This window comes from Canis lupus, chromosome 18 (assembly GCF_048164855.1).
Source record: "Canis lupus baileyi chromosome 18, mCanLup2.hap1, whole genome shotgun sequence".
NCBI classification, from domain to species: Eukaryota; Metazoa; Chordata; class Mammalia; order Carnivora; family Canidae; genus Canis; species Canis lupus.
The window spans coordinates 51,162,139-51,234,227 of NC_132855.1; the positions used below are offsets into that span (position 1 = coordinate 51,162,139).

Below are 72,089 nucleotides of genomic sequence, written 5' to 3' on the forward strand. Positions count from 1 at the left end.
TACATTTCTTAAATGTGTAAGAAGTGAAATCATAGGGCAAACTACTGCCCGCCTAATTGGAGCAACCCTTGGAGGGAATACAAGGAATCAGAACTTAGCAGGGCAGAAACCTATGATCAGGAACCAGTGCTAGGATAGAGAAACTTGAGCTGTATTGCTGAATAGAGTTGAACATGAATATGAAAATATATGAATTGCTGGAGGCTTATTGTGGACATTGCTGAGATATAGAAGCTCCAGGGGCACTCAGTCATAGGATGCCCCACACTTCTGTTAGTTTTATCTCCAGGATCTCTCCTAGATCTTTATGGGGGATCAAGGAGAACAATCCCCTTGTACTTTTGGTAGGAGAAGAAGAAAAGGAACATCTTTTTAAAATGCCAGAACATTCTATTCTTTTTAACAAGGTCTGCCCTCAGGAGAAACTATTTAACCAGAGCCTAACTAACATGGAAGAAGGAAAACACTCAGATCTAGCCAGCTCTAGACTTCCTGTTCCACCTATGGGCAGGGGAACTACTAAGCACCTCTGAGGGTCCCAGTCCAGAAGCATAGGCCCTAGAAGACAAGAGATCTACTCATAGGACTAGGGAATATCTCCCTCCCCACACCTTACTACTGCATTACTAAAGCCTATTTATAGCAATGCCTCTGATCTACTATGTGATGCCCATCTATCAAGAAAAAATTACAAGATGTACTTAAAGGCAAAAACTAAGTTTGAAGAGTCAGAGAAAACATCAGAACTGGATGCAGATAGGGCAAGAATGCAAATTATCAGACCAGGAATTAAAATAATTATGATGGATATGTGAAGGGCTCTAAGGGATAAAGTAGACAGCAGGTAAGAACAGATGGGCAATATAAGCACAGAGATGGAAAATATAAGAAAAAAAAAAAAAAAGGAAATGCCAGAGATTGGGGGTCTGGGTGGCTCAGTCAGTTAAGGGTCTGCCTTTGGTTCTGGTCATGACTCTAGGGTCCTGGGATAGAGCCCCAAGTCCAGCTCCCTGCTCAGCCGGGAGACTGCTTCTCCCTATCCCTCTGCTGCTCCTCCCTCCACTTGTGCTCTCTCTTGCTCTCTTTCACTCTCTCAAAATAAAAAATAAAATCCTTAAAAAAGAAAAAAAAATAATACCAAAGATCAAAACTGCTATAAAAGAAGTGAATTGACTTTAATGGGCCTATGAGATTGGGAATGGCTGAGGACAGAATCAGAATGTGAGGATATCTTAGTAGACACCTCCAGAACTGAAAGCAAACAGAAAAAAGCCAACAGAAAAAAAAAAGCCAAAAAAGAAAAATTTTTTAAAAAGAGCAATATATTTAAAAACTGTGGGACAGCTGAAAAATCTGAAACGTACATGTGGTAAGAAGACCATATAGAGAAGAAAGAAAGGAACAGAAGAAATATTTGAAAAAATAATGATTATTTCCCCCAAATTAATGTCAAACACCCAACGAATGATCCAGGATGCCCAGAGAAAATCTTGCAGGATGAATACCAAAACCAAATAAAAGAAAAAGCAAACAAACAAAGAAACACTAAATATAGGTATATCATTTTCAAACTACAGAAAATCAAAGGTAAAGAAAAATTCTGAAAGAAACCAGAGGGAAAAACCCCTCACCCATAGAGGAGCAAAGAAAATAAGAATTACATCTCATTTAGAAAAAACAAAAAAAACCCAAAAAACTTAAATCCAACTTCTCCATAATCATGCAGACAAGAGAGTGGAGTGAAATATTTAAGTGTTGAGAGAAAAAGACACCAGCCTGGAATCCTCTAACCTGTGAAATTATCTTCTAAAAGCAAAGACTTTCCAGAAAAGCAAGAATTGAGGGAACTTGTTGCCAGTAGACCTATTTTGCAAGAAATGTCAAAAGAAGAGCATTAGAGACAAGGAAAATGATATTGGTCAGAAACCCAGCTCTTCATAAAGAAAGGAAGAACATCAAAGAAGGAATAAGTTAAAGTAAAAAGACAAAATTAAAACTTTAATTTTTCTTATGTTTGATTGAGCTAACTGATAACAGTTAAGCCATGGAGAGCAAGCTTCAGAGGAAATGAAATTTAAAATGAAATGGAAAAGAACAGAGAGGTTAAAAAGATTAGGTTGATAATAATAGACACCAGATGACAGATAGCCAACTTAGACATTGCAAGTACCTCCACAAAAGAAAACTAAACAAATGGAAGAAAAAAACATTCAAAGTACAATTAAATACAATTTATCAGATTTAGAAAATTAAAAGTATGCAACATGACCAAAGAAAAAATAATATAGTCAAATCAAACCAAGGTATAAAATAATAAAGATATGGAATTTCAGAGATTAAAAAAAATCTTTGGACATCTAGACAAAAATATTAAATCACCCAAGGGGAAAATAATCAGATTTTTGGTAAGGAAATGAAAAATGGTAGGTTAATTATTTCAAAGTCCTCAAGGAAAGAGAGTATGAATCCTTTAGAATTTTATATCCATATAATAAGGAAAGGGGAATAGACAATATCTTTACTCATTCAAGATGCCTTGAATCCTCCTTGAAAAGACCCAGCCAAGTAAGAGATGAATAGGAAAGCTGTGCCAAAGGACTCGGAGTGAGCATTGAGGCTTTTTTAAATATAGGATTAAGCCTAAATATCAGTGGGAATTTTTCTCACATGAGAAAATTATGTAATTTATAAATATATAACATTTTACAGTTTATGCTCTGAAAATATAGAAAGAGTGAAAGGGATGAAATATAAGAACAGAGTAGCAAATGTGACATTAAGAGTTTATAAACTGAGCATTATAAATATAATTATGTATTTTCAATAAATAAGGAAACTTCTAGAGGACTAAAAATGTAATAGTTACAACAAGGGGGAGGGAAGGAGGGTAGAAGGCATTGAAAGTACACTAATTATATCATTATGTAGAGTGGAGAAGCAAATATATTCACTAAAAATGAAGAATTATGCACAACAATATTAGTATTATAGTTAGCCACAAAAAGGACAAACCAAAATTTTCTGAAAGAGCACATACATACAGAACAGACAAAACAAACACCATCTTATGGTGAAAGCAAGAAGGAAAAGCAAAGAAAGAAGAGAAAGGAAAGAAAAACCACAGGAGCATAAAAAAGGAAAACGGATAGATCCTAATATGTAGATCAAATCCATCTACAAGTTAAAAAATAGATAAGCCAAATTTATTATCATAATATGCAAATGTCCAGATTAAGTTTAGCTCACATTGCACAATGAAGATATGTATTTACAGAAGGGGAGTGTCGTGACATGTGGAAGTAGACACACACAGTCCTAGCCCTACCTTCTATAAGTGTAAATAAAATATGAAATATTGGGAAAACACAAACAAGAAACAATGTGCATCAGACCTCATCTTCTTGGCACACTGTGGCAAGGAATACATCTGTATTGGACTCACCAAGGAAAGGGTTTCAGAAGCGAAAACTTGCTCCATATTGCTTTCATATTTATAGAGAAAGGAGGGGATGAATAGGGAGCTTATAATCAAGGAAGTGGCTTCAATGAGGGCTTCCAGAGCTCTACCCTGACATCAACTTGCTTATTCAATCAGATAAATTATTGGTAAACATAAATATGTATTCTAACTCATTAAGATAATTCAGGTCCTGAGCCAGCTTCTAACTTAGCTACCTCAGTGGTAGCTGAGGGATGAGCTTTCAGAGTATCTGGATCTGTCTCCCTTCAAATGTATCTAAAGAAAAATTAGCCAGGATAATTAAAAATCAAATCATGAGTCTAATGAATAGATACTGAGGGCAAGGCCAAATACCACAAACCTTGAGGTAAGACCAAGGTGTAAACTCAAGGCAAAGCACCTTCAGAAATAGTTTATAAAATGTATAATAATAGAAGTATCATTACAATATTCCTAACATGTTCAGGTGTCCTAAAGCATTCACAAAAACTACCTCATGTTAAGACGATAAGTAAGCCATCAATTAACCAATTTACTAAAGTAGAAATAGTATAGATGTCATGATGTGCTCATCGTTTAAGGAAACTGGAAATTGATAACACCATTATAGACCAAGGAAAGTGAGCAAACATATAAAACCCTACCATCTGGAAATAATGATGATGATGATGATGATGATGATGATGATGATGATGATGATAAACCTTGAAAACTACAAAATATTTAGAAACTTTTGCCTCAGTTGGAGGTATGAATTTTATGTATGGAAATACAGGTAAAGTACTTAAAAAATGCCTGGAATTTAGTGAAATCATAGGTATTTGTCCTTCCCTGGCTAACTTATTTCACTTAGTACAATGCTTTCTAGCTCCATCCACATTGTTGCAAATGGACAGATTTCATTCTTTTTGATGACTAAGATTACGATGTATGTATACACCATGTCTTCTTTATCCATTCATCAGTCGATGGACATTTGGGCTTTTTTTCCATAATTTTGTTGTTGTCGACAATGCTGCTGTAAACGTCAGGGTTCATGTATCTCTTCAAATCTGTATTTTTGTGTCCTTTGAATAAATACCTAGTAGTGCAATTGCTGGATGGTAGAGTAGTTCTATTTTTAACTTTTTGAAGAACCTCCATACTGTTTCCCAGAATGGCTGCACCAGTTTGAGTTCTCACCAAAAGTGTAAGAGTATTCCCCTTTCTCTGCATCCTCACCAACACCTGTTGTTCCGTGTTGTTAATTCTGACAACGAATGAAGTGATACCTCATTGTAGTTTTGATTTGTATTTCCCTGATGTTGAGCATCTTTCCATGTGCCTGTTGGCCATTTGTGTCCCCCTTTCTGATATGGCCATTTCCATGTGTCTGTTGTCTTCTTTAGAAAAACGTCTGTTTGTGTCTTCTGTCCATTTCTTAACTGGATTATTTGGTTTTGGGGTGTTGAGTTTGGTAAGTTCTTTATATGTTTTGGCTATTAACCCTTTATCAGATATGTCATTTGCAAATATCTTTTCCCATTCTGAAGAATGCCTTTTAGTTTTATTGATTGTTTCCTTTGCTGTGCAGAAGCTTTTTATCTTGATATTATAGGATTTTGTGTCCCCTTAGTGCCTGCCATTCTTTGTCATACCGCTTTGAATAATGAAGAGGTAGACCAGATGAAGAAAGGTGGGCTGCAAAGTAAAGTTTATTGAGCAAGAGTATAAAGCTGCCAGAAAGGGAAGGGGACCCAAGAGGGTTGCCCATGGAGTTTCTAAATTAGGGGTTTTTATGAGCTCTTTTGTGGAAATATCTTAAGCAATCAAGGTGTGCTGAGTCATGCCGATCAGGGCTTTGGTCACAAATCTGTCTACTTCTTAGGTTAATGTCCACATGCCGATGGTCTTTTTCTGCTGACACCTGGGGGCTTCTGATGTTTTGTAGAAGTCATTTCTGCAAAGGCTGCAGAGAAGAATGCCAGTGCAGTCCTGTCTAAGCTGCAAAACAGGATGTCAGTGCTATTCTATTTTAGCTGTCCTGACTCCATATTTTCTTGTTGGAGACTCTGGCCCTGACTACCTAACTATCCAACTAACTCCTAACATTAATGAGGTCTTAATAGCTTATTTTGCTTGTGTTTCCCTTGTTCCAGTAGGCATATCTAGGAAGAAGTTGCTACAGAATGTCAAAGAGGTTACTACTTGTAACCTCTAGGTTGTATTCTCCTTTAAGGTGTTGATGATTTCCTGTCTCACATTTAGGTCTTTGATCCATTTTGAGTTTATTTTTGTAGTGTAAGAAAGTGATCCGGTTTCATTCTTTTGTGTGTTGCTATGTGTACATTTTTCCCATATGGAATGTAAGAAACAAAACAAATGAACATAGGAGGGAAAAAAAGAGAGAGAGGCAAACCAGGAAACAAACTCTAGAGAACAAACAGGATTGCTGGAGGGGACGGTGGGAGGATGAGTTAAGTGGGTGATGGACATTAAGGAGGGCAGTTGTTGTGATAAGCATCCGGTGGTGTTTGTAAGTGATGAATCATTAAATTCTACTCCTGAAACTAATATTACATTGTAGGTTAAGTAACTGGAATTTAAATAAAAACTTGAGAGCAGCCTGGGTGGCTCAGCGGTTTAGCGCCACCTTCCTCCCAGGCGTGATCCTGGAGACCCGGGATCAAGTCCCACGTCGAGCTCCTGCATGGAGCCTGCCTCTCTCTCTCTCTCTCTCTCTCCGTCTCTCATAAATAAATAAATAAATAAATAAATAAATAAATAAATAAATAACTTGAAAAAAATGCCTGGAATTTAGTAATTGCTCTATAAGTGCTGGTTTTTATTCTGCATTGATGATTATCACTGTGAGAGAGTTATAGTCTCATAGATTTTGGATTGGCAGCTTTTTTTTTTTTTTCAATTTTTCATCATTGTTAGAGATCAGAAGTATTTTGATAACTTTTCCAGAATATCCAATGTACCCCAGGAAGAGTCCAGCTCAGAGTTGATCAACAATGTTTGAGCTAAAACAAAGTAATTGGCAGTAATTTAAATTTTCCTCCTTCATTGTGTTACCTAATCAAAATACGTTTCAGTTATGCAGGCAGACATATTAGGTATGAGTTTGTGCATTAAATGAGCTCCATGAGAACAAAGATACTTTATTTTATTTATTTATTTTTTTTGCTGCATCAACACATTTATTACAATTCCATCATTGAATACATTACTCATCAAAATTTCTCACCATCTAAACTTCTACTCTGCTGAGTAGAGTCCCTTAACTCTTCCCTTTGGCTCTTCCCTCTTTCTTAAGTACTTTAATTTTCTTGGAATCAGACCTATACAGGGAAGCTGAGAGCAAATCAGATAAGGCTTCTGCAGTTACCCTTCAATTTTGTAGCCATGAATCACATTGGATGCTCATGTAAAGGGGGGATACCTCAATTACAGCATTTACTATATCCTGGGTAACAGGCATATTCAGGAAGGGGAATATCCCAGTCTCCTAAAGAAGCATATAGGGCAGCCCTGGTGGCTCAGCAGTTCAGCGCTGCTTTCAGCCCAGGGTGGGATCCTGGAGACCCGGGATCGAGTTCCGTGTCAGGCTCCCTGCATGGAGCCTGCTTCTCGGTCTGCCTGTGTCTCTGCCCGTCTCTGTCTCTCATGAAGAAGCATATAGGTTGCTTCATCTTGGTGTTTCACTTTGCATTTACCAGGGGAGTTTCATAAAGACACTTTATTTTTAATCTTTCCATCTCCAAAAGCTAAGCCAGCATCTGGTTGGTAGGAAAGAAATGTTACACATACAATACATAATGAATAACAAATTTTAGTATCAAGAATAACTCTTCAGAAAATCATTTGCTGTCCACTAGGAAGATACTGACTTATGTTTGTTCTATTGGTTTAGACTCTGCAAGGAAATCCTCTGCGGGGAAAAGTGGGGTAGTAATCACCACAGGTATAGTCCAGATTCCTAACCATGGGGTTGGGAATATAGTTAGCTGCCACCATGGGGTATGTAGTGAGCCAGAAAGATTCAGAGTGCCAGATGCCCTCAGGTGATGTTCTTGCCCTTTTCACCTAGAACAGTGCTGGGACCCTAATGAGATTTTGGCAAATATTAATATAAACAAATAAAAAAGGGAATAAATGCCGATATTGATGCATACATTCCATATGGATTATGTGTCATTGACTCTTTTACATAAAAAACTAACTTTCTAATTAACCCAGGTTTGAAAATGAAATACTAAAGTGAAATGCATTAAACCCATAAATAAAATAATTTTTTCAATTTTTTTTCACCACCAGCTTGTTTGGTTGAGTTATCACCCTACTTTAGACTGTTTAATAGTTCCCTAATGCCTTTAGACCCAAAGTTCTGTGATGGCCTCCTCTGCTCAACTCTCTGGTGTCTATCATTTCCCAAGCTCACATTTGGCCCTTGAAACTGGTGATCTCCTGGATTGAAATAAAACAAAATGTTTTGAGTGAGTAAATGAATGTATTGGCCACTAAGAATTCAATTATCTGTTTAAAAATAGAATTGGTTGTTTTTTAGGTTTTTAAAATGCCTATCTTTTTAAATTTTGCCTATTAACTATTTCATCGCACATGAACCAACTTAGAATGTCTTTCCTTTTAAGGTTAATATTGCAAACCCTAGTTCTAGTCCATGGTAGCACAATGCAATTACCTTTCTTCTTCACAGCCTCACACTATAAGTGAGTGATATTTCAATGCAATTATCAGGAAATGTGAGAGAAAGATAACTCTGATTGGGCAGCAGTGTGGAATGGAAGAAGTCTCTTGGGATCCCCATTCTCTGGGACGCTGCTTTGCTGGCATTGCAAATAACTTAATTGTGTGGCCTTATCCAGTGTTTTTAGGCCAGAAATATGTGAATAATTAGGACACCAAAACACTGAAACAGAAACATTTTGACTTAAACCTCTCACTTAGGAGTAGAAATGAGTTAATTTTGCAAAACACTGGAATGCATTTTTTTGGCATTTATTGAGATAAACGCCCTTAATTAAAGCTTGAAATATAGAATACTCTCTTAACTGCCATAAATTAAAGCAAATTGTCTGCATTTTTATTGTGATAAAATACTCAGTAAGTGCCAGTCTCAAGAAAGTGACCTCAGATTATAATACAATGTGTTTACTTTTGCTTGTTTCATTTTAATTGCCATTCTAATATAAGAAAGAATAGAATATTCAGATGGTGCCAAAGAATATGTATTGGTTCATGCTTAGGTTACAGATCCAAAACGTATGCCACTAAATAAATAAGCACTAGACTGTGATTTGAGTGCATTTTCTATATATAATAGTTTAAACTTGATCAGAGCAAGACCCTTAATAACTGTCCCAACAGCAAAGCCTCTCATGTATAGGTTTATCAAAGTATAAATCTTATTCTACTTTAGACTCCATTTACTCATGTATTGGTAAAACTAACAGGCTATTTGAGCTGACAGTCATCAAAGCTATTTTTTTTTCTGGCTATCGTAAGCAAATCAACAAGTTTAGATGATAATGTAGTATTAGTAGCAAAAACACCAGTTAATTTTTATTGGGCACTTACCATGTTGCCACTTTTCTAAGAATTTTATATGTACTAATTTATTTCTTCTGTTACATTATGCTCAGAATGAACCTTTGAAGTATATATTTTTATCCTTCTTTTCCAGGTGAAGGAACTGTCTCCAAATTTGCCCAAGGTCATGTGGCTAGTATGCAGGCAGGCTACTAATGCAGTCAGACTCAAGGGCTGGCCCTCTTAACCATTAGACTGTACTTAATTGTATCAGTATATGCATGTTTGAAATGTCCATGAGAATCTAAATTATTATAGGCAAACTCTTAGGAGATTGACTCCTGATCCAGGTGCTAATTCATTATTTGATAACTTGCCAGTAAATAGATAATTTCATCTGCACATAGCTCTCAAATTAGGTTAGATCTTAATTTTCGTATGAATATAGAATCAGAACAAGAGAGGCTAAGTATTATTAAGGGATGTTTCTATCAAGTTTCCATAATATAATGAATAAGTCATTCAGCCTTGGGGTATTTTTAAAAGAAAAGTGTTATTAACCTCTGATTATTTCTGGGTGATACTCTTTTTCTAGACATCATAATATTTCCTCCCTAGACAGTGATGCATTTGTCACTTCTGACCTTTTTAAAAATTAATTATTAAGGTTTTTCCTTTCTTTTGTCATTTAAAACTTTCCACTCTGTTAACCAAATACAAATTCATTTTTATTAATAATTGTTTTAAGTGTCATTATTCTTGATTCTAATTTTTATAGTACAAAAAACTCAAGTTATTCTTCTTCCTACCTTAGAAAGCCATCCACAATGGTAGATTGTGGATGAAATTCAGAAAATATTGAATCTGAAGAATAGAATGAAAAGTTTCCTGAAATACCAAACTAAACATCAGTTAAAGACTTAGAGTTTCTAAACTTATTTTAAAAGTTAGTAACAGAAATTATGGGAATGCAAAATTACTAGAAGAGTCAGAAATGTAGACAATTCTATTTAGTAGAGTAAATCAAATAATGTAAAGAGCTTATTACAGTTTAAAATCCCATTCCAAAATCTGAATCATTTATGATACAGTGAGCATGTGGTTTCATAAGAAGAATAGGAAAAACAACCAAAGAAGGGCAAAGTCAAGTGGTATCTATGAGATTATCATTAATTTTTCTTTCTTCCAAATTTAAATACACTCTTCAGAGGCCTGTGGGCTGCCAGGAACATTTGTGAATGTTTTTTAACATTTAACATGTTTTATTATCATTGTCAAGATTGCACTTTCTATTTGAATCAACATTTTTTTGTGTTATAAAAAACAATATGTATCCATTATCAAAGATGAGATATTTGGGAAAATTTTGAAATGGAAAATTTAAGGCACTCATATTTCTTTAACCAACATAAAACAAATTTAGTTTTGATATAATTTCTCTCTTTTATATTAAGTTAATGCTTGATTTATACTTTATATATTATTTTATAGTTTGCTATTTTTTATAATAATATTATTTTATGAGTAATTTTCTACACTACAAATCTGCACAAACTATATAATAGCAGCATAAGGTTCTCATTGAATGGAAAGATCATTTTTTGAGGATTTTCTTATTGTTGGATATTTTTGGTTGAGTAAAATTGTTGTATATGTAACCAATAATACAATGATTGCTTTTTACATCTATAAATGTACACATCTCATATTATTATTTTTTAGATTATTATTTAGAATAGGTTCTTGGAGATATAATTATTGAGATAAAGGATATGCACATTCTAGTTTTTATTATATAAGAGTTTATTATTATATTTTATCCTTCCTGCGGTGTATGAAAGTACCCAATTCAAGACACCTTCACTAGCATTGAATATCTCTCTATCTATATATCTATATATAGAGAGGAAGAGACAGAGAGAGAGAGAGAAAGAGATGGAGAGAGAGATTTATTATAAGGAATTGGTTTATGTGATTATGGGTGCTGAGAAGTCCCAGGATCTGCCATTTGCAAGTTGAAGACCCAGGAAAGCCAGGGATGTAGTTCTAACCCAAGTCTGAAAACTGATGGTATAAGACCCAGTCTCACTCTGAGGCCAAGAGAATACCAATGTTCTGGCTCAGTCAGGCAAAGAGAGAGAGAGAATGACAGCAAGAACACAGCCAGAAATAATTACCCCACGATCCAGTCAAGTTGATATATAAAATTAACCATCACAGCATTATTTTTTTAAGATTTTATTTATTTATTCATGAGAGACACACACAGAGAGAGAGGGAGAGAGAGAGAGAGAGAGGCAGAGACACAGGCAGCGGGAGAAGCAGGCTCAATGCAAGGAGCCTGACATGGGACTCAATCCCAGGTCTCCAGGATCACACCCTGGGCTGAAGGCAGCGCCAAACTGCTGAGCCACCGGGCTGCCCATCCATCATAGCATTATTATTTTTATTTTTCTCTTTTCTGACTTTATAGGTGAAAACTTATCTTCTGTTGTTTTCAGTTGATTTTCTTTTATTATTTATCATATTTTAGATATTTATTAGGAATTTGTTCCTCATCTTATTTCAGCCTAGACTCTTTCTTTTTCTATTGAGGCGTTAGTGTTCTGCTTCTTTTTATCAATTCTTTATATTCTGAAAGTAACATACAAGTATGTGTGTTTAAATATTACTTTTAGTTTGTTTAATGTTTCTAATAATTTTTATATGTGATTTTACTTGATTATATTTTAAGCATGGCTGCCCCCGAGAAAGAAGGTCATCTCTATTTCATCTGAAATCGTAGCATGAGGAACATCTGGTAACTTGTGTGAATAGTTAACTCTCTATAGAAATGGATCTGTATTATTTTCAGTGTTAATTTGTGGCACTTGTTGACATCATCATTAGATTTTTTTCATTTAGCTCTTTATATTTTTAGCTCCCTATCTGTGTTCTATAGAATCCATGTCACACAAGCTACTTTCAAGGTAGACATCATCCATAAAAGCAAAGAAAATATTCTCAAACAAAAGTGTGTAGAATAAAGAGAATGCTCATGAGTAGATGTGGACTAATGAAGCTTGACAATGGACTAAGTAATTGGAGGGCAATTCAACTGCCCTTTGAGGAATGATTCTTGGCCAAATTCAGACTGCTAACCTGCACTCTACCACCATTATCCTGCCTTCTCTTCATGCAATTCTTCTACTCAAGAAACAGTCAGAAGTTATCTCAAGATAACATGCGTCTTTATCTCAGTGCAAAGAATTTTTGTTTAAAAAGCCCATAATAATATATATTTTATGGAAGAAAATTAAAGCTTGTGCCTGAGAGAACAAGTGAAATACTGTTATGATATCCAAAGAAATAAAATACAAATCAGTCTTACTCTTCCACCTCATTATGAGCTCTGTATATCTCCACATGTGTTTGTGGCTTCCTATTCTTCCCAGACAGTTGTCTGTCCACACAGGTATAATTCGTTGTTCTTGTAGCAAAATTTCTGCCATGGATCAGCAGACTGTGTTTATTTAACTCAAATGTGCAGTGAGTGAGACATTACTGGTATTGTTATAAAAATGGTCAGTGTTCCTCAGTATTTATCCTATTCATTTTCCAGTACTTGCACTGAACTCTGTGGAGTCACTGGAAAGGGGATATTTTTCACAGCAGGGAAGGATGGTTCTCTGCCCAGACAACCAAGGATTCCTGGTCTCAGGGGACCTGTAAACTTATGTGACATACCTGCAGAATTTCATCTTAGAAGAAGGAAGGAAAATCCTGTGAATGTGTGTTAATTTTTCTATTTTAAATATTTGTATTTTCTAAAAGTGAATTGTATAAAATATTCCATGGCTGTTTAAATCAATTGCTAATGCTCTTTAACAATTCACAGAGACATAATCCTTCCCATAATATATCTGAAAACAATACACAAGAAATGTTTTTTATTTAGTAGATATTCCAAGAAAAATTTTGTTTACATTGATGTTTAAAACAATAAAGCCAATTGCCAATCTATCAGGCTTTAATGTTTATATGTGAAGATATATTTAGGTGTAGGAAAGTCAGTGTTTCAGATGCAACATTATTTATGTGGCATGAATTTATGTTATCAGGAAATGATCCTGAGGTCATGCTTCTCCCATTTTACTAATGCCTGACACTTTTTGTTAGACCTCTGTAGGTTTTTTGTTTTAGTTTTTTTTTTTTAATTTAGATGAAAAAGCTTTCTACTGCTTTAAATAAAATTCAGATGCCTTGCTTTGGCATATAATGTACCCATAATACAGTCCCTACCCTACCTCATCATCCATCTCTTGCACATTTTCTTCTGTGCTCGTAATCATTAGATATAATGTCCAAACTCAGATATTCAAGACCACAAGTTAATGTTCTTATTAACTATGCCAGGATAACAGGTGCTAACTAGAATGATCCCAGGAAATGCAGAATATGCTGTCACCACCTCACCTACTCCAGAGTTCATGCATCTCTGATAATCTCCCAAATGCAATCTCGGTGTCCACACGTCATCACTGATCATGCTACTTCTGACTGAATTGCATCCCTCTTCCTCCAATTCAGTACATCCATATGACAAATTTGCTTCAAGTCCTAGTTCAAGAGAAGCCCTTTCTGTGCACCACTGTGCTTAGCACAGGACCACTCAATGCTCACATGTTATGGAGATTAGATTGTATAGGTTTGTCCAATCAATAGACTTTGTATTGAGATGCCCAATGAATAAATGGGTAGAAACACATTCCATGCACTTAGAATTGTGAGTCATCTATCCCAGAGTATTATTAAATTTATCTAATATTCCTGAGAGAATACTTTAATGAAGAGAAAGAGAAGAAATGTGAGTGCTGGGTGCTTTCAGAAAAAAGGGAAAAGGAGCATCATTTTAACATGGAAAAGCATTGAGTAAAACATTACGAACAGTGAGAGAACTCCCTTCTTCACAGTCTCACAAAGGTCCAGCCCCATTTGAATCTAATTGTTAGGTTCCAGGAGTTGGTTTATTCTTAGAATGAAGTATTTTGTTTTAATTAAATGAACCTCATACTCATTTTGCATTTAGAATAGATTTCTAAATTAATTTTTTCACTCCCTCTTGTCATCCAAAAGCATCTAAGGTAACGCAATTTCCAACAATTTAAAAACAAATGGCTTCAATTCAACTGGCCTATATTTTATGCCTTTTAAAAAATTAACTGTTATCACAGCTCAATGTGCCAAGTGTCAACCTTATCAAATTTCTCAGTGCCCAAGAAAATGAATGTAATTGCTTCCTCTCTATGATATATTGTACATAATTGGCTTCCTATCACAAAGCAGCTGGAAAATATTCACAGATTCTGAAAGAAGGCTGCATTTGCATGCAGATAATAGCCTCAAATGTGTATTTTCACTTTAATATAAGTTGTGACAAAAGCAAAAATAAAGTTTTGTTGATATAAGGAAACTAGCAAAACAAATAGAAAGATCCATCAATATTTTTAAAAAGAGGGATGCCTGGGTGACTCAGCGGTTGAGCATCTGCCTTCAGCTCAGGGCATGATCTCGGAGTTCTGGGATCAAGCCCCACATTGGGCTCCCTGTGAAGAGCCTGCTTCTCCTTCTGCCTATGTCTCTGCCTTCTCTCTATGCCTCCATGAATAAATAAATAAATAAATAAATAAATAAATAAATAAAGTCTTTAAAAATATATTTTTAAAAAGAGTTTTAAATATATATACATATATATATATACACACATGTAAATACAGCTATTGAGGTCAACTCTATAATGTCTCTCTGATATTTTATATACCTACTTTTATAATTGCAATTGCCTATCACTTCAAATGTTTTAACATAAATAGGAATGCTAGTATGGAGATTTAGGAATTTTCTGTACCACCTAGAAACCCATATGGAACATAGATGCCAATAGTGACATTTATTCAATTGTAATTTATGAGGCCCTTGTAGTTTGTCAAGTCTACTCAGTGAGAGCTCAAATCCCCTATTGGCTTGACTGTATCCCCATCATGTTGACAACTAGCATGCTTGGGGTGCCTAAGGGAGTGACGCAGGAGAACCAGATGAAATTACCTGTGTGAAAGGTATCTTCTACTGGGAGGAGAGTTGACTAACAGACCTGAGCCAGCTGCTGTCCTCTGGATCCACCACTCTATATGATCAAGGCCATACCTCTCATTGACTGCTTTCAGTCAATGCAAAACTATAGCAGGGACACCAAAGCAGTCTGTTGTTGCCCGATCTGGAACTTTTCTTATGGAGGACTTTGGCACATGGACTCTACTGCGGTCTGATACTGCTTGCAAACAATCCCTCATTTTTCCCCTTCTTTCACAGACCCCATCACTGCCTATAAGCTCTATGTTCTTTATCTCTCTTTTTTCTTTTACTGGCATTTCTTCTGAGAAATGTCTTAACTGTATAATCCCATCTTGGCATCTTCTCTAGAGCCTTGAAAACACATTGTTTTCTCCTACTTTGAAATTTTATATCCCAAATGCTATCTGTTCTCAGGCCCTGCGAACATCACATCTGCAACTTATTCTCAAATACTTCAGAAAAAAATAGATATATATATATAATAGACAATAAGAGAAAGAGAAAGCAAGAGAGAGAGATGGATATAGTAAAAGTTATAAAATATTAACATTTGGGAAATCCAAGTGTCCATGGGATTTCTTAATAATCTCATAATTTTCTACAGGTCTGATATCTCAAAATAAAATGTTCAGGAAACAATTCCAATTGAGAGCCAAAAACATATTTTCCTAGCATTTTATTGGAGACATGGGGACCAATCACCTTCATTCATTAATTACCTTAGCCAAAAATATACATTATAACATTGTTACTGTGTATTCTAGGCCTTAATAAATGAGTTAATAAAGAATACTACAGATATATAATTATGAACTCTAAAAAATTATAAACTCAAAAAATAGAAATTACAAATTAAAAATTTTAGGGACATCTGGGTAGCTCAGCGGTTGAGGGTCTGCTTTCGGCTCAGGGTGTGATCCTGGAGTCCCAGGATGGAGTCCTGCATTGGGCTTCCTGCATGAAACCTGCTTCTCCCTTTGCCTATGTCTCTGCCTTCTCTCTCTGTCTCTCATGAATAAATAAATAAAATCTTTTTTAAAAATTTAAATAAGTAAATCCACAAATAAAAAGGGGGATTGATAATTAGGTTCAGATATATCAAGATTCTAACTAAGAAGCCAATCTTTGGTTGATATGCATAAATGGATGTAAGTGATTGTGTGTGTGTGTTGAATACAATAAAAGGAGAGACTTGGTGACTATACTCTAGCATTTATCTCTGTCTTCTCTTTATAAGCTTTTGTTATAAGCTTTTAATAATATCTCTCAGCATCATGAGGATATCACTAGGATCTTTTCCCATTTCTGTCACCCACAAAGCTGATAACTATAAAAATGTAATGCATATAAATTAAAATCAAAATAGAGAGAAGCCTAAATTGTGTAAGAAAAAAAATCACAAATTTCTATCAGTACATCATTTGTTAAATAACATGAGCTAATATAGGAGAGCATAGAGGAAACGCACACAAAGAAAGATCTGACTCCAAATTTCTGCCTGCTAATTGGGGAAGACAAAGTACTCTTTCATTTTAACTGAGGCCAGTCTTAAGCAGCCAAAACATGTCTATACATTCCATAGAGAAAATTGCATGGCTGAATGCTGCTCCATGCCCCAAATAAGTCATCAGTTCTCAGTTCAAGTGCTCATCCAGATGTGAGTTTTCTCTAAAGTTATGCATGGATTCATGAGATGACTAAAACAGGAGGAAAAATTTTTGGCTGTCTCCAATGTGAAGAATATATGGTAGTAAATGCCATCATAATGCATAGTGTGTGATATGGGGTTAAAAAGAGGAGAGTCTATAGAAGTAATAATCTCTCCAAGTGAGAGAAATTGATTGTGAATTTTCCACATAAGCAGTATGGACCAGGTATACTAGTAGATGCTGTGTACTACCATCCAGATCCTCCTTCAAGACTGAAAGACTTCTCTTCCAGTTCTGGATAATAGATCTTAGATGTTCATCTTCTCAACTAATTGCCCTCTGCTAAGGGAAATCACTTTCCCCAAAGAAACACACTCTTCCTGGAGACATGACTGGTTGACATGGGAGTATAAATGTCTAGCCTTCTTGTCCTGTCATGAGACAACCCTAAGAGCCAGTCCAACTTCGAGTTTCCCACGGTCAGCTGAGGCCTTGATATGACTGTACTGCAGCCTAATTTCTACTCCATTTATTTCTACTCTCCTTTGTCCCTACACAGGTCGTTTCCGAGAGACTGATCTGTTAACTTCTTGCATGCTAATGTGTGTCTTGGAGTCTATTTTCCTGGAAGCCAAATTGATGCAGTTGGTAATGAAAGTGGTTAAGGAAAGGAGAATCTAAGATAAAATTTTGGAGCTGGATCACACAGCACCTGTCTAGCAATGAGGACCCCATCACTGGCAGCAAGATGGAGTATTGATATACCCTGGAACAAGGTAATGGTGTAATTCTTAAAATTATCATTAATGGTAAACTTGAATGGTATTCTGATGAAAGTAGCTGCACCAATCAGTAAAATGTATCAGATGGTTTGAAAAACAATATAAATGGTCAGAAACAAGCTGAATCTGCCAAGGGAGGAATGACAGGAATCATAAGAGTACATATGAGATTGGAGTCTGAAGGGACTGGAGCAAGAGGCTCAGGAAGAAAATAAAGTTAGATAGGGACAGTTTATCAAGATGCAACCAGTCCTGGAAGATCTGGATTTAATATCCTGGCATCAACCCTAGAGAACATTACAAACATGCCATGAGAATACCCCTCGAAGCTTGAAGAGAGTGAAGAGAGATACAAGAATTGCCATGGCAGACAGTGAAAAAACCCAACCAGTCTCTGTCTTTTCTTCTTTGGGTTGCATTCTCAAATGAAGTATATAAATCACAAACAATTGTTACTGAGACTTTACAGGACAATAAAACTACAAAGTATGATTTATCCTGAAATACATGTGTTATAGTAAAACCCAATCAACCTCTGTCTCAAAAATAATATTTGTCATTAGGATATATATTAGGAATTTTTTGGAAAATCAGATAATTAACCAACACTGATCTATTTAAATCAAAATTTACTATTGACACACACACACACACACACACACACAAACAAGGATGATTCTCAAGAGATTAAATCAGTTATTCTTTCAGAGAAAAAGTATATAGTGTTTCTGTGGCAAAATGCCCTTTTCTTGTAGTTTGCCAGCCAGAATGTAATGTATGTCATTCTCTTCTTACTGGCAAGATGAAAGTGAACACAAATAGAACCAAGGGTTCTCCATTTCCGCCATATATTCACACATTTTTTCTTTGTGACATTTTGGAAACTTCAGTAAGAGCTTTGAATGTGAACACGGAGGTGATGATTGAAGGACCAAAGTCCAATGATGGTGCCAGACATAAAGGAAAGCCTCAGAGTGTAAAATGATAAGGGATTCAGAGAAAGTCATATCCCTCACATGTAGCAGCTTACTGGACAGAAATACAATCAATCATCAGAATTGTCAAAAATTTGTTGAGGCCGATGGCTGGAGGAGCCTGATGAGAATCACCAGATCAGACTTAGTCTAAGGAGCTTCATGACCAATGCGCTGCACCTCCAACAATCATACATGTACACATGCATGCAAGCACACGCATACCACATGTCTCCAACACAGGAAGGTAGCTTGTTACTACTCAGAGTAAATAAATTATTTATCTTCCTTTGCCAAAGACCTGATATATTAGAATCTTCATCTTCTTTGATTTTCTTTAAAGAAAATTAAGTATATTTAATTTCTTATTTTGAGAAGTGTGGCCTTCCACCTAAAAGAAAATATAATTATTTTTAAGTCTTAGTGAGATAGAAAGTTGCATAGCACCTTTCTAAATAAAAATCTGTCACTTATTTATAGCAAAATACTTTGGAAATATTGAGATTAACTTTGATAATTAAGCATATCTAACCCAGAGATCCAGAAAATTAGAAAAGAGTTGATCACAGGTAGAGTTTAGTGACATTTGGTAGTCTGGCAGTCAGCTCAGTTTTAGTATTACCATCTGAATTCAGGATTTTTCATTTATTACTTGAAATAACCTTTTGCTGTAACTCAACAATAATAATTTAAATGATAAACAGGATAGGAATATTTTAATGAAGTGCTTCACTATTTTAGGTGGAAATCGTTCCCTAAAATTTCATATAACACTGATTTAAAAGTCTGCTTTAGTGAAGAGGGCTATAGTCTAGTAGATGTCAACACAGAAGAGATGGGCCAGGCAGACTCCAGTCATCTGCTTTTCAACTTCAGGTACATTCTGCAACTCTACATGCCTCATTTTCCTTGACTATAAAAAAAAAAGATAACAATATTTCCTAACTTATAAAGTTAATTATAAGAATTAAATGGATTAATGTAATGTAATTAGTATAATTAATGGATTATGAAAGCACTTAACCCAGTGCCTGAAACATAGTAAGTTTTCAATAAATGTTATTACCTTTCATTCCTCAGTTTAAAGAATGTGGAAATTAAAGATCATGTTCATATCTGTTCAATAGGAAGGAATAAATAATCATTGAAAAGTTATTCTGTATTTAAAATCTATTCCTCTCTCTTCTATATTCAAGATTCATTAGTTCCTTAACACAGATAAGGAACCTGATAACTATAGCAGCTTGGGAATCTGCCAGGTATCACAGAGTCCAACTTCCCACAGAGTGGGAATTTAAACCCAGGTCTTTCATACTGCAAAAGCCCTACCTTTTCACCATCGCCCACTGCCTTCTAAATTATGTTTGAAAGATGATGCCTTTTAAATTTTATATGGAGATGAAAATCGCATTAGACTGGAAATATTTAAGTGCCATATTTTCTTGGATATGAATTTTAAAGTCATAAATATGGTTCTTTATGTCTGTTCCATGGCAGAGAGTTTTATGCCAAGGGTCAATTAAGATAGAACAAAGATCCAAGGTAGAAATTTAGTGGCTTTTCAAATGTGTCATTATTATTTCTTCCCCTTTTTGCCCAGAAGAAAACATTAGGAGCAGAAATATGGAGTGGGGAGAGGTAGAAGGATAAAGAACCTGCAGCTCACTCTCTGCTGGTGTTGGAGAACAACAGCCTTCACCGGTGGTGGCTGGACACAGAACAATGCCAGACTTGTGGAAAGAGGGATGGATGCTAGAATCCTCCTTAGGGAACTTCATAATGAAAATAGTTTATAAAACTGCTCCCTCCTCTGGACGCTTAGTAAAGCATTAGAGTCAACTGATTGTTGTCCTCCTCTGCTTAGTGGAAATCCTCAGCTTATCTGATCCCTCTATGTCCTTGGGAATCTCCCGGCTATCTTCTCTGTAATCTGGATTCGGGCATGGGCAGATAGTTGTTGCTGTCCTCACATTTATCTCCCAGGACTGAATGTTTTACACAAATTAGTGGAATAAATAAATAATGAGTGAAATAATTCACATATTTTATGAATGGACACATACACTCAAACACAGATCTTCACTGTCATCATAAAATAAGGCATATATGTATGTGTGTATTTGTAAAGATTATATCAGTACGTCATTTGGAACTCTTTTTCTAAACGTTACCAACTGGAATGGTATTCTGAAAAATTCTTTGTACTTTATTTTTGGTTTCGGGTATAATGAAATATATCCCAAATGTGAAAACAAAATTAAAAATTAAATGTGTGGGTTGTTTTTTTTTTCCAGTTCTTGAATCAACTTCAAACGTCTGGATGGATAATTACCAAATTTGCATGATAGGTTTCTAGAATAGGACGTGTAGGGTGCTCATGATTCTATTTCAGGTTATCCTAGTAGGCACCTCAGAGAAATAAATAGTAAAGCAGACTCATAAATACAGAGAACAAACGTGGTTGTCAGAGAGGAGGAGGGTGAGAACATGGGCAAAATGGATGAAGGGGAGTATGAGGTAAAGGTTTTCAGTTATGGAATGAATAAGTCATGGGGATGAAAGGTACGGCATAGGGAATATAGTTGATGGTACTGTAATAGCGTTGTATGGTGACAGATGGTAGCTACACTTGTAGTGAGCACAGCATAACGTATAGAGTTGTTGAATCACTATGTTGTACACCTGAAATTAATGTAACTCTGTGTGTCAACTATATTAAAAAACTAAGAGAAAAAGAAAAATATGCTACCAAGGAATGCCTTCTGACCTAGAGCGACATCCATATAAATCATGACAGTATGAACAGAAAACTAACAGTGGTTTCAACTACAAACTCCAAATTGGAAACCTTGATGGCGATCCTCTAAATTCGGTTGCTGATTTGTAACTTAGCTGCTTCTCACATGGGTAGTTCTATATACTGTGTCCCAGAGGTTGTGGCAACAGAGACTTATTTAATGATGTTTAATAAAATACTCAAGATAAACCAGGGATTCCAGCCAAGTGAGTAATAAAATTAAATTTTAAATAAAATAGATCATGGTATTTATCTTCCATCCAATATAAGATATCACTTTTGTCTGATACTTTCCTTAAATCATTAATTAAATCCCTCCTCATTTTTCCTAGGATTGATGTCTGATTTGCCCATTGAATAGAGGATACTATGGAAAAATATTGATCAGGAAGGAGAGAGAAGAGCTCTGAATACAGATATAGTTTGTGATTCTGTGATTATAAACAAAATAAGGTTCTATCCAACTCCCTTCCTGGCCTGGAACTTTACAGTTTTGCATTAATGAAACAAGAGTTATTGACTCCTCCAGAATCCTAGAGAATTTATGAAGAAAAATGCAAATTTTAATGTAGATTTTCTTAAAGTGTCAGCATGTACTTGACAAGAAAACTGAAAATTCCTGCTTAAACATCTCTCTTCCAAGAAGCTTCCTGCTAATTGTACCTGCTTAAAATTACTCAGGACATCTCTCTTCCTTCGGCACTGCTGTCTCAAATACAGACTATTCTGATGTGCTCTCTCTCCTCTGCACCTTCGGTAATCACACAGTCCTTATGCTTAGCTCCTTGGGAAGACTCTTCTCCTCTCAGGATAATCTGAGAGAACTGCTCATCTCATTATAATCAGTCTTCTGCTGTCAAACCCCTCGTCCCCACCCACCTACCTTGGAGATTCTACTTTCACAGCTCTAAGCAACATTTCCTCTGACACCTCTTGAGCTGGGTTATGAAGAAAAAGCCCTTGGAATATATAGCCTCTTTCTTTCTTTCTTTCTTTCTTTCTTTCTTTCTTTCTTTCTTTCTTTCTTTCTTTCTTTCTTTTTCTTTCTTTCTTTCTTTCTTCTTTCTTTCTTTCTTTCTTCTTTCTTTCTTTCTTTCTTTCTTTCTTTCTTTCTTTCTTTCTTTCCTCTTTCTTTCTTTCCTTTTTCTTTCTTTCTTTCTTTCTTTCTTTCTTTCTTTCTTTCTTTTTCTTTCTCTTTCTTTCTTTCTTTTTCTTTTTTCTTAAGAGTACAGGGACAACATATATTTTTGTGCATCATTCATTACATTTATTTACTCAACAAATGTTTATTGAGTGCCAAATATGCGCCTGACATGGTTTAAGGCTTTGGAAATGCATAAGTGAAAATAACAAAAGTCTCTGCCTTTGTGGAGCTTCTATTCTATTGCAGAAAAGGAGGGGAAGACTGGTAATAAAATAAAAGGTAAATTTACAGTGTGTAATAGGTGATAGGTAGGTGCTTTGGCAGGGGGAATGTAAGGTAGAATTAGGCAGGGACGGAGATTTCCAGTTTTAATTTGAGTAGTTAGGGCAGTCTTTACTGAGAAAGTGTCATTTTAGTAACCATATGAAGGTGATGAAGGAGATATCTGGGGGGATTGTATGACAGAAGTAACAACAGGTGTGAAGTCCTTAGGCGGGACTGTGTTTCAGAGACAAGGAGGGTAGTGTGACTGGTGCAGGGCATTGAGAAGAAGGGGTAATGAATGTAATCAGAGAAGAAGCATGGCTGTGGTGAAGTCTAGGGTGGGGAGTACACATTATTTCAGAACTTCTAGTCTGAAATAGACTTTGGCTTTTACTGTGAGAGAACTGGAAAGCCACTGGTTTGTTCTTAGAAAGACTCACAGGATCTGATTTATGTTTCAACTAAGTCACTCTGGCTGCTGGTTTGAGAAGAGACTCTGGAAGCAAGTAGCAAGAATGCAAGTTGGGAGCCCAGTTGATTTTCTTGCAATAATTAACATAAGAGGGGCATCTGGGTGGCTCAATCGGTTAAGTGTCTGCCTTCAGCCCAGCCCATGATCCCAGGGTCCTGGGATCAAGCCCCATTGTTGGGCTCTCTGCTCAGCGGGGAGCCTGCTTCATACTCTCCTTCTGCCTGCTGCTCCCCCTCATTGTTATCTCTCTTTCTGTCTCTCTCTTTCTAATAAATAAATAAGATCTTTAAAAAAATAATTCATGTAAGAGATGGAGATGATGGTGATGGGATCATAGTGGTAACAATAGAGGAAGTGAAGAGACATCTAATTCTGCATGCATTTTGCTGGTAGAGCCAACAGTAATTGCTGGCATGTTTGAGTTGAAATATGAAGGGAAGAGAGGAGTCAAGGATGGCTCCATGGCTCTGGATCTAAGTAGCAGTGAAGGATGCAGTTGCCATGACCTAAGATGGAAATCACTGCAGGTAGAGTGAATTTTTAGGAGAAGCTCAGAAGTTCAGTTTTGGAACTGTTAATATATGCAGTCCTCTCTTCACGTGGTAATGTGGGACCTTAAACTGATCATGTTAGCTGAAAGCAGGCAAAACAATTTTAAAACCAATGGGGAAATTACAATTGTGTCACCACCTTTAAAAGTTTTTATCAAAATATTTAAAAACTCTCTTACTCTTAATAACATATAGGGAAATGAAAAAGTACAAAAATAATGTTCAGTACACTAAAATTTAAAACATTAAGAATACTGAAAATTAGGGATCCCTGGGTGGCGCAGCAGTTTGGCACCTGCCTTTGGCCCAGGGCGCGATCCTGGAGATCCAGGATCGAATCCCACGTCAGGCTCCTGGTGCATGGAGCCTGCTTCTCCCTCTGCCTGTGTCTCTGCCTCTCTCTCTCTCACTGTGTGCCTATCATGAATAAATAAAAATTAAAAAAAAAAAAAGAATACTGAAAATTAGAATGTTTATTTCCTATAGGAAAGAAGCTTATCAAAAACAAGTTGAACAGTGCTTACTTTCTTAGCATATAGCTTGCAATATGGAACAAGTATCTCTATCATGACTTGACAGATTATCCTATTCCTTTCCAAATTATGATCTTTTGAGCTTCCAATATTGTAAAATTTCTGGAAACTTTTTTAATATGCATTTCCTCACTGGCATCATTTTCTCTGGGACATCTTCATCTCCTCTGTTACAACCACTTTCCACACTTATGTCAGTATGTTTGCTTTCACTAAGCTCCTCTGGCTGCATATGTATAGTGTCTCAAAGTGGGAGAATGTTAACATTCACAAAATCAGCTCTGTTTTCTGTAACTTCATGTTGGTTGTATTCTAATTTCATTTCTAGTTTTATGAGCTATCACTTTTTGTATCTTTTTTTAAAAAATATTCATCTATTTATTTGAGAGAGGGAGGGAGTTTGTGAGCAAGTGCACATTGGGAGGAGCAGAGGGAGATGGAGAGAGAGAATCTCAAGCAGATTCCTAGCTGAACACAGAGGCTGACTTGGGGTTCAACCTCACGACCCTGAGATCATGACCTGAGCTGAAATCAAGAGTCAGAGGCTTAACCAACTGGGCCACGTAGGCACCCTTCATTTTTTGTTTCTTTGCTACACTTTCTTCATCGTTAGTCAATATCCTCTGTCAATTATCCCTTTTTGTAAAATATAACATGGGTTTGTTTTGGGGAGGTAATGCAACCACATGCTTTGCTGTCTGTGCAAATACATGGCACCCAGTCACAATTGAATTTGAAAGAAGGGCCATGATTGGTCACTGATTATAAAATGTATCTACCATTTATGTAGCTATTTGTGGACTAAAGAGATAGCAGTAAAGGCTATATTTTATGCAATTACTTAGAGTTAATATTTTATGGTAACTGGAATTTGAACATGTTTTCAGAAGACTGATATAATTTAACTAAACTGTGGGGACTGGATGCACCTGGGTGGCTCAGTTGGGTAAGCACCTGCCTTCAGCTCAGGTTATGATCCCGGAGTCCCCAGATCAAGCCCCACATTAGGCTCTCTTCTCAGTGGGAAGTCTGCTTCTCCCTCTGCCCCTCAGCCTACTCATGCTCTCTCTCTCTCCCTCTCTTACTCTCTCTCTCAAATAAATAAATAAAATCTTCAAAAAAATAAAAATAAAAAAAACTGTAGAGACTGAAATTTGTGAATACTGAGACCATGTAAAGCAAAGACTGTTTTATTTAAGATGTCCTTTAGACAGTCTCATGTAGATATTGAGATAAACAAGTCTGAAGTTTGGGGAGATAATCTTGGAAGAGAACTAAAATTTAGAGTACTTGAAAACAAGAAGCAGACAAAAGTTCTGGATCAACCTTATAATTTTCTCTCATATGTAGAGTGCATTCCAAATGCATAAACTTGATGTTTTACTCCCAACATTAGATGTCAGGAGGTCTTCATGTAACATGTAGTTTATATATTCTAGAGTACTTAATGATCTCAGGCCAAGCTGTTAATGGTATACCTAGATTTGTACTTTCTAAATTGATAAGACCAAAGAACACTGTATGTATACTTAAGGTGATACAGATATGAAATAAGTATTAACTTGTATTGAGTCATTTTATTCTTTGGTATAACACTTTATTTGAAGAAATTCCACTTAGTTTATTTATGCAGTGAAAGAAAATTAATGAACTTACTGAAATACTCTAAAAAGTTTTGTCCAAATATGTCAGAGAATAAAACCTTCAAATCTCTATTAGTTCCAAGAAACATCAACTCCAAACTGAGCCTGAGCTACCTGGTTATGTGTAATAGTTTTCATAAGAACAATTTAATATAAGACTTGGGAAAAAGTAAAACCAGATAAAACAAACTACTTGGTCTTAATGTCTGGTGGGCATGACTACTTAAACTTCCCATTTATATCCTCTGATTCAAAAATTAGAACTAAATCTCCTTTAGGCATGCTGATATTAAACTCTGATGGTTTCTTAATGAAATAAACATTGAAATGTAGCCTTGTTCTCACACTAAGAAATTTTCTTTGTTTTTATCTTAATAACATAATATTAAGAATCAGAATGTAAGACCTTGAATTAGAAGAACATGCTCTGTGTAAGACCTTGAATTAGAAGAAAATAATATTCTGAGTTTTTAGACAATGAATTTTGTTATTCTTTCTATCTACTCACCCCACTTACAGGGCACCACTGTCAAACATGCTAACCTCAGCATTCCCCTGCTTCTAGTTTTACCATCTCTCTTTCCTCATCATGGTGCTTCTTTCCCCTGGCTTCCTGAAAATCTGTGTAAGCTTCCCCCTATTTGACAGTCCTTCCGGTGAAACTACATCTTCTCTTTTTCTCCTCCATCAGATTTGCCATTCTCTAGATCTTCCCTTCTTCGTTTTCTCATTTCAGAATGTACCTGGTTGGTCCCTACACTTGAAAATTGATGTAATAAATTGTTAATAGCTAACAATATATTAATACCTCCATGTGGATTTACATTTTAATCAGAAACCACTATACATGCAATCCCATCAAAAGGATTTTGCTCTATGGTGGTATTTCTGCCACCATGGCTAACTACTTAGGAAGATATTACTGATTAATAACCTGAATCACTCTGCAGCCGGTTTCCTTAGCAACCACTGCAGTAGGTTCTTTCTTAAAGTTTCTACCCCCGGTCTAAACTCTGATAGAGATCTTGAGCAAAATTTGTTTTTATAAGGACATTGGTGGGATTTCCCCCCCCACCCTGAATTTAAAATCATAAATATCAGAGCTTGAAGGCAACTTCAAGGTCACCTAGTCCAACACTTTAATCTTACAGTTACAGAATTTGTGACCCAGATAGGTTAGGTGACTTAGGCAGAGTCCCAAAACTTCCTGACAGAATTGGTTCTTAAACTCTTAGTCTCTCTGCCATGCCTTGTGAAATGTACAAAGAATATAAAACACGTGGTTTAAGTGACAGAGCTTAAAGCAAAGCCTGCATAAAAGTCAATGGAACACTGAATGCTGTAATCCCTCAACAAGTGGTTGCTGAGCAGTTACCTGTGGACTTGGCTTCAGTGGTGACTTGTGTTGCATTGTCATTGAGATGGAGAATTGCCATCACTCAGCATTGCTTGAGGCTACACAGTGAGGAAGACATTTCAATCAGAGTTTGATTTTTTTTTTAATAATTTTAAGAGTTGTTTTTTTTTAAAGATTTTATTTATTTATTCATGAGAGACATACAGAGAGAGAAAGGAAAAGACACAGGCAGAGGGAGAAGCAGGCTCCATGCAAGGAGCCCAATGTGGGACTCGATTCCAGGTCTCCAGGATCACACCCTGGGCTGCAGGCGGCACTAAACCGCTGCGCCACCGGGGCTGCCCAGAGTTTGAATTTTTGATAATCAATAGCCTGAGCATTCTCTATAACCAAAATTATAGTAGATGAGTAAACCAAGACTTGTTCAAGTTCCTGAAAAGTGAGAAAGACACTGAAGGCAAGTCGGTATTTGGACCAACAGCCCCTGACTTCTCTCCACACAAAGAATGGCAGTAAACACCTTTCGGGTCATAGAAGTGAGCCAGATGGGAGACCAGAACTATTTGTTTTTCCTTATGTGCAAAATTACTTGGGTATTTATAGTGTATGAATACAATAATGAATTGTTTAGGTTACAACTTGTTAACTCAGAGCACACCACACAACTAATGAGGCCAAGGTCACAAGTTTATTCCTTTGAGGACAAATTTAATTTCATTCTGTTCATGCCCTCTGACATGCTACAGCTCTTAGGGAGCTAGAGGAGCTTTATTGTACTGGAAAAATAACTTGACACTCTGTCGCTCCATCAGAAAACACACACACACACAAGTTCATTTATGTATTGGCAAAGAGGTCATTGTTTTCCTGAATAATTCACTTAATTTGTACTCAGACTCATGTGACTAGGATGGTTTAATTTCACTTCATTTTAGATAATCAGTGTAGTTGTATGATGTAAACTGCATGTAAGAATTAGAGAAAAAAAATCAAATTTTATTTTTGGTGATTTTTTAAAAGATTTTATTTATTTATTTTAGAGAGAAAGCTCATGAATGGGGGGGCGGGGTGAGAGAGGGAGAAGGAGAGAGAATCTCAAACAGGCTGCATGCTGAGTGCATAGAGCCTGATGTAGAGCTCAGTCTCAGGACCCTGAAATCATAACCTGAGCTAAAACCAAGAGTCAGACACTTCATTGACTGAGCCACCCAGGTGCCCCAAAAGCAACATAGTTCATTCGTTCTCTTTTTCTTTCTTTCTTTCTTTCTTTCTTTCTTTCTTTCTTTCTTTCTTTCTTTCTTTCTTTCTCTTTCTTTCTTTCTTTCTCTTTCTTTCTTTCTTTCTTTCTTTCTTTCTCTTTCTTTCGTTTTTGTTTTTTTTTTTTTTCAATTTTTATTTATTTATGATAGTCACAGAGAGAGAGTGAGAGAGAGAGGCAGAGACACAGGCAGAGGGAGAAGCAGGCTCCATGCACCGGGAGCCCGAAATGGGATTCGATCCCGGGTCTCCAGGATCGCGCCCTGGGCCAAAGGCAGGCACCAAACCGCTGCGCCACCCAGGGATCCCTCTTTCTTTCTTTCTTTCTTTCTTTCTTTCTTTCTTTCTTTCTTTCTTTCTTTCTTTCTTTCGATTTTATATATTTATTTATTTTAGAGAGAGTGTATGTGAATACCGGGAGGGGACAGAGGGAGAGGGACAAAGCAGACTCTGCACCGAGCATGGAGCCTGACTTGGGGCTCACAGGCCCAGGACCCTGAGATTACGAAGTGAGTCCAATGTTCAACCAACTGAACCACTCAGGAGCCCCCCCAAATTTTAATTTTTAAGATTAAACATTTACATAGACATTTATAAATATATTGTTTCCAACTCCAGGATCTCCTTAACACATGTGTTTGACTCATTGAAAATATAGTCAAGATTGACATTGAAAATGGATTTAGGAGGTGCCTTTTAGTTCTCTTTTTAAATCAATTGCTGAAAGAGGAGGAAAAGATAGAGGATTAGAATCAAAATGAGAAGAGGGTGAAATTAGAAAGAAGAGGTGAAAACCCCAAATACATTCTTTTGCATTTTCTTCTGTTAACCTCATAGTTTTACCTTAAGTGTACCTATAGTTCGTTTTAAAATGCATTAATCTAATATCTCTTTGTGTTAGTGTTAGGTGGAAGGCCAGGGAGATTTAATGAATCAGTTCCTCGCCAACATCTGGAAAACACTCTTGCTAAATTTTTAGATAGCTGTTCATGCACTTTTATTCTTCCATGAATATTTAATGATAAGTTTATCAAATTTCACAAAACAATCTCAGTGAAAATTTTACAAATTAATTTTATGAAAATAGGCATCTTTATAAAATCAAATTATACCACCCAAGAGCATGATGTGTCTCTGCATTTATTCAGATCATCTCCTACGTCCTTCATTATAATTTTAAAAGTTTTCTCATTCTCTGTTCAGGTAATTCTTGTGGTTTGCTTTATACAAATATTTAGGCTTTAATATTTTAACATGAAAATATATTTTCTGGCACTCTTAAATTGCTTTCCAAACTCCTGCACACTGTTGGTATAATGATTAAGCCAAACAAACTTGGACATTCTTTGAATAATTATTTAAGGCCTTGCTATATAGATGGAGCCCAAAAATAGAGTACAACCCCTGAGACATAAATTCAGTACAAAATCCTGAAGCTGAGAGGGCCAATTTACATTGCACTTGAGAGTTGCTATGTATCCCTCTTTTGGGGGACACATTATTGCCAAATGAAGAGAAAATATAGTTCTTGATAGAATTAGCATAATGGAAGCCTGCATGATCTGTGAGATTGATGTGAAGATGGCTAATTATAGGTTTAGGTTGAGGAAAACATATCCATCTAAATATATTAGAAAACATACAAATAGAGATAACCAAAGTGTAAATTCAGTCAGATGATTGAAAGGCAGGTGTTTGACATAAGACCTATATTGATACTTTAATACTCTTTTAGAAGTAAACTGACAAAAAAATTGCCTGTTAATTTTAGTTGGGAGCAAAAAATAAGGATACTAAAAAAAAATAGTGCTACTAAATCTCTGAGGCAGTAAATCTGAAATTAGAAGTCCACATATTTCAATGTCTTATAAAGTGGTATCATAGGATAAATAAAATAAGTGATTATTGAATTTCTTGAAATAAAGTAAAACAATGAATCAAAAACAACAAAGATATACTTTATAAGGCAAATCAAGTAATTATGGAGTTGTTAACCTTCAAATCTCCAGACTTTTAAGATACTTTATCTACAATTTTCTTTCTTGCCCCTGTTCTCCTCTATTAGATTTTCTAATTAACTCTCATTCCTTTATCAGATGTCTGCTCAGATTTAACTCCAACCAGGTATCCTTATTAAAAACTATTGCTTAATGGCCAACCTTCAATATTTGCTTACTGAACAAATGAATGAATGAGTAAATAGATGAATGCCAAGAAGGGGAAAGCCCAGAAACTGACTCAATTTTTCTTTCCTTCCCCTTCCTACTACCTCTCTCTTAACAATCTTCAAATCAAATTATCTCGTACTGTGATTAGTCTCATCCAGGTTGTGTCAAGACTATTTTACAGAAATAATTAACTACATTAATACCATTTTTGAACTTTATTGTGAAGCATGGAACAATTATGGATGTAATATACCATTCATTTCCTAAAGGTATGTCAGAACTCAGAAGAAAGTAGTAGATATATCAAGATAAATGAAAAAAAAAAAAAGAATAGGAAGCAGAAAGCAAGCATGGTAAACTGGGAATATATTCAGTTGTTTACTTGCCAATCTCAGTGAAAAGGAGATTTGGTTTTAGCATGAATTAAAAAATAGGAGACCAGTTTGGAGCTAATTCAAGTTGGGTAAGTGGGAGGGGTGGCACAGATAAAGCCTGGATCCTCAAATGGTCACAATCTCAATAAAAACAAAAACTAGAAATAAACAGTTTTAAAATCTATTTGTGGGAGTGGAAGGAATGGAAGGATGTTGGTCAAAGGGGACAAAGTTTCAGTTGTGCAGGATAAATAAGTTCTAGAAATCTAACGTACAGCATGGTGACTATAGTTGATAATACTATATTGCATAGTTGCTGTGTGCTATGAGAGTAGATCCTAAGTGTTCTCACCATATACCTATAAATGGTTAACTATGTGAGGTGAGGGATATGTTAATTGACTTGACTGTAGTAATCTTTTCACTTGTATATGCATATCAAAATATCGCATTATATATTGGGGCACCTGGGTGGCCCAGGCAGTTATGCATCCGACTCTTGATTTTGGCTCAGGTCATGATCTCAGAGTCCTGGGATCGAGCCCAACTTTGGGTTCCATGTTCAGTGGAGAATTTGCTTGAGATTCTCTCTCCTTCTGCCCCTCCCCCACGGGTGTTCTCTCTTTCTCTCAAATAAATAAATATATCTTTAAAAATTATATCACATTGTATATAAATATGTATTTAATACATTTTAATATATTTAATACATAAATATGTATTTTAATATATTTTTAATATACAATAAAATGTATTTAAATATATACAATTTTATTTGTCTATTATACATCAATAAAGTTAGGAAAAAAGGCAGGAAATGAGATTTAATTAATTAAAGTCTTCCTTTTCATCCTCAAGTTTCTAGGCTTCTATGATTTCTTAGCAAGATGTGAATATACAGTTTGCTACTTATGTCTTAGTTTTTTAAAAATGAGATTACTGATTCTAATAAAAGACAAATGATTTTTTAAAATTTGATGTTCAGTCAAGGAAACTTTTCTCTTTTGTGATGAAGTCTTGGAGTAAAAAATTAATAAAAAATGTTTACCTTGACAATTCTTAGCTATGTTAATTTAGATTTAGGTCTTATAGTTTTGATAACAATACAGCACCCAAACTACCAAAAAGAAGCAAAATGAAACAAAAACACAAACCTTAAAATATTTGCTATGGAAGAAATTTCCAAAAGCTGATAAAGAATATTTATAAAAATGCAATAGCAAACATTACACTTTAGGGTTAAACATTAGAACAGAAAGCTCTAAAGAAATATAAGAATCATTACTTTTATCTGATACTGTACTTGTGGTTCTAGGCAGCGTAGTGTAACAAGAAGAATAGTTTTAAAGAGAGAAACGTAGAAAGGGCATGCCATATTGAAAAACTGTAACATCACCTATGTAGAAAATTTAAATCTCTACAAATTAATAGAGCTGATAAGAGTATCAGCAATCTCTGTGAATATATGGTTGATATAAAAACTAAGATCATTCTTGTATATCTGTAGCAAAGTATTAGAAAATGTAACCAGAACCAGAATGTAAATAATACTAGCAATAACATATAGAATATACTTTTTTTTCTAAGATTTATTTATTCAGAGAGAGAGAGGCAGAAACACAGGCAGAGGGAGAAGCAGGCTCCATGGAGGAAGCCCCATGTGGGACTGATCCTGGGTCTCCAGGATCACACCCTGGGCTGCAGGCAACGCCAAACCACTGCACCACCAGGGCTGCCCTATATAGAATATACTTAAGGATAATTATAACAAAAGATATTTAAGATCTTTGAGTAAAAGATAAATATATTCATTGTTTGGGAAAAAATTACAATCAAAAGACATCAAAAAAGTTTTAACTAAAGGAGATATATCTACTGTTCTTGATAAGTAAATTCAATGTTGTAAAGAAACTAGTATTATCCAAATTAATCTATAAATTCAGTTTAATTACAATAAAATTCTGATTGTGAGAGGAGGGGCGAGATGGCGGAAGAGTAGGGTCCCCAAGTCACCTGTCCCCACCAAATTACCTAGATAACCTTCAAATCATCCTGAAAATCTACGAATTCAGCCTGAGATTTAAAGAGGGAACAGCTGGAATGCTACAGTGAGAAGAGTTCGCGCTTCTATCAGGTAGGAAGACGGGGAAAAAGAAAGAAAGAAACAAAGGCCTCCAAGGGGGAGGGGCCCCGCGAGGAGCCGGGCTGAGGCCGGGGTGAGTGTCCCCAGGACAGGAGAGCCCCGACCAGGAGGAGCAGGAGCTGCACCAACCTTCCCGGGCGGAAAGGGGCTCGCGGGGAGTTGGAGCAGGACCCAGGAGGGCGGGGATGGCCTCGGGCTCCGGGGACACTAACAGACACCTGCGCCCCAGGAAAGTGCGCCGAGCTCCCTAAGGGCTGCAGCGCACGGCGGGACCCGGAGCAGCTGGGGGGCTCGGGGGCGGCTCCGCGGAGGGGGCTGCGGGGCGGGAGCAGTTCGGGGGGCTCGGGGGCGGCTCCGCGGAGGGGGCTGCGGGGGGGGAGCAGCTGGGGCGGGCTCGGGGGCGGCTCCGCGGAGGGGGCTGCGCCGCGGGAGCAGCTCGGGGGGGCTCGGGGGCAGCTCCGCGGAGGGGGCTGCGGGGCGGGAGCAGCTCCGGGGGCTCGGGGGCGGCTCCGCGGAGGGGGCTGCGGGGGGGGAGCAGCTCGGGGGGCTCGGGGGCGGCTCCGCGGAGGGGGCTGCGGGGAGGGAGCAGCTCGGGGGGGCTCGGGGGCGGCTCCGCGGAGGGGCCTGCGGGGCGGGAGCAGCTCCGGGGGCTCGGGGGCGGCTCCGCGGAGGGGGCTGCGGGGGGGGAGCAGCTCGGGGGGCTCGGGGGCGGCTCCGCGGAGGGGCCTGCGGGGCGGGAGCAGCTCGGGGGGCTCGGGGGCGGCTCCGCGGAGGGGGCTGCGGGGAGGGAGCAGCTCCGGGGGCTCGGGGGCGGCTCCGCGGAGGGGGCTGCGGGGGAGCGCGAATCCAACAGCGCAGACCCGGGAGAACAGGGTGCCGGGACACAGCCCAGGATCCGGCTCCCCCTGGGACAGGCAGTGCCGGGAAGGCCCAGGACCCCAAGGATGCTCCTGCCCCGAGCTGAACAGATCAGCGGCCCCGCCCGGAGCCTCCAGGCCCTGCAGACGGAGAGCTCTGGAGCTACTGCAGGGACTGACTCCAGGGCTCCAGAGCTGGCCCCGCCACTGCGGTTGTTGCTCCAGGGGCCTCACAGGGTAAACAACCCCCACTGAGCCCTGCACCAGGCAGGGGCAGAGCAGCTCCCCCAAGGTCTAACACCTGAAAATCAGCACAACAGGTCCCTCCCCCAGAAGACCAGCTAGACGGACAGGGGAAAAACAAATTATTGACCAAGCAGCACTGGAAAGTTCCAGGGGAAGTCAACGGACTTACAGTATACAGAATCAGAAGATACATCCCCATGTTTTTGTTTTTGTTTTTGTTTTTGCTTTTTGATTTCTGTTTGCTTCCCCTACCCCTTTTTTCCCTTTCTTTCATTTTCTTTCTCTTTGTCTTCTCTCTTTTTTCTGTTTTTCTTCCTTTTTTCTTTTTTCTTGTTCTCTTTTCTTTCCTTCTTTCTTTTCTCTCTTTTTCTCCTTTTCCCGATACAACTTGTTTTTGGCCACTCTGCACTGAACAAAATGACTAGAAGGAAAACCTCACCTCAAAAGAAAAAACCAGAAACAGTCCTCGCTCCCACACAGTTACAAAATTTGGATTACAATTCAATGTCAGAAAGCCAATTCAGAAGCACTATTATACAGCTGCTGGTGGCTCTAGAAAAAAGCATAAAGGACTCAAGAAACTTCATGACTGCAGAATTTAGATCTAATCAGGCAGAAATTAAAAATCAATTGAATGAGATGCAATCCAAGCTAGAAGTCCTAACGACGAGGGTTAACCAGGTGGAAGAACGAGTGAGTGACATAGAAGACAAGTTGATGGCAAAGAGGGAAACTGAGGAAAAAAGAGACAATTAAAAGACCATGAAGATAGATTAAGGGAAATAAACGACAGCCTGAGGAAGAAAAACCTACATTTAATTGGGATTCCCGAGGGCGCCAAAAGGGACAGAGGTCCGAAATATGTAATTGAACAAATCATAGCTGAAAACTTTCCTAATCTGGGAAGGGAAACAGGCATTCAGATCCAGGAAACAGAGAGATCCCCCCCTAAAATCAATAAAAACCGTTCAACACCTCGACATTTAATAGTGAAGCTTGCAAATTTCAAATATAAAGAGAAGATCCTGAAAGCAGCAAGAGACAAGAAATCCCTGACTTTTATGGGGAGGAGTATTAGGGTAATAGCAGACCTCTCCACAGAGACCTGGCAGGCCAGAAAGGGCTGGCAGGATATATTCAGGGTCCTAAATGAGAAGAACATGCAACCAAGAATACTTTATCCAGCAAGGCTCTCATTCAAAATGGAAGGAGAGATAAAGAGCTTCCAAGACAGGCAGCAACTAAAAGAATATGTGACCTCAAAACCAGCTCTGCAAGAAATTTTAAGGGGGACTCTCAAAATTCCCCTTTAAGAAGAGGTCCAATGGAACAATGAACAAAAACGGGGACTGAATAGATATCATGATGACACTAAACTCATATCTTCCAATAGTAACTCTGAACGTGAATGGGCTTAATGACGCCATCAAAAGGCGCAGGGTGTCAGACTGGATAAAAAAGCAGGACCCATCTATTTGCTGTCTACAAGAGACTCATTTTAGACAGAAGGACACCTACAGCCTGAAAATAAAAGGTTGGAGAACCATTTACCATTCGAATAGTCCTCAAAAGAAAGCAGGGGTAGCCATCCTTATATCAGATAAACTAAAATTTACCCCGAAGACTGTAGTGAGAGATGAAGAGGGACACTATATCATACTTAAAGGATCTATCCAACAAGAGGACTTAGCAATCCTCAATATATATGCCCCAAATGTGGGTGCTGCCAAATATATCAATTAACCAAAATTAAGACATACTTAGATAATAATATACTTATACGTGGTGACCTCAATCTAGCTCTTTCTACCCTCGATAGGTCTTCTAAGCACAACATCTCCAAAGAAACGAGAGCTTTTTTTTTTTTTTTTTTTTTTTTTTTTTTAAATTTTTATTTATTTACTTATGATAGTCACAGAGAGAGAGAGAGAGAGGCAGAGACACAGGCAGAGGGAGAAGCAGGCTCCATGCATCGGGAGCCTGATGTGGGATTCGATCCCGTGTCTCCAGGATCACGCCCTGGGCCAAAGGCAGGCGCCAAACCGCTGCGCCACCCAGGGATCCCGAAACGAGAGCTTTAAATGATACACTGGACCAGATGGATTTCACAGATATCTACAGAACTTTACATCCAAACTCAACTGAATACACATTCTTCTCAAGTGCACATGGAACTTTGTCCAGAATAGACCACATACTGGGTCACAAATCGGGTCTGAACCGTACCAAAAGATTGGGATCGTCCCCTGCATATTCTCAGACCATAATGCCTTGAAATTAGAACTAAATCACAACAAGAGGTTGGAAGGACCTCAAACACGTGGAGCTTAAGGACCATCCTGCTAAAAGATGAAAGGGTCAACCAGGAAATTAAGGAAGAATTAAAAAGATTCATGGAAACTAATGAGAATGAAGATACAACCGTTCAAAATCTTTGGGATGCAGCAAAAGCAGTCCTAAGCGGGAAATACATCGCAATACAAGCATCCATTCAAAAACTGGAAAGAAAAAAAAAAAAAAAAAAAAAGCTGGAAAGAACTCAATTCAGAAGCTAACCTTACACCTAAAGGAGCTAGAGAAAAAACAGCAGAGAGATCCTACACCCAGCAGAAGAAGAGAGTTAATAAAGATTCGAGCAGAACTCAACGAAATCGAGACCAGAAGAACTGTGGAACAGATCAACAGAATCAGGAGGTGGTTCTTTGAAAGAATTAATAAGATAGATAAACCATTAGCCAGCCTTATTAAAAAGAAGAGAGAGAAGACTCAAATTAATAAAATCATGAATGAGAAAGGAGAGATCACTACCAACACCAAGGAAATACAACGATTTTAAAAACATATTATGAACAGCTATACGCCAATAAAATAGGCAATCTAGAAGAAATGGACGCATTCCTGGAAAGCCACAAACTACCGAAACTGGAACAGGAAGAAATAGAAAACCTGAACAGGCCAATAACCAGGGAGGAAATTGAAGCAGTCATCAAAAACCTCCCAAGACACAAGAGTCCAGGGCCAGATGGCTTCCCAGGGGAATTCTATCAAACGTTTAAAGAAGAAATCATACCTATTCTACTAAAGCTGTTTGGGAAGATAGAAAGAGATGGAGTACTTCCAAATTCGTTCTAGGAGGCCAGCATCACCTTAATTCCAAAACCAGACAAAGACCCACCAAAAAGGAGAATTACAGACCAATATCCCTGATGAACATGGATGCAAAAATTCTCAACAAGATACTGGCCAATAAGATCCAACAGCACTTTAAGAAAATTATTCACCATGACCAAGTAGGATTTATCCCCGGGACACAAGGCTGGTTCAACACTCATAAAACAATCAATGTGATTCATCATATAAGCAAGAGAAAAACCAAGAACCATATGATCCTCTCATTAGATGCAGAGAAAGCATTTGACAAAATACAGCATCCATTCCTGATCAAAATTCTTCAGAGTGTAGGGATAGAGGGAACTTTCCTCAACATCTTAAAAGCCATCTACGAAAAGCCCACAGCCAATATCATTCTCAATGGGGAAGCACTGGGAGCCTTTCCCCTAAGATCAGGAACAAGACAGGGATGTCCACTCTCACCACTGCTGTTCAACATAGTACTGGAAGTCCTAGCCTCAGCAATCAGACAACAAAAAGACATTAAAGGCATTCAAATTGGCAAAGAAGAAATCAAACTCTCCCTCTTCGCCGATGACATGATACTCTACATAGAAAACCCAAAAGCCTCCACCCCAAGATTGCTAGAACTCATACAGCAATTTGGCAGTGTGGCAGGATACAAAATCAATGCCCAGAAATCAGTGGCATTTCTATACACTAACAATGAGGCTGAAAAAAGAGAAATTAGGGAGTCAATCCCATTTACAATTGCATCCAAAAGCATAAGATACCTAGGAATAAACCTAACCAAAGAGGTAAAGGATCTATACCCTAAAAACTATAGAACACTTCTGAAAGAAATTGAGGAAGACACAAAGAGATGGAAAAATATTCCATGCTCATGGATTGGCAGAATTAATATTATGAAAATGTCAATGTTACCCAGGGCAATATACACGTTTAATGCAATCCCTATCAAAATACCATGGACTTTCTTCAGAGAGTTAGAACAAATTATTTTAAGATTTGTGTGGAATCAGAAAAGACCCCGAATAGCCAGGGGAATTTTAAAAAAGAAAACCATATCTGGGGGCATCACAATGCCAGATTTCAGGTTGTACTACAAAGCTGTGGTCATCAAGACAGTGTGGTACTGGCACAAAAACAGACACATAGATCAGTGGAACAGAATAGAGAACCCAGAAGTGGACCCTCAACTTTATGGTCAACTAATATTCGATAAAGGAGGAAAGACTATCCATTGGAAGAAAGACAGTCTCTTCAATAAATGGTGCTGGGAAAATTGGACATCCACATGCAGAAGAATGAAACTAGACCACTTTCTTGCACCATACACAAAGATAAACTCAAAATGGATGAAAGATCTAAATGTGAGACAAGATTCCATCAAAATCCTAGAGGAGAACACAGGCAACACCCTTTTTGAACTTGGCCACAGTAACTTCTTGCAAGATACATCCACGAAGGCAAAAGAAACAAAAGCAAAAATGGACTATTGGGACTTCATCAAGATAAGAAGCTTTTGCACAGCAAAGGATACAGTCAACAAAACTAAAAGACAACCTACAGATTGGAGGAAGATATTTGCAAATGACGTATCAGATAAAGGGCTAGTTTCCAAAATCTATAAAGAACTTCTTAAACTCAACAGCAAAGAAACAAACAATCCAATCACGAAATTGGCAAAAGACATGAACAGAAATCTCACAGAGGAAGACATAGACATGGCCAACAAGCACATGAGAAAATGCTCTGCATCACTTGCCATCAGGGAAATACAAATCAAAACCACAATAAGATACCACCTCACACCAGTGAGAATGAGGAAAATTAGCAAGGCAGGAAACAACAAATGTTGGAGAGGATGCGGAGAAAGGGGAACCCTCTTACACTGTTGGTGGGAATGTGAACTGGTGCAGCCACTCTGGAAAACTGTCTGGAGGTTCCTCAAAGAGTTAAAAATAGACCTGCCCTATGACCCAGCAATAGCACTGCTGGGGATTTACCCCAAAGCTACAGATGCAGTGAAACTCCGGGACACCTGCACCCTGATGTTTCTAGCAGCAATGGCCACGATAGCCAAACTGTGGAAGGAGCCTCGGTGTCCATTGAAAGATGAATGGTTAAAGAAGATGTGGTTTATGTATACAATGGAATATTCCTCAGCCATTAGAAATGACAAATACCCACCATTTGCTTCAATGTGGATAGAACTGGAGGATATTATGCTGAGTGAAGTAAGTCAATCGGAGAAGGACAAACATTATATGTTCTCATTCATTTGGGGAATATAAATAATAGTGGAAGGGAATAGAAGGGAAGGGAGAAGAAATGGGTAGAAAATATCAGAAAGGGAGACAGAACATGACGACTCCTAACTCTGTGGGAAACGAACTAGGGGTGGTGGAAGAGGAGGAGGGCGGGGGGTGGGGCTGAATGGGTGATGGGCACTGAGGTGGGCACTTGATGGGATGAGCACTGGGTGTTATTCTGTATGTTGGCAAATTGAACACCAATAAAAAATAAATTTATTATAAAAAATAAAATTCTGATTGTTTGGTAGAATTTTTTTAAGATAGATTTATTTATTTATTTATTTATTTATTTATTTATTTATGAGAGACACAGAGAAAAAGAGGCACAAAGACAGGCAGAGGGAGAAGCAGGCTCCATACAAGGAGCTTGATGCGGGACTCAATCCCGGGACTCCAAGATCATGCCCTGAGCCAAAGGCAGGTGCTAAACCACTGAGCCACCCAGAGATCCCCTGTTTTGTGGAATTTAACAGTGATTCTAATTTTACATGGGTGCCGTGAATGACCAAGAGCCACCATGGTAATTCTGATAAAGTGGAACAAAGTAGGAATACTTCAATCCAGATATCAAAACCTACCACATGATTGTTGTGAGAGCAGTGTGACATTGATGGAAACAGAGATATATAGTTCAATGTATAAATAAAAAGATCTCAAGAAGAAAACCACAGTAAACTTGGTATCTGATAAAGATACTGCCTTAATGAGGAAAGAACAAATTATTAAATAAATGCTTCTAGATAGTTGGATATTTATGTGTAAACTTTTAAAATTAAATATGTTTCATAAAATATGTAAAAATCAGTTCCAAGTAGACTAAAGCATAATTTGACCTTTTTAAGGAATAGTGAATAGTGAATATTTTAGGACTCACAAATAATATCATAAATTATATACTCAGGGAAAAAATCTCATACAAGTTTACATAGCTAGTTGTATGAGAATTTTTTTTAAAAAATTATTTTTTTTATTTATGATAGAGAGAGAGGCAGAGACACAGGCAGAGGAGAGGGAGAAGCGGGCTCCACGCCGGGAGCCTGATGTGGGACTCGATCTTGGGACTCCAAGATTGCACCCTGGGCCAAAGGCAGGCACGAAACTGCTGAGCCACCCAGGGATCCGCGTTGTATGAGAATTTTTATGTTTTTGTAATGATCAAGAAGAGGGGAAAAAAGGAAATAGCACAAGTATCCATCAATAGAAAACTGGACAAATAAACTTGTGATCTGTGTAGATAATGAAATAATTTAAGGCAATGAAAATGAACAAACATGAGCTACATGTATCATTTTGGATCATACCATAATGTATGATCAAAAAGAAAAACAAGTCTCAGGAAGTACAACATAGTAAAGTATAATTTCTATAAAGAATGAAAAACATAAACTATATAATATATTTGGAAAGTGGATAAATACACATGCATGTATTCATGAAGAAGATAAACAGTAATATCAGGATAAAGTGGTCATTATTGCTGTTCACCAGTGTTTCTGGTTACTATGCCTTCTAAGTAGATGGTAGCTCTCTACACTTTCTCATGCCTTCTGGGTTAATGGGACCAGATAAATTACTGTATCCAATGATATGTAGTTGGAAGTAATGTCATTTCTATTCAGGTAAAGCATTTAGTTGTTCCTGTGAGATTTTCCAGAAATCTCACTTTTCTTACTAGCATGGAAGTTATAAAACTTCAAAATGGTGGCTACTCTGGTATTCTGGGTCTATGAGTGTCTACCTATATGGACTTTTACCATAAGTAAGAAATAAACTGTTGCTATTTTTGCATGACTATCATTTAGGGCATAGTTTATTATCTAGTCTATCCTGATTGATATACAAGTATAGTTAGCTCTGATGTGATTGTGGAGAGATAGTAAGATTTGCTGTAATTTTAATGTTTTATCCTTTTAGTGGAATTACAAATATAATTTTCCCTTTTCTCGCAATTTCATTTGGTGTGATTGGAAACTTTATGGCAAAATATATATATGAAATATACAGTAGACAGCCTTTAAAAAAAGTTGATAGGAGGTAGGTTGTGTAGTAAAGTGGAGAATGTTCATGTGTTTGGAATTAGTATTTCTGACTTATCCTATCTTTTCCTTCTTCTCATTTTTCTTCCTCTTTAATTTAGTCCCTTCACTTGCCTCCCCACACCACCTCTTTGACTCAAGAAAATCCAGAGTAAGCATTGTTTTACATAAGGCAGTATGGTCTGTCCACAGCTCTTTGTTCAGGAATATGCATGAGTCAACTATTAGGTTGGAATCCATACAATTTGAAAAAAATGAAAACTCATTACAAGGTAGATGGGTTGATGATGATGATGATGATGGTGATACTGATGATGATGATGTTGATTTACAATAGTACCCAACTAAAAGAAATTATATATGATAAAAAATTTTTAGTATACCTCAGGGGGACCTTAAAAGGAGATAAAGGCCTATTTTTGAATAACATTACATACCTATTTCCCTTATCATGGGTAGAAAAAAACCCAGTTTAAGATTGCTTCAAGAAATAACAAAGGAAGAGAAAATTTGTTAATAATACCACTGCATTTCAGGAGATGAATATATTTAAAAGCCAAACGAGCTTTTAAGTCATGAAACATTCCTTCACCCTGTGGAACACAGCTGAAGCAATGTTAATTATTTGCTCTCTACTCAGAATACTTCAATTTATTTCTATGGTATTACATTATTGTGGTATCTGAACGGAATAAATAATAGAATATTAGTTCCCTGTAGTAAATTAAGAAAGAAATCAGTATAATAACCCTCTTCAAGGAGAAGAGATAAGAGCAGTTATACAATCCATTCATGAATCATATTTATTAGCTTCTCAGCAGGGATTTCTATTTAAAAATCAATACTTTTTTCCCCAATATGCACAATTACCTAGAAATTAGGTATATTGTGCATGGAAGACTTTGTCATAGGAAGTTTACTTTGGGATCTGACTAACCTACATTCTGCTTCTATCATTTGCTATAAAATCTTAGGCAATTATCTTTTTATACTCACATAAGGAAGACGATATTTCATTCACATGTTTTAGGAATTAAATAAGTCACAGAAGTGCCTATAATAGAAGATAGCACATAGTAAATGTTAAATAAATGGCATTAACATCATCATCATCACCATCATCATCACTGACTTTGTGACTTAGATGTTATTGTCAATAGCTTACATTCAAGGAAACTGAGGCTCTGATAAGTTAATTGACTGGTCAAATTTCATACGGATGTAGAATAAAACACTAGAATTCCTAAAATCGTCAACATCCTTGTAGAACCAGATTATTAGTTTGTAATTTGAATGTCTCTAAAACCATCAGTATAACTTTTGAGTAAGATGTGCAAATTCAAATGCATGCAAGTGAGTGCGGTAAGTACTGTCGTTTTTGAGGGGAAAAAAATACAGCTATGTTGTCCCAAACCTTGATTGGAAAAACCTATAATTTTTATTTATCAATTGAAATCAAGGTTAAAATATTAAATCTCAAGTCCCTTAAGTCTTATGATTAGATTCCTTACCTATGAATAACTGGGTACCAAAAAGAAAAGAGAATACTTTCAATCCAATGATAGATGTGTACCCCAAATTAAACCTTGTACAAGCATCTGAATGCACCAGTGCACCTTTTGTTGTGTATCATGGTTCATTTTTTTCCCCATCCACTAAATATATATTATGTATCTATTAAGAGCAAGGATGTGTATAAAGCCCTGGGCAGGGATCCCTGGGTGGCGCAGCGGTTTGGCGCCTGCCTTTGGCCCAGGACGCGATCCTGGAGACCCAGGATAGAATCCCACATCGGGCTCCCAGTGCATGGAGCCTGCTTTTCCCTCTGCCTGTGTCTCTGCCTCTCTCTCTCTGTGACTATGATAAATAAATAAAAAATTAAAAAAAAAAAAAAAAGCCCTGGGCATACAACAACTCTATCCCTACCTTGGAGGGACTCACTTTCCAAAGTGGGAGAGCAATGTTGAACCCCAAATCACAACAGACTTAGTAACCCTGTGATAGAAGTAAGCAGAGTGTTCAGTTTCCTTCTCAAAGTAAAAGTCTAAAGAATTGCTATGGAGGAATTTGAACAAAAAGAATGTTGTGCATGAAGATATGGAGATGAGAGAAATAGTGTTTTCAGAGAAAGGCAAAAAGTCAAATGATTGAGGATGGACTAAACATCAGGTGAATGGTGAAAGCTGGCATAAAATATGTTCCTAAATTTATCCCACATCATGTAGGCTTCATATTTAAGGCCAAGGAGTAAAAAAAAAAACAAAAAAAAACAAAAATCAAAGATGAGAGTGACATGTTAGATTTACAGTTTGAAAAATTATTATGACTACAGCCTACAGGATGGTAAGCTGAATACACCTTTCCAGTGATGCATGCAATAGTTTATTCATTTATTCATTGTTTGTTCATTCATATGTGTATTCTTTAAACATATGTTTTGCTCACTTACTGCATGTTGAACAGTGTAGCACATGATGGAAGTTCAGTGTAGAACAAAAAAGCAGTCATTCTCTTCCCCTTCCCTTGGTGTCCCTCTTTCCCTCTGTCTCAAAAGTTTATTGAGGTGTGTCAGAGTGTCAAAGACTGATAGTAAACAAATATTGGCTCAGTTACACATCCAACTCTTGGTGTCAGCTCAGATCATGATCTCAGGAGCGTGAGATCGAGCCCCACATAGGGCTCCATACTCAGTGTGGAGTCAGCTTGAGATTCTCTGTCTTCTTCTCCCTCTTCCCCTCCCTCCACTTTCTCTCTCTCTCCCTCTCTCTAATACAAACAAATAAAAAACATTTAAAGAAAAAAAGATTGATTAATAAACAAAATAATCTAGTAGATGAATATAGTAAATCACATAAGAAATGATGAGGGTTTGAAAGAAATATCTAGTGGTAGAATTCTAAAGGCAAGAATAGAAGGGAGAAGTATTTAGAAAGTAGAATTTATGGAACATGGAGACAGATTGAAAGTAAAAAGCAGAAGAAAGAAAAGCTTAAAAGAACTGTAAGGATTCATTTCTGACATTTTGATTAAACCAAAGCTACTGGCCTACTGTGTTCCTTTACTGGATAGGCTAAATCAAGTTGTGTGCTACAAAGTAAGGCACACATTCAGTTTCAGGTATTTATCTACAGGTAGTTTTTCACTCATTTTTCAGGATTAGAATAATTAACTTATGGTATCTATTAATGCTCACACAGGTACATTTAGAGAGGAAATATGTGTGTTTGAGTTTTTTGTACCAACTCCCATTAGCTTATACTCACGTAAGATATAATGGTCCCAAGACACAGCATTCAAGTCTGAGACCACTGCTACCCTGGGCCAATGTGATAATCAGATTATTGTGTCACGATCGAATCTGTTGGTGGGGGGGGGGCGGTAAGTGGGAATTCCAGAACATTTAAGAATATCAAGTAGGTGAAGAAAGGGAGTAAACTTAGTGCAAACTCAGAGTATGATCTGTGTACACAGCCATGCCTACAGTAATGGGTTTATATGGAAGAGATTTTTTTCTAAATGGACACAGCCTGGAAGCCAGGAATCTTCAAATCATCCCACATACTAGTAAATATTTAAGATATGAATGACAAACTCTTAAATGTGGTGGCTTTATGCAAAGTACACACCCATTCTTAGCTGGTAGCCCTAGAACCAGGCATACCTTCTGACTTTCTAATTTCCTTTATAACTTGAATTGTAATTATTTTTTCTTAAGACAACCTTTCCTGGGATGCAGATGGCTCAGTGGTTGAACATCTGCCTCTGGCTCAATGTATGGTCCCAGGGTCCTGGGATCAAGTCCCACATCAAGTCCCAAGAAGAGGAAGCCTGTTTCTCCCTCTGCCTATGCCTCTGCCTTTCTGTCTCTCATGAATAAATAAATAAAATCTTTAGAAAAACAAGAAAGAAGAAGAAAGAAAGAAAGAAAGAAAGAAAGAAAGAAAGAAAGAAAGAAAGAAAGAAAGAAATAGAAAATCTTTCCTACTCAGCCAAAACCAAAATCTTTGACAAAGTCAAATTTTGGACAAATCCTCCATCCTTTTAATAACTCTGTGGCTTTCAGATTAGCCACTTTCTCCAAGGCAAAAATTCAGAGATATCTTATTTTTCATATTTCCTTTCCCTTCCTATTCTCTTCTCACATCTCTCCCGTACTACCTGAGGTGAAGTTCACCCAGTTGACCCTTCTGATATCTATGTAGAGAAAGAAGAGAAAGAGAGGAGGAATGGAAAGTTATTTGAGTTCTTGTTGGAGTTAATAATTCCATTTTGAATGGTATACGTTGCTGTAGAACCTATTGTCTCTTTATCATAGTTTTCTCCTCTTACTTCACTTCCCCCTTTTTCCTCCATCCACTTCTGTCTTCCCCAAAGCCTTATGTAGCAGACTGCCATTAGGGAAGCAAGAAGGATCCCACTACATTGGTACCCCACAAATTGTGAAATTCATTCTATTAACCTTCCTCTCTAAGGAAGATCAAGTAGCCATCTACCTCTCAATTCTTTGTCATGTTGACATTTGGGAGGACAGGTTGCTATGGCAGTGGCAGGATAGCATGCTCCAAGTTTGGCCACCATTTCTGAATGGTTTGGAAAGGTCCTTAAATAGAAAAAAAAATGATGGCAGAAATGCCTAAGAATAAGATAAGACAGTAGACAGTTTTTGAAATTGAGAAATATAATACTCTTTCTGGAAAAATGAATTGACATTATAGCCTAGATGAGGAACACATAGATGAAGAGATCATATATGCAAATATAAATAGGAAATGTAACTTCTATAGATTCATTCTAGCTCTGATAATTAATACCCTCAAGGTAAGTTGCAATGAATATAAGAACTAATTTCTTAAATAGAATTTTAGAAGTAATTTTAGAAGTAATCTACACTTGCCATAAAGATGCTTTCTTTATTCAGGTTCAATGTGTCACTTTTATACTTTTATAACCTATTTAATATGTGGCCATAGATAGCCAAACTCCATAAAGCAAGGTGACCAAACAGTAATAAACTGAGAACACAGACAGATTATAGAGGAGGTATAATTTCCATCCGGCCTCCCCTGCTCTATTCCAGACCTAACTAACATTTCAGGCAAGTGAGGGTTGCTTGAGTCACAGTAATCAAGTTAATTAACAAAAGCTAACACAGCCTTTCAAATATATGAAAAGAATATATTTTAACTCACAGAACATTTTTTCTTCACTCTGGAAACAGAAAGAGAGCACAAAAATAGAACAATTTTGCATAGCTGGTGGGCAAATGCCTCTTGGCTAATTTATTATCTACTTACTATCACTCTTTAAAGTGATCCTAACTCCAACTAAGGCTTGCATAAATGTAAGAATAATTTTCTAAAAAACAAATTCCTGAATCATTTTAATTCATAGAACTTCTATTAGGAGCATCTGTAATTCCACATGGGTATCTGTCCCTTTAACACTCATATGGATGGACTCTATTTTATTTAAAAGCACAACACATTAAAGTTATGTAAAGGAGTATACATATTTAGATTCATTCAGCAAGCATTTCTTTCACATGTACTAAGAAACGTTTTCTACCAACAAGGAGTATGTGAACTAAAGGAAAGATAGTCACTTATGCAAGTTAATAATATAAAATAAAATTTAAGAAATGCAATAAGGCATTGTTTAAATGGTGATATAGGAAAGAAATTTAGAGGAGACATTGAAGCAGAAGAAGGCAATCAAGAAATCATAAACCAATGAATATATACTAAATTTGAACCACAGTGAGTGGAAAGGATTATGCAACATTGATTATAGAACATATACCACTAGCTCAATTTTGTACAGGACATGACCAATGTCAGTGAACAAAAATGCAAGCAATGTATGATAAATCTCCAATGAGTACAAGAGAAACAATTTCTATGAACATTTAGAAGAAGCATATAACCTGTTATAATGGTGGAAGTTTTTATGTAGAAGGTAAGGTTTGGATCAAGCTTTTAATAATAGCTATAATCTGATAGAAATGGAACATTTTAATCAGAAGAAGTCTGTTTTGTTTGAATGAAAGCTTTCTAAAGTTAGCATTGCCTTGGAGAGGATACTGGAGCCTAGTGCCTAGGATTGGTTCCACATGTTCAGAAATTTGATTTTGTCAGCATTCCAAGAGTAGGTCAATTGCTGAGGATGAAACTCACATTAATCAAGTTCACAGAGCCTGAAGTATAAACGAGAATATCAATTTATTAATTTACAACACAAGCAGAAGTAGTTGGAAAGCCAACTTACAAGAAATTTGCCTGGTGAACAAGAAGCCAGAGGTAGAATATAAGAGGAGTTTTTTGTTAAATATTCAATATTGGGTTATGTTAATCACTTACTGCCATCTCCAGAAAAATTCCTGACAAAATTAACTGAGTTTGCAGTTTGCAAGTCAGTCATATGGCAGGGGGTGGGGGAGGGGGTGCTTGTGCAATCATATGGATGGACGATGGATGGATGGATGGATGGGCCATGTTAATATTTGTCTCACTTGATCCTGTTTCTCAATGGCTCCACAATACATATGCTCAGCTGTCTACTGAAAGATATTCTTTACTGGGAAGAAGTATGTCTAATATTCTAAATTTGATATTGCTAGTAAATCCAGTTAGAACTGTAGAATATTGCAGCATTTAATTCAGCACTAAGTGGTCTTTATTTAAAAGCAGTATATGTTCATTACAGAACACTTTAGAAAATATTGAAATATTCAAAACAAAAAATGAAAATCTCCTTCCTCTACACAGTGCTTGCTGCCTTCATTCTTTTTCTCAGCTGTAACTACTGTTAACGGGTTGGGATGTAGTTTTCCAGCACATATTTGCATGCATATGCAAATAAAAAAGCATGTGCATATACTATTTTTAATGTAATCAGACAACATAAAGTGATCTCCAACTTGCTTCTTTCACTTAAAAATATAATTATGCATAATCTTCCTATAGTAATACCCATAGCTGTAACTATAACTCACTTTTCATTAATAGCTCCATAATATTGCACTGGCTGGATGGATCAGGCCACCATATGCACCCAATTCAACACATTTTGTATTGCAGTGTACATTTAAGAAGCTTGTTTGAGTAAATCTTATCACAGACTAAATCCCAAATGACATATATATTTTATATTTTTAATATTTGTGGTTTCCCTACAAAAATTGGTATGAAGCATCTGTAAACTTCTGGCAAAGGCAAATGATCGTACAGATTTCCCCATGGTTTAAATAACAGAATTTTATAAATGTTTACAATACTTGCTAGTCAGCGAAAAACAGATAAATTTTGTTTTAATTGGCATATTTTAATTAAGTGAGGTGAGCTTTTATGTATATTATTAGTCATTTATATGAAATGTGTGTGCGAGACAGAAAGAGAGAGAGAGAACTGGCTTTTCAGGTCTTTTGCCCATTTTATGCAGTTGCTTATTTATTTTAAATAAACCATTACTGTTTATTTATAGAATAAGGAAAGTACGCCATATGTATTGCAAACACTTTTCAGAGCTTATTGTTTTGTTTTTGAATTTTGTTGACAGTGAATAAATTGGGATTTATTTTGTTAAGAAAGGTAAGAGTTCAGCTCTTTTTCCTCAAAACATAGCTAGTTATCCTAATCCAGTTTATTGAGTACTGTGTTTTTCCATCACTGAGTTTTGAAACGTATATTTATCATGTACTAAATATCCCATACAGATGGTTCTATTTTTGTCCTCTTTTCTGTTCCATTGATTTGTCAACCCCTAAGCCATTATTGCATTGTTTAATTAGTACAGCTTAGTATATACTTAACATAGTAGTTCTCTGCCATTAAAAAATATTCTTTGACTTTTTCTTCTTATTCTAACACATTTATTTATACATCTAAATTTTAGCAAGTTTTTTCTTTAAGATTGAAATCGAAAAGTAGAATGAGAAGGAGGAGGGGAGGAGATGAGAATCATAGTAGTAATTGATTTAGATATATTTCATTACTATTTGACTTTCCAGTAAATTGATGCCACTATTTCTATGCAAGCATAGGGAGTACTGTCTGGTTGTTCGAATTTTCTTTCATGTCCTGATAAAAATTTAAATTGTGTTTACATATATTCTGCAAATGTCCTTTTTTAAAAAAATGATTTTATTTATTTATTTATGAGAGACATAGAGAGGCAGAGACACAGGCAGAGGGAGAAGTAGGCTCTATGCAGGGAGCCCAATGTGGGACTCGATCATGGGACTCCAGGATCTCGCCCTGGGCCAAAGCAGCAGCTCAACCTCTGAGCCACCCAGGAGTCCCATATCCTGCAAATTTCTTGTTAAGTTTCTTCCTAGGTGTATTGTGCTTTATTGTCATTTGAAAGGCATCTTTTCTATATAGGAAAGCTGCTCTTTGGTTCATTTTTAATTTGACCTGGTCACTGTACTGATTGCTTTTACCTAATGGTCATCACTAACTTCAGTCTTTCCCATTACCACCCAAATCCATGCCTTTGTCAAGTTCTCTCATTAATGCCTCCTAAGTACCGATAACGTTCAAATCTGTTCTGTCCTCTCTGTTGCTATAAATCATGCTCAACTTCAAACTTGTTATGGTGTATGCCCTGGACTATGACATGCTCCATCTCATCCTTTAACTACAGTATGAATATACATATTTTACTTCCTTATTTAAAACTCTTCAGTGGTTTCCTATAATATACATAAAAAGGAAAAAAAATCCAGGCTTCTTAAACTTACACCAATATCTCTCAGTCCTCATCTCTTCCTCTTCCTAATTCACATTTCATACCCCGTAAACACCCCAACAGGCCCCCCAAGGTTTCTGCCTCTGTACTTTGGACTTCCTTGATATACCCCTAATCATCTCTCCCTTTGCTTGAATAGATCCAACCACCCACCCCTGGAGTAAGCAGCACATCTTCCTCAAAGTTGGTCTGGCCCCACACTGAAATGTATTTATACATTTCCTCAGTGCTCCCCATAAATCACTGTGTATAGACCTATTTCATATTACACTTTACACTATAATTGTTTGTTTAAACAGTTGTCAGCCAAATATATGAAATCTTTAAAAACAGATTATGTTTCTTAGTTATCTTAGAATTCTGTACATATGAATTTGTTTAGGCAACCAGATGAATGAATGTAAAGATTAAATATTATTAAAGGCCTGTTTTGCATCAGATACACAATTTAAGGTGCCGTATATACAACAGTGAACAAAACACACAAAACTACTTGCCTTCATTGATGTCACACTCCAGTGGAAAAATGACTGTCAATCAAAAAATAATGAAGGAAATATGTAGTATATCAGAACTTTGTAAAACTGAAATAAGTGGAGAATATAGCATGTCACAGAGAGAAATTTTCAATTTTATAATGATAAAATTATATGTATTTCATTTCAATTTTAGCAACTCAGGTTTTATTTGCAGAACTGAGAAATCGATTGTTTTTTAGATTATTTATTTATTTATTCATGAGTGACACACAGAGAGAGGCAGAGACACAGGCAGAGGGAGAAGCGGCTCCATGCAGGGAGCCCGATGTGGGACTTGATCTCGGGTCTCCAGAATCATGTCCTGAGCCAAAGGCAGACGCTCAACCACTGAGCCACCCAGGCATCCTGAGAAATCTATCTCCATATTTTATAATAAAAATAAAGTTTAATGAAAATTTCAAAAGGTAGTAGTAATTAATGGCTTGTGGATCTCAGTGGAGTTTTTGTAAAAGGTAATAGAGGGAGTGAGTGACCTGGAGAAGGACATAAAACATAAACTCAAATTTTTATTATTATTAGATTTAATGAATATGTAAAACAAACCTATCAGTTTGTTAAAAAGCATCTAAATGGCTACTCTTAGATTCTGTTCTTAGCAAGTGTGGATGAGGTAAACATGGCATCTAAGTAGGATAAGCAACTTATCCTGGTTGCCTGGATTTCCTGGTACTCAGAGAGTGGCTTCATTAGAGATATTGGTAAGGACAAATTTTAAGATATGTCCACAGACTTGGAAATCCCAGGAACAGCAAGAACAGGGTTATTAGAGATCAAATATCTGAGCGTCCAGGAGAAGAGCACTCACATGATATTAAAATCATCAAGAATCATTGACAGAAGCAATTTTGGAGAAAAGAACGGCACACCAGCAGGTAAAATCTTTAAAGAATGAGGAAGAATAATCTGAGGTTACATGAAAAAGTGTTCCTCATAATGTGGTCCACAAATGGCTACGCAACCAGTGAGGTAAGAGAAGAGATTGCGAGTAGCCATTTACACTCTCTCAGTAGATTATTAGGTTTGTTTTTAATACCCATTAAATCTAATAATAATAATAAATTGAACTTATGTTTTATGCCCATTTTATTTCATTGTCTGTAATTTAATTTTTATTGTATTTATTGATCTGAAATAGATTGGGAAGAAAAAAAAGTAAACTAGTCCTTCCCCACAAAAAGTTTGCTAATCACTGGTATAGCTGACTGTAGCAAGGGGTTATGAGTAATATGCTAGGATGGCATGAGAAAGCCAGTAGCCTATATGAAGACTAGGTGGTCCAAAAGTGGCAGCAAGATAGGATGGTCAGCTCATCCAGATTTGCAGACTTTCATGGTTTTAGCACCAAAAATCCCAAGTCCAGAAAATTCTTAGGTCCCAGGTAAACCAGGACAGAAGCAAAGAAGACACCTACTCCACCTCCACAGCTTAGTGATGCCGGTTATGAGGTAGAAAGCATAGCCACTCCTTTCCAAACTTCTAATGGTCTCCTATTACGGGAGACCGAGGTGGGGATAGTCTCATCAGGAGAACAACATGTGTTGACTCTCTTCTTAATCCCAGAGCATGAGGATTTCCTTATGGCACCATAGAAACAGTAGGGGAAATGGAATAGCATGCTACAGTTTTACTTTCAATTTAACAAGATGAACTGGGGGGAGGAGTTGTGTATATGGGGATTTACTATTTATAGAACGGTAATTACATTAGTATTAAGACATGATGACATCTGGAGCTGCCAACTCTCTCCCCGTTGTTGCCAAGGACAGGGGGATAAGCAGAGGAAGCTGTTTTACCCGGAACATATTTTCTCTCCAAAGGAAGGCACGGATCAAGTGCAGTAGTTAGTAATTCAGCTCAACACTATTACTGACCAAAAAATAGTTGTGTTGGTTAAACAATTAATGTTGATTATTTTATATCAGCCCTTTCATAATGGTGAACTAGATCACAGCTATTCCTCATCCAAGGTAGTGTCTTCCTTTAGCAACTGCCAAATCTTTAGACCAACATGAAAGAGAGTAACACCACCCAAATTTGCCTAAAGAAATTTGCAACAGAAAGCCATTTAAATAATTTATAACAAGGATTGGATTTACATACCATCTGGTAAATGCAGTTGGGGAACTGACCTGAGAAGGTGAATTAGAATAAGAAAATTTTGCTTGATGAATTTGGAATCAGAACATAGGTAGTAAAACAGCCTTAAGCAGCCATTCGGCAAGCCCCGGAAGTTTGGTAAGACTGTCTGTTCTAAATAGATACAGCTGTCCAATGGAGGGAGTGTTTCTGGTGACTGGTGATGACATCTCTGGATGGTGCTAAAGAAACAATGACTGATTCTTAATTAACTTTCACTTTTCTAGATTCCATGGGGACTACCAACTTTCAGTCTGAATTTTTTTGTTGTTGTTGTTGTTTTATGAATTTATTTATTTATTCATGAGATACAGAGAGGCAGAGATAGGCAGAGGGAGAAGCAGGCTTCATGCAGGGAGCCTGATGCGGACTCAATCCCGGGACTCCGGGATCACGCCCTGAGCCAAAGGCAGACGCTCAACCACTGAGCCACCCAGGCGTCCCTGCATTTGTTATTATAGCATTATCCATTCCATGTTTCAACCTACAATTACCAAGTAGGTAGATTATTTTTCATCAATTACATTTTAGAATGCTGCTCCGTGAAGACATATGGAAGTGCATCTTTATCTTACCTCTGACTTGTCTTAAAACAGCCCCATGGTATCAGCTGCCTCAGAGAAGATTTTCAGTAGACAGTATTGAACCTCAGGGATTGGCAGCTAATTCCACACATGCAATACACAAGCAGCCTTATAGATGGCTGTCATAGAGAATAGTACTGCCTGCCGTGTCCTTAAATTGAATGTCCTATCTTAATACTAATGTAATTACCTTTCTATAAATAATAAATCCCCATATATGTAATTCCCATCCCCCCAGTTCATCTTGTTAAATTGAAAGTAAAGCTGTAACATTCTATCTTAGGTGGCACCCTACAGTACTTTATGAATGGTATGTTGGCAGTGCTTCTCCAACTTTAATTTGTATACAAATTATCTAGAGATCTTATGCAGATTCATAAGATCTGTTATAATGCAGATTCAGCAGGAACTGGCTGAGCCCTGAGATTCTGCGTTTATAACAAGCATCAGCATTGCTGTCTGGAGACCACATTTTGAGTAGAAGATGTTTAGGGGCTTTGTCACTAGCATCATGTCCCAGTGATGCTTTGCAGGTTGCACAGTAGCAATTGCTCCCATCAGGGGATTTTCACTACTGATGGTTCTTCACTTAGTCTCTCCACAACAGATCCTACTTTGGGACTTCAGTCAGGTTCTTGATGTCTCTTGTCCCTTTACAAAGCTCCCTTCAACAGGTGGATAGCTCAGGGCAGCATAACTGTGTAGACCTGGGCTCTAGCATTTAAATGAAAAGTGACTTTAGGCAATTTTCTTAATTTGTATAAAGTCTTGGTTTCCTCACTTGTAAAGTGGATGAATAATAATGGTGGTATTAATTGTAATATCATATAATTCCTAAGAGTGTTATTAAGATCAATGAGATAATGCACATACAATTCTAAATATGTAGCACTTGATATATATACATTTTATTGTTATTATTATTGATATCATTATTATCATCCATTTCATGTTATCTCATGGAATCAATATCTTATCTGCCCCTGGATCCTTCTTTGCATTCTGAGGCATCTTCTCCTTAGCTTAGCTTAAGGTGAGGTTTCATTCCCTCATGAGGCTGCACAAAAGGCTTATAAGGCAGTATCTGCCAGTACCTCTTAGCAATATCTGAATTCAGATCTCAACGAAACTAAGAACAAGCTCCAGAATCTTCTTGACTTTCTCATACCACTCATCCTTTCATTGAATTTGAGAAATCCTGTATTTTTTTAAAGTATAGCTATTATGAGTTACTTAGGGAAAACAATTGTTTACTTAGGGCAGAATCTGTTATTCAAACTACATGTTTTGGGGGGCACCTAGGAGGCTCAGTTGGTTGTGTCTGCCTTCAGTTCAGAACATGATCCCAGGTCCTGGGATTAAGTCCCACTTTGGGTTCCCTACTTGGGGAGGAGAGGGATGCCTGTTTCTCCCTCTCCCTCTGCCACTCCCCCTGCTTGAGCTAGCTCTCTCTCTCTCTTTCTCTGTCAAATAAATAAATAAAATATTTTTTTAAAAAAGTACATGTTTGGAAAAAAAAAGTACACGTTTGGCAGCTGCTAGGTAGTAGCTGGATGTTAAGTAAGAGAGGTGAATTAGCATGAGACAACTCTATTTCTCAGAGTGTTTGTCTATGATTAAGTTGATTTTTTTTCCCTGTATTTAGCAACTAAGAAAGAACTTTAGGAATGATTTAATTAATCCTTGAATTCTGTCAATTTTACTCTCCACTGGATAGACGCTAAGAATTTGTATTTAAGAAAACTGTCCTTCTCTTGTATCACCTGCTGATTTCTGCAGGAGACCTACCTAGCCCGGTAATTTGTATTCCTATTTTTAAATTATGTATAACCAACATCTAGGTAACTCCCGTTAATAGACATCCCCAGGTGCAAGAACAAAGAGTGATCTTTCTATGAAGCAACAATGCATGCTTTTGCTCTCACCAGGAGCAATCTGTGGTTCACTGATTCGCTTATCTGTGTACTTCCTGAAGAGCCTCCCCTTTATCCTAGGAGAGGACTATCATTTAGAATCCATAGCATTTTAGATAGCATAGTATTTTGTTTCTTAAAAAATTCCATCCCTTTTGGTCACAGCAGTTCCTGGCAAGTACAGTAGTCATTTTCCTAAATAAGCAATAAATTATCAGAAACTCTCAGATATCCTGCATCATCTAAATTAATGACCTACATTGTAGTTCTTTATTTTCTAAGATGAATGGAAGTGGTGAACTGTTAAATAAGAGACTCTAGAATTTAGAAAGAAGATATAATATTGGCTTGGTTTGTAGAGTAATTAAGGCAATCCTAAAGCAAGTGGCTTGACTGTCACAAGTTCTCTCTCAGACTTCCCGAGCAAGTGATGGAATACAGAAAGCTGTCAACTCAGTCACAGACCAGCAGTCCAACAAATCACTCACCAGTGAAATAAAGTATTCTTTATTCTGTCCTCACCTCCCAGGCAGATTTACACACGAATTAGCACAGCAAATGAAGCCATGGAGAGGAATTTTACAGAAGTGGTACTCTGCTGTCATAGTCAAGAGGGTGGGCCTCCCTACTCCTCATATGCAAATATGAGCCTGTGTTTGGATCTTACCAAAAGTCCAGCATCCTGTCTTCTGTCAATAGCTGGTAGGATTATAGGCCAATGCCAGTCCCAAACTACTGTAATTGTATTTTCTCAGTTCTGTGCCTATAAGCTCTAGCCAACAGACTTCCTCAGTGTTACTTAGAAATACTTTATTCACTAAGGAAATTTTGGAATCATTTTAGAACAACATGAAACAAATACCACATTTATCACAATTAGTCAATGTTTAAAAGTAGGTGTTTAAAAAAAAAGTGGGTGTTTTTTTGAAACAAAACAATATTAAGTGAATTAACTATTCATTGTAGTTCTAATAATTTAACTGTGCATTGTTTCATAGAAATATTACTGAATTTTAGAATGTTTTGACCAGCACTTCTTTTTAAGTGTACTATAAAAATCAGTATTCTCTCCCAGAGAGGTATGATCCTAGCAACACTGAAAAAATGTCAGTCATGCCTATGACTGTGTAGGTACACACACATACTAGTTGACTTTTTTTTGACAGATTTGTCTACTGTAAGGATTCAGAAGGATCCAGCTGGTGCAATTGTCAACATGGCCTATGTATCAAATGTCAGGCTTAGTTGAAAATGAGTTTATTTTCTTAGCATCGCTAACAGCTATCTTAATAAAGCTGCCAACATTGCCAAATATAGCTTGTTGGTGTCTGAGATGTTCAAGTCATGTAAGAACTTATATCACAAATCTAGAGAAATACCACCCGGTATACGAGTTGGATTTGCTGTTTGTTTGTTTGTTTGTTTGTTTGAAGATTTATTTATTGGATAGAGAGAGAGTGCATGTGCTCGAGCAGTGGGAAAACGTAGAGGGAAAGAATCTCAAGCAGACTCCCTGCTGAGCATTGAACCTGATGTGGGGCTCAGTCTCACATCTCATGATAACATGACCTGATGAGTCAGATACTTAACTGCCTGAGCCACCCAGGCACTCCAGATTTACTGTTTCCTTTTTGATGCTTGATGAATAAGTTGTAAGTATCTTCAATGCTTGTTCTACCCTCAATAATCAAAATTATGAGAAAGAAGTTTGTGATATCCTTGTAAGGGGTGAGTGTGTGTGTGTGTGTGTGTATGCACGTGTGCGCGCACATGTGTTCAGCCCTTTGGAATTAAAGTTGTGCTTTCCTGAGTTCTTTCTATGTGAATTGTATAATTCACATTTTTTTTTCAAAGTGAACACACACACAAACACACAAACATCTGCCTAAGGTGAAAATATTTTGTTTGATAAGGCAGTTTCTCTCAAATTTAAGAACACATTGTTTAGCACTTATTATGCAGTTTTTATCATTTCAACTTGAACTTGTTCTTATATTGTCTTTTACATTTTCTCTAGTTATTTCAAATAACTGGTTTTCCTATTAACAAGATTAAAAGTCAATGGTAATGACTGTCTTCCACATTCTTTTGTATTTCCCAAGCATTGAAAAATGTGTTGCACACAGAGAAATTGTGAACTCAATAAATAATAAATAAATGCAAATATATTTATTAAGTGTTCCTATATGGCATATATGGGCATAGGCCTCATCAAACATGGCTACTTTTGTGGCACCTGGGGCTAAATCATTTGAGTGTCTGACTTCAGCTCAGGTCCTGATCTCAGGATCCTGGGGTCAAGCCCCATGTCAGGCCCCCTGTTCAGGAGGAGTCTGCTTGTCCCTCTCCCTCTGCTCCTCCCTGCTTCCTACTCATGTTACCTCTCTCTCTCAAATGAATAAATAAAATCTTTTTTTTAAGTAACTACTTTTAATGGTTTCCTATGTATTCTCTCAGAATACATATACATATGCGAGAATGTGCATGCACATACATCCTTGTAGAAAATTATCTAACAAGACCATAAATCAGCTATGTTTCTTGATTTAAATAAATAGAGCATCTTCCCATATCACTACATACATATCAATTTCATTTCATTTAATGGCTGCTGAGTATAACTATATCAGTGTACTGTATCTAATTTAACCAGTTCCTGGTCAATGGTCATTAATTTCCCAGTATTTTTGCTATAGGAAACAAAGCTATATTGAAGATCTTTGAACGTATATCATGACATAATTTTGTAAGCATGTCTATGGAGATCATTCTTAGCCACAGAATTGCTGGCTAAGACCATACAATTTTTTCAATTTGATGAATATTGACTATTTGACCTCCATAGCATTTATACTAGTTAAAGAGTTCATGGTACATCTACACTCCCCACAAAGCTCATACTGTTATTAACTGTAGCCCAACCAATAAAATCATTAGGGAATTTCTTTCGAGATAGTTCTGGGTAGTTCAAATCAGAATTTGAAAGTGAAACCCACAACATAAAATTTTTTAACTCTGGATTCAGGAGCACTTGAAAATGTTTATTTGGGCACTTTCATTTTTCCCTAGGGAAAAGTCCATAGTTTTTTATATTTTCAAAGGACTATGTGACCCACTCCCACCTATACTTGCAAAAATCTACCTATTTCCAGAAAAAAGTTTAAGAAATACAATTATTTGTTTTATTTCTTTTTACTAATTTAATCTAATAGTGAAAGTAAGATTCCTTTCTCTAAATTCTTGATTTTTTTAGTCCTCCTGGTAAGAAAAAAAGAAAGCAAGCACATCCCAAATGGAAGAATGTGACATCACTTTGATTATTATTTAAAGGTTTTTTTTTTTTTTTTAATTTTGAGAACTATGTTCCTGGTGTTTCTTGTCCCAAATATATCTGAACCAAGAATGAATCATTAACATTCTTCTCTCTCTTTTCTCTTTTCGCATCCCTGTGACAGCTCTTTTTACAACCTCTTATTTTATCCCTCCAGTCTTTGCAGGCAGTGCTGCTTGTGCTGTTTGTACCCACTCACTTGTTTTCATCAAAGTAAATGTAAGCGTATAAAGTGGGCCATCATCTCTTTGGTATTACTTTAGGGTGATCCTGAATTAGTCAGGATAGGTGACTTTATACTGTAGGAACAATAACCCTAAAATCTCAATTGTTAGAAAACACAACATTCATTCAGGCTGCTTGAGTTCCAAGGCTCTTGCATCTTACCATATGCCTTGTGGTCTTTGTGGCAGGGCAACAGATTGCCTGGAGAATCTACTGCTAGCTCTCTCATTATAGCCTGTTGATTAAAACTTATTGTATGTCCCTGCCTAACTGTAAAGGTAGTGGGAAATTTAAAAAAACAACTGAGGTATTTGAGAATAACTATTGTCTTTGCCACAAATACCCATCCAAGAATTTTTTAGTTACGAATACCTAACATTTAGGATTAGCATTTGTCTGATACTGTTCTAGGAGACTTGTATGTATTATCTCATTTAATCTTCATGTAAATCCTATCATAAAATCAGAGATTGAGTAACAGAGAGGTTATATAACTTGATCAATGTCATCCAGAGAGTAAGTAAAATATACAGGAATCCAAACTCACCACCTCTGGAGCTCCTGATTTTGCCCACTATCCACACTGCCTTTTTCAGCTTTTCAGGTATTTCACAAATCCTTGCCAAGAACCTCCGGTGTACCTGATACTGCAATGTGTGCTAATGATGTATTTCATCCTGGTCCAGGGAGCTCGTAGCCGTAGAAGGGGCACAGATCAGTGGGGACAGGGGAATGAATTCAAGGTTAGGAGGCTGGAATATATAAAGGTGAGGAGATATGAGAGTGTGTGGTGGGTTAGAAGGGACTGGAGTGTAGGCTATGAGCGAGCAGTGACAAGATATTTGATGGGAAAGACATGCAGGGACCAGAACCATCAGAGCTGCTGATGCTGGAATACAGATAATGAAAAAGGAAACAATAGTCTCTTTTCATATTGCTAAAAATAAGTTCTCCTAGAGGAGTAACCTCTTCTAGGAAGATCATGTTGACTGCTTCCTTTGTGGTGGGTCTCCCTCCCATGGTGGTATCCAGCCTGCCCTAGGGAAACTCCTTCCCAGTACTTCTCCATGATTTTTGGAAGCTCCTCACGCTCTTCCACTAGACTATCATGATGGAAGGATGCATGTGGTTGTGCTGAAGTTTGGATCCCCAGCAGGAAGTTCCCGGCCCATGATAGCATTTAGCACTTTCTTTTTACTCTTTGTGTTCTCTTGAATAACAGGATATTTCCCAAAGCCTTGGTTGCCTTAGATCAATTATAGAATACTGTTTTATCCAAAAACAAAAACAAAAACAAAAAAACAGCTCTTTCTTTTTTGTTGTTAGAATTTGGTATTGTCAGATGCAATGAAACGCTGGGACACCTGCACCCCGATGTTTATAGCAGCAATGTCCACAATATCCAAACTGTGGAAGGAGCCTCGGTGTCCATCGAAAGATGAATGAATAAAGAAGATGTGGTCTATGTATACAATGGAATATTACTCAGCCATTAGAAACGACAAATACCTACCATTTGCTTCGACGTGGATGGAACTGGAGGGTATTATGCTGAGTGAAATAAGTCAATCGGAGAAGGACAAACATATGGTCTCATTCATTTGGGGAATATAAAAAATAGTGAAAGGGAATAAAGGGGAAAGGAGAAAAAATAAGTGGGAAATATCAGAAAGGGAGACAGAACATGAAAGACTCCTAACTCTGGGAAATGAACTAGGTGTGGTAGAAGGGGAGGTGGGGGCGGGGGGGGGGGGAGGTGACTGGGTGATGGGCACTGAGGGGGGGCACTTGACGGGATGAGCACTGGGTGTTATTCTATATGCTGGCAAATTGAACACCAATAAAAAATAAATTTATAAAAAAAAAACAAGAGTCATGCAAATGAAAAAAAAAAAAGAATTTGGTATTGCAGAATGTATTCATGAGTGAAAATATGCAATGTACTAAATATGCTACTCTCAAATTATGAAAAGAAAGGATAAATCAAGGCCAAGAAAATACATACTACTGAAATAGCTATCTCTCTGAAATTATTGAGACTATTCTTTTTAGTCTTCATATATAAAGGAAAGCAGTCTTGTAAAGTTATAAATCAGATAAGTATTTTGTAAGAAAACTGAGGTTGTAGGTGATTTTCTAAAAGATCATCTCCTGGTACATCATTAACTGGCTTTCTCTTTTACTATTCATCAATTCTTAAATTGAATATCTTATTCCAAATAATTGATGTAAGGAGAAAGGATTCTCCCTCTAGATATCTGCATGTTTTATGTTGGAAAATATCAATAATATCTCAGATAAATTCTAAGTTACAGTTTGAATTTACCTACCCCGTCTGTTGGCCAGCATGAGTGATCACATTCTCCGGTGCTATGAACAAATAAAATGCTAGATAGTCTCCTTTTGCCTTTCAGGTTTAACTTAATTTACTTCTCCAGTGTATTTATTAAACCACTAAAAGCCTAAAAATAATTCTAGTGCATTGTCTTCTGCTTTCCTAACACTTATTAAAAACATACTGGGCAATCTGCACTTTCAGCGTTCCTGATGTTTTCCTCTGTGGCCTTTGATGATCATGTCACAGAGATGAATTTTGAATCATTTGTAGTCTGTGTCTGTCTGAACTGAACTTCCAGGCTCAGACCTCTCTGTGGAATGGAAACTTGAATTGTGTTTAGCCTGTTACCTCCAGCTGAGTTTTGCGTTGACTTGACATATCCTGCCTTTTATTTTGTGTTATTTTCCCTGTTTCTATTGAACTATTTAAGAGAGAAATCTGGTTCCCTTGGCATTTTTTTCCTCCTAGTTCAGGAGCATAAACATAACCACAGCAATGGCACCTTGTCTCTCTGAGTCCCACTTCAGTTTATCTGACCAGTGTGTATGTGCCTGACCTTTACCATTTCTCATTTGTATTCTTCTACCTTTGTAATACCCAGTAAAGATATTCCAGTCTATGTTACTTACCCCCTAAGGGCTTGCCAAGAAGGGTCAGAAGTGATAAAATGCTGGAGACCTGAATATGACTTGTTTTACTGATGTATTTCTTTAGCTTTAAGAAGCTATCTAGAAATCTCAGCACTGGAAAGGGCTAGCAAACATTTGGAAACAGAAACCACATTTTACAGGGAGCTGAACAATGGCCTGGAGAGTATGGGTGATTTAGACAAAGTCACATAGTGATTCAGGTAAAGCTATAAACAAGAGTCTGGGGAGCCAGAGTCACTTCTGCCTTCATACCATATGAGTTCCCTCCTTTGGAACAGCTTCTAGTGTATATTTGACTTTTGGGATGACCAGGATCTATAATCATATGTATGGAAATCCAAAAAAGATAGGGGCAGATCCACTGCCCTATATAGAACTAAGAAAAGTTTAGGTGTTCCTTTCCTCCTCGGGTTCTATGTGACCTGAGCATGACCAGTACCTTGTTTGATTCTTGAGGAACTGAAGCAAAAGGAAAGGTTAGTGAAGGATTTTTTACAGCTCCTAAATAGAGTTTAGAGGCCTGTGGTGTGGTTACAGGAGCTAAGAATACTGCAGCCCAGCAACAAAAGGATAATAAGAGGTGGATGCCACTTGCAGAAGTCACAGTTGATAGCCATTGGTGATGACTGGATTGTCTTGACTCTGTCTTGTTTGGCTCTTGCTATAACCTGTATCTGGCCTCCTTGTAGATTTTCCGAGATATCCCCTGCAATTCCAACACACTCATTTTATATTTAAATCAACCAGAGTCCATTTTGCTTATTTGTGACTAATAGAGTAGCAATAATAAACCCATTAGGGATGCTGCTGCTAATTTCCTTGGCACAAAGGCAATTTCTCTTCCCTCTTGTCTATTGTTAGATCTTGCTTTTTGGTTTTATTCACATTAAAGCTCCTATCTATTTCACAGCACCTGCTGCCATAGAAATAATAAAACAGCAATTGTGAAAGGAGAAAAAGAAATGAAAGAAAGAAAAAGGGAAGAAGGAAGGAAAGATTAGAGAGGGAAATGGAAGGAAGAAAATAGGAAAGAAGGCAGGACCTTCCACATTTTCCCTTTTCTGAGGCTAATCCTTTAATAAAAATCAGCAGCTCTGATCCAGTAGTTCGTGATTTAGGATAATGTGTCATCCTTTATCCTTTTATTATGTTTAATATTTGCTTCATTGGTCCTTTCCCTATAAAGTTCAGATGCATTCAGGGTTTTTTTACATTCTTAAAAATTTAGATAGAGTTTCAAGTCATCAGCACATAAATGGCACTCTAAATCCAGGGTACTAGGTAATATGATCTAAGGATGAAGAGTAAACATAAATGGAAAACTAGATAAGATCAAATCCCAGTACATTCCTGCATTCATACTTCAAGTAGAGGAAGGAGGTTCCAGTCAGAAGACTGACAAAGAGCAGGCAGTGAGATAAAGAAATAAGAGTGTGGATTGCCAAAGCCAAGAGAAGAGACAAGTAGTCAGTGTTGCTGAAGGCCAACGAAAGTTCAAATAAGGGATGACAGAAAAGTAACCATTGGATCTGGCAACACTCATAAGCCTGGTGGTCTTCATTAGCACATACATTAATGGCCTTCATTAGTACATCTTCAGTGGAGTGGTGCAGAGAAAAGTCTGATCAGAGTGGATTGAGAAGAGATTAATAGATAAATAAGTAGGAGTAGCAACTACAGGCAGCTCTTTCAAGATGTGTTTGCTTGTGAAGAGAAAATAAAATAGGGTGGTAACCACAAGGAGTTGTATCACTGTTGATATATAACCCCATTAGGGTGAGTTGTTTGTTGTCCCCCTACTCTCACCTAGGTCTTCTCTCATCACTCTCAGCGTTGTTGTCAGTGCACCCCAATACTTTATTTGGAGACTCATAACGAATAGTTCTGCTTGTTTTGATTGCTTTGAAGAATTCGTATCCTTAAATCATACACTGAATTCCAACTGCCTCTTTACATCCAAACACAAAAGTCTCAGAAACCCCTCAAATGGAACAGCCTGTCTCAAGGCAGCCTCACACTGGCTCTCTCTTTTGTGCCCACAGGAAACAAACCATTTGCTCCAACAAATCCTAGAAGGCAGTGTTGACTCATCCCTAACTCAGCAATTTCTCCTCTGCCCTGTTGTTTACAGTCAACTAGTTTATCCCTCATCTCTACATGGATGTAAGACAAGTCTGTCAGTGTACTACCTCCACCTTCAGGAGACACTTAGCAATTCTGCCAAGTGGTCCACTGAAGTACCATTCCACAGTCTTGAGGTGAGGAGCTGCAACTCTCCGCATACAGCACATTTCCTTCCTCCGTGGTAGTGATGAGGGTTATAACAAATTTCAAAACTCATTCTTAGGAATGTTCTTTCTCAACAACTTCTGGAGCTTTTATTCCTAAGATGTGGGAAATGTATCAAAAAACCATGAAACTTTTTTTTTTCTTTTTTAGCTGAAGCATTAGAAAATGTATGACTTTCACACTTTTTTTTTGGATGCATTTCTCTATTGTATCCTGGTACCTCAGCAAATATTTTCCTTTAACATCCTTCCATGTCCTGTTTTATATAGCCAAATTGTCCATTTTTTTGGAGTCCTGGGACTTCCCTGTAGTGCTTACTGAGTGACAAGCAGCAGAGGCTGAGAGATGTCATACCCTCAAAGAGGCAGCCGATTCCATTAGGACTCTTCCTACTTTCTTAGCCCCCATGGAAATTAGCTACCAAAGTTAAACATTTTTTCTGGAATGTATTTCCCAAATCTGTCCCAACCCCCTTTATCTGTTCACATTACCCTTCAAGGAACCACTGAGATCCTCTTGAATACTTCATCTAGTCTTGGCCCACCAAACCATTGTAATTAGCTTTCAGAATCACATATGTGGATCTATCTCTCCATTGCTTGAAAATCTTTCCATGGCATCTGATTGCCTGCTCTATAAACTCTAAATTAGCAAACTGGTTTTCTAATTCCATCTCCAGAATTATTTCCTGCCAGCCACACATACTTCCAGTGATACTGAACTGTGATCTGCACATAGGGGTGACAGAAGGGCATTTCTCAAATAGTTGGAAATTAAAAAAATATACATTCTCATAGTTAAATCATAAATTATACCACAAGGGAAAAGAGCAGAGATATGCAAATTCACCTTAAAGAAAGAGTATGATTTCTAGTATTGCAAGCAGATAGGAAGAGAAAGAACAGAATTACCACCAATAGAAGCTGACCCTGACTTCCATGAGGAGGTAGACTTGCTGCTATATAATGGAGGCTGTGTGGAGAATAGAACTCAGGGATTGATTCCCTCAGAGGCCCTGGATGCTTCTATAACTGGTAATGACCATGACTGGCCAACTGCAACAACATCTCACCAAAGAATGCTAATCAAAGCCTTAGACTCCTCAGGGATAAAGATCTGAGGACTTGTGGGCAATGATGATGGGTAGAGAAGGAAGAGAGAAACATCATTTCCTCAGAAGAAGCTGTAGCTGCAGGTATATTTTACCTGACTACAACTCATTTTATAAGTCTTTCCTTTCTTTTTTTCTTTTTTCTTTTCTTCTTTTCTTTTCTTTTCTTTCTTTTCTTTTCTTTTCTTTTCTTTTTTTCTTTTCTTTCTTTTCTTTTCTTTTCTTTTCTTTCTTTTCTTCCTTCCTTTTTTTTCCAGAAATTGTGAGTGACTGCCAACTGAAAGCATCATTCACAAAACAGATTGAATGTAACACGGGTCAGAATTGATTCTGAAGTGGTGCAAGGGATTGATCTCCCATACTGTTGCCTTGGATTAATGAACCCACTTCATGTTGGAGCTTGGATACAACAGTGAGCGCATGACCAGAGAATCCAATGAATCCACCCTATGTCCAAGAAGTTGACAGCTGGTGGAACACTGAAATATCCCCTTAAAAGTGCAGGTGAAGTGCTAGCTTTGGGATTGGATGTGACTGGTCAAGATGCAGCACATATACTGTGAACAAACCCTGCTTTGGAGGGCCTATGTTCCTTAAACCAGAAGACATGAGTTTGGAACCGAAGGGTAGGCATAGGAGATCTCATTATTTTTCCTACTGATTCTTTTGGGGGGGATTTGTACTTTCCTTTTCCACAGTTTTAGTTTTCACTAGACTGTAGAGTTCCAGGGATTGAAATGCTTCTAACAGGGAACATAAAATATTTCTTGTTATTTAAGCATGAGACTGTAGCCTTTTCTGAACCACACCCAACCAGTGTTCTCATCCCAGGTTTCAGGGTCCTGAGTTGAGCAGAGAAGACTAGCAAGGGCTCTCTGAAGTCAGACTTGTTTGAAAATCTACTAATCTCATAATACTATCTGAAATACAGGTTTCAATCCATTCTGCTCTCTGGTTATAAAGATAAGACTCTCTTTAAATGGTGCTCAAAGACCCTCTGGCTTTTCCACTATGCCTTTGAGTTGGGAGTTGACTGATTTAAGCCAGTCATTTGTTTACTTTCACTGTTTTAGTGACACTTTAGCAACAACCACATGACTTCACACATCTTACAATTGCTGTTACCCCAATATTTCTCAAATACTAGAGATATTGTATAAGCAATGCATCTGCTTAAACTATATCCAACACAGCTCAGCATAGATGAACATCTTAATCACTGTGAGGTCTCAACATGCCCATTTACCATCATTAGTGCTGGCACTTCATCCTGAGGACTTTGCTGGGAGAAACCAGACCCTAACCTAGCTGGAAGAACTCTAGAAGCCAGTGTAGAATATGCTCCTCAGGGTTGTCTCACTATACAGGCAAGGCAGTAGGAGTATTTTAACACCAGCTACTGAGAGTATTGGCTAAGCAGTGAACCCAGGGAGCAGTAATTCCCCAGCCATTTTGACCTGCTGTACTCATGGCTAAGCAGGCATCAGAGACAGAAGAGCCCTTCAACAAAGAAATAGAGGTGCTGGAAGTTAGCACCCCTTCAGTGGACAAGACAGTGGATACAGGTAAGGTCAATGCTACTAGAGTCAAAGCCTGGAAATTTTGAAGTTTTCAAGATAGTTGCTTTTATCACTTAGCTCCCCTCCCAACCAACTCATGGCTTTCAGAAACTCTTTGTTTCAAATGCCAGTAGAACTATTGGAATTGTCCTGATGCCTCCACCAATTTAATTGCTCTATGCCCTTGTGCACAGCATGTATTAGAATATCCTCCTCTGATACTAGCCTAGACGACTATTCATCATTCCAGAGAATTTAGATTTCCCCTCTTCTCTAAAGCATTATCTGTTTCCGTGGTTACTTCTGTTAATAAGTCACTCCTGCCTTCTTACTTTAGTGGAATTTCCAGCTTTTATTACGGTTCTCATCATACTGCATTGTAACCCAGGATATATTCCCAACTATGCAGGAGGTTTTTTTATGGCCTTACTCATCATAGCTTAGCCTGACGTCTGGTACATACTAGACAGTTATACTGTGAGAAAAGAGATTGAAGAAATCCATTAACCTTAGGAAGCATTTTCTGCTTTGCTTTAGGTATCTTAATGAAAAGATGGGAAGGTAGATATTATCTAGAAACAAACAGAGGCTAATTTCATTAGAAGCCAGTTACTAAGTCATCATTATATATTACAGACACTTTTTTAGAAAGGATATAGGAAATCAAATTACAACAAAATATACAGAATTGGTTTATTAAGAGGGAAATATGAAAGCAAACTGAGCTCAAGACCAAGCATACTTGTGGCTTGGTCTGTTAAATAAAAATGTAATTAAATTACTGGATAGTACCTGTTACTATATTCCCCCTTCCTCCCGTGCTCTACAGCCCTCAGCTTCCTCTTTCATTTTATTTTTCCCATAGCTCTTAAAACTGTAGCATCTGAACCCCCAACTAGAATATAGGCTTCATCAGAATAGGGTTTTTTAAAATGATTTTGTATTATTATTGAATTTCTCAGTGCCTAGAAAAATTGCTGGCTCACAGTAGGAACTCAATTATCAAAAGACTGAATAAATTTAACATTTTAAGCAATATTCAAGTGATGTATTACTTTGATTTGTTTTTTTAAGGGAAAAAAACAAAAATTAAAAGGTTAAAAAACAGTGCTGTTAAAGACAACATATAATTTGTTTGTTTAAGGTAACAATTTGAGTTATTTTTAAATTAGAGTATATATTAATGCAATTTTTAAAATACAGACTAATATCAAGGAAGTTATTTGGGGGTGAGAATTTTTAAAGCAATAAGAGAATTTAGTTGGGAATATCTATACTATAGAATGTGTTAAAGAATTACTATACACCCACATACACATAATAAAATTATAGCTATTATAGCATATATTGAATTTCTCATTATTACAGAGTTACTGAAATCTTTAACCAAACAAGACTAAAGGAAATGTATATCCTCATTCTTTTCCCCCCTCAACGCTGCATCATATTATTGTTATATGATTTAATCTATAACAAGGTGGTCCCATTGAGTTAGAACTTCCTATTTATTCATAGAAGTATCAGTGTCCTATCTACCATTGCTCAAAGAGCACATTTAAATTATAATCTTTTCCAACTGTATGTTTGACACTGCTTCTGCTTCTAATTTATTACCAACCAATTGATATACTACTACTTACTGTTCTTTTTAAAAAGCCATGATTCTTCAAAAAGAAAAGAATTATTTGGTGTAGGCATCTGTCAAAGTAAGAAGAATCTTTCTAAGTTGCAGCTCTGGTGTGTGAATGCCATTCCTTACCTATTTGCTTCTGCTCTGAGATGCAGTAATGAGGTGGAGAATATAAGGCTTCCTTGGGTTATGACATGAAGACTTCTAAGTCTGAATCACCCTGAAGTTATTGTTCCTATAATGCTTCCTCTGTCACAGTGTGAGATGAAGATCTTCCAATTAATCACCAGCTATGGACTCCATAATTGTTGCTTCATCACTTATTTAGAAAATAGTGAGGCAAGTTTTTCTCCAGCCTAATATCCCTTTTATGAATGAGGGGGCTTGGGTCTACTGCTTGGAAACATCATGAGTTTTGAAGTAAATTCTCTGACCTGAAGTAAGAGAAAGAAATCTGGGAGAGACTTCTGAATTCATCTTTTAGAAAGACAGGAACTATTAGACTCTAGAGAAAATAAATAGCAGCTATAGAATGTATGGAGGACTCTAGGTTGGGTTAGAGATGTCAGAAATAACTAAGGTGTTCATTTAAGGGCGACTAAAGGAAAATAAAAGGATTTGAGGTGTTTGTCTTAGCTGAAAGCACTTTAAATGGAGAAAGGCAACTTCAGAACTTATTTATAAGCTTAGGTAAAGAATTAAATTGAATTTCACTGGGTTCTGTGATAGCTCTTGCCATGGACTTAGCCTGTATTTTATTGGATTTCATTCTAAGACCATCTTTTGACCAAATGAGGTTTTCCAGGATAAAATATTTTAAAAGTAGCGTCAGATCTACCTTTCTCTAAAAGGCGTTTATTCCTGTTCACTACCATAATGAATAGATGCATTTTTCATCTTCTCTCTGGGAATAGAGTCACATTACTTGGTTATATAACAATAATATTTTTATTTATTGAATTCCCATGTGCTACACACTGTAGATACATTCTATCACTTAATCTTCACAGACATTTGGTATTTTCTCCGGCTTATTAATGAGAATCATAATGTTTAAGGAACTTGTCTGTGAATAGAAAATTTGATGGCAAAGATACCCCTTGAAGTCAACTGTTTGATTTGTGGTAAACAGCACTCAAAAGTAAGATTAAAAGGCATGTCCATCAGAATCATATGAGAGGCTTTCCAAAATGCTTAGCTCAGGCTCTGGCCAGAGCTAGTACCAGGACTTTGAACAAGCTGCATGGACAGCTAAAATCCTCCACTCTAGGTGAGGAATCCAAGTCTCATCCCTCCAGTGTCCTTGTTTACAAATAATGCTGAAGGCAGTAATCCCAGCCATGCATACATATGTAGGATACGTGACAGGACCTCTGGCTAGAGTTCTACTTATTGCAATTCTGTGCCTGGTGGGTGTAAATTCAGGAGCTATTACCTTTATCACTGAGGAGTGGGGAGGGCCAAAGGGTTGGAACCCAATTTTATTTGTTCTATCTAGGAAGAAAATAGTGAGGCAAAAGGAGAATCCCAAAAGAGATTAGAAAAGTCATTTTCTTAAATAAAGTTCCAGGAAATCAGAAAATGCTAAACTCATGTTTCTTTTTGCATTCAGGGCTTCTAATTAAAGTAGCCCAGGATGGCTTGGACAACATGGTTCAGGATGGCCACTGATGTCCTGTGCAGTGGAGGGAGGACACAGCATAGAGAATGCAGTGAATCATCGGCCATCAATAAGGAGAGCCATGAAGTTGAAATCTCCCAGGGATACTGCTAATAGCAAAGGATGGTATGATAAATTACTTAAGCAAAAAGCAGTCAGTCTTCTCTGCTATGTTCCCCCAGAGGAAACAGTTCCAACTAGGGGATTTGCATTTGATTTATTTATGCATTTATTTATTATTTATGCATTTATTAATTTATTAAATAAACATTTACTATGCATTTATTAATTTATTAAACAAACATTTATTAATTTATTAAATAAACATTTACTAGATATCTTCTCTGTACTTGTCCTAGGTCCTTAGGAAGCAAAGTTGATAAATTGGTCTAGTTTTTAGGAAGAGAAAAAAAAAGGCTTCAACAAATGGATGTGGCTAGCTTTTGAATTGCTGATAATTCATCTCCTATTTTGCTTTTTGTTACTTTAGAAAGAAGCTCTTCTACCCATTCCTGGCATGAGAAATGTATCAGGAAGTAATAAAATAATGCCTACTCCCATCCAGGATGGGAAGAAAATCTTTCTACCTCTCAAAACTGGATGATTAAGGTTTTGTACTCTAAAAGCTTAAGTCTCCTTGTGAAGGTTGATCAAGCTTTTTTGGACAAATCATCAAGTCCAATTAAAGAAAGAGAAGGGAAGGAACAAAATTAAGGAAGAAAATTGTTCCTTCTTCCCCTCTTGTTCTAATAATATACTGAAAAGGAGTGACAGGGAAAAGAAATTTGTGTCCTGGAGTTTACATACTTGGCTTTCATCCCTATGATATCTCAGACCATCTAGGAGTGTGCTCAGGAATAGTTTACCAGGACGATGAATTACTGTCAATGACTAGGCCAAGATAAATTATATTTTCAGCTCTGTGTCTAGAGTGACAAGATACTATGATTGTCAGTACAATCAGACCAGGACAATAACAGGGAGAATAAGAATGGCTCTCCAAAGAAAGTACTGTAGGACAGATATAGACACTGGATAAATCTTGTGTGAGAGGAATAGTCAACCCATTTGAGGTCTACTATATCTCTTTCTAAGAAATGTTAAATTATCTATCCATTCATAAAAATACAGAAACTATATTAGTCCTTTATAAGAGCGTAATAAGTATTAATGCAACTAAAATAAATGGAGGCTAAAATCTTTTAAGTATATGCAATATGTCCATTTTTAAACCTGAAAACTGATTTAGAGGAAATTGTTTTTTAAAAATTATATTAACACCAGATGTGTAGAATTCAGTAAATGGTGTCAGAACAATTACATACCCTTCTGGAAGAAAGTGAAAGTAAATTTTTTTCATAATTTTCAGCATAAGAAAATGGATCAGTGATACCAATTTTGAAATCATAAAAATACCAAATAATCCAAGTATAAAAAATTATGTTGAAGATTCTTTATAAATATGGAATAAGACTCTAAATCCAAAAATAGACCTTGATAAATTTGATGACATACATTTTTTAAAAATCTGCATTGATCAAGCTTCCAAAAGCAAAACCAAAAGAAAAATAATTTG

The 72,089-nt window shown here is 37.1% G+C and overlaps 1 long non-coding RNA gene across 1 annotated transcript; it reads right to left on the reverse strand.

Annotated features, from left to right (window-relative positions):
• Positions 1 to 19,575: 19,575 nt before the first annotated feature.
• On the reverse strand, positions 19,576 to 45,132 carry LOC140609555 (uncharacterized). The gene is made up of 4 exons (XR_012011361.1): positions 45,067 to 45,132; positions 42,800 to 42,857; positions 27,291 to 27,370; positions 19,576 to 19,627 (listed from the first exon to the last, which is right to left on the reverse strand). It is a non-coding gene; the product is annotated as an uncharacterized lncRNA (long non-coding RNA).
• Between the last annotated feature and the right edge of the window lie 26,957 nt (positions 45,133 to 72,089).